The sequence below is a fragment of the Triticum urartu genome, chromosome 6A (assembly GCF_056163025.1).
Source record: "Triticum urartu cultivar PI428250 chromosome 6A, HENAU_Tu73, whole genome shotgun sequence".
Taxonomy (NCBI): domain Eukaryota; kingdom Viridiplantae; phylum Streptophyta; class Magnoliopsida; order Poales; family Poaceae; genus Triticum; species Triticum urartu.
In genome coordinates this window covers 395,392,333-395,464,421 of record NC_141878.1, presented here as the reverse complement: position 1 = coordinate 395,464,421, position 72,089 = coordinate 395,392,333, and the positions used below count along the sequence as shown (strand labels likewise).

The 72,089-nt window shown below is 43.1% G+C and overlaps 1 protein-coding gene and 1 pseudogene across 1 annotated transcript; both read right to left on the bottom strand.

Annotated features, from left to right (window-relative positions):
• Positions 1-27,902: 27,902 nt before the first annotated feature.
• On the bottom strand, positions 27,903-28,497 carry LOC125516747 (norbelladine synthase pseudogene; annotated as a pseudogene).
• Positions 28,498-32,366: 3,869 nt separating this feature from the next.
• Positions 32,367-36,066, bottom strand: LOC125513283 (outer envelope pore protein 37, chloroplastic). Its single transcript, XM_048678357.1, has 6 exons — positions 35,467-36,066; positions 35,133-35,222; positions 34,321-34,491; positions 34,143-34,237; positions 33,391-33,511; positions 32,367-32,762 (listed from the first exon to the last, which is right to left on the bottom strand). The coding sequence occupies exons 1-6, from the start codon at positions 35,953-35,955 to the stop codon at positions 32,631-32,633; spliced, it is 1,098 nt and encodes a 365-aa protein (XP_048534314.1). The 5' UTR covers positions 35,956-36,066; the 3' UTR covers positions 32,367-32,630.
• Between the last annotated feature and the right edge of the window lie 36,023 nt (positions 36,067-72,089).

Here is a 72,089-nt window from a genome sequence, read left to right as displayed (position 1 = left end):
TAAAGGATACAATTTACCAAAAGCATTATGTATCCGAGGAAAGGCTCACAAGGTTATTGAATAAGGAGGACACTGTCGAATAATAATCCAATAAAGGATCTGACGGTCCATAACGGAGCTGATGTGAGCATCGGCACACAACCAGTTGAAGAAAGGATGCAAGGGCATCAGATTTTAGAACATCTGAATGATTCGATGCTTAGATATCAAAGGAATTATGATTTCCAAAAAGAATGATCAGAAGCAGATGCTCTGATCAAGGGTGGATAAGTTCAATAGACCTAAGGGTACAATTGACGGCAAACAGATTGGTCGAGAACAAGCTCATGTTCACAAATGATGTCTGAGCCACAAAGATAATTGAAAAGGATCAACTGATGATTGTGTGCATTCGCACTCATGTTGAATCAATAGGATCAAAATGACGGTGTCTAAGGATACTAACGAATATTGCCAGACATATGGAAATCATTCATAATGCAAGCAGACAAGTATTACAGAGCAATAAGCTACCGAGGAATTTTGGAGGATCAAATAGTATTTCGAAGACCATTGTGAAACACACGAACAACTGGGGATGATTGGATAGTCGATAAGGGCGAGAAATTATCCGTAGGGGTATTTAGGTGGAAAGGAACTGTAAGGCAGTAGGCACAAAGTATTCTTGGTTCAATAGAGAGAATTTCAAGATATCTTGTAGTGACAAGATCAACTGGGAACAACAGTAAGAACAACATATGTATGTATTTATCCATAGGGATATTTCGGTGGTAGGGAATTGAAAAGGCAACGGACACCAAGTCTCGAGTGAACATCGGAGAGTATCTCGGATTCCTTCGGTGCAGCACGCGATCATCTGTGCTAAGGGCTCTCCGGGACGAAGTGGTTACGAGAACCTAGAGTTGGAGTTAGTAAGTTCATTTTAACCCGAATAGAAGAGAGGGCAGAGTCCCAGAGTATAGGTCGAGGAATAAAAGATCCTAATACCACCCAATGGTGACGTGAGCCCGTAAGGCGCACAGCCATGTTAGTAAAAGTTTTGTAATATCTAGACTCGACTTCGGCCAAGGAGGGTGGAAGGGGGATTCCTACAGGCAGTCGGCTCTGATACCAACTTGTGACGCCCCCGATTTAACCGTACACTAATCATGCACGCAAATGTGTACGACCAAGATCAGGAACTCACGGGAAGATATCACAACACAACTCTAGACACAAATTAAAATAATACAAGCTTTATATTACAAGCCAGGGGCCTCGAGGGCTCGAATACAAGAGCTCAATCATAGACGAGTCAGCGGAAACAACAATATCTGAGTACAGACATAAGTTAAACAAGTTTGCCTTAAGAAGGCTAGCACAAACTGGGATACAGATCGAAAGAGATGCAGGCCTCCTGCCTGGGATCCTTCTAAACTATTCCTGGTCATCGTCAGCGGGCAGCACGTAGTAGTAGGCACCTCCGGTGTAGTAGGAGTCGTCGTCGAAGGTGGCGTCTGGCTCCTGGGCTCCAACATCTGGTTGCGACAACCAGCTAGAAGGGATAGGGGGAAAAGAGGGAGAAAGCAACCGTGAGTACTCATCCAAAGTACTCGCAAGCAAGGAGCTACACCACATATGCATGCATTGGTATCAACTGGAATAAGGCTATCATATGTGGACTGAACTGCAGAATGCCAGAATAAGAGGGGGATAGCTAGTCCTTTCGAAGACTAGCTTCTGGCAGCCTCCGTCTTGCAGCATGTAGAAGAGAATAGACTGAAGTCCTCCAAGTATCATCACGTAGCATAGTCCTAACCGATGATCCTCCCCTCGTCGCCCTGTGAGAGAGCGATCACCGGTTGTATCTGGCACTTGGAAGGGTGTGTTTTATTAAGTATCCGGTTCTAGTTGTCATAAGGTCAAGGTACAACTCCAAGTCGTCCTGTTACCGAAGATCACGGCTATTCGAATAGATTAACTTCCCTGCAGGGGTGCACCACATAACCCAACACGCTCGACCCCATTTGGCCGGGCACACTTTTCTGGGTCATGCCCGGCCTCGGAAGATCAACACGTCGCAGCCCCACCTAGACCAACAGAGAGGTCAGCACGCCGGTCTAAACCTAAGCGCCCAGGGGTCTGGGCCCATCGCCCTTAGCACACCTGCACGTTGCGTGGGCGGCCGGAAGCAGACCTAGCCTAGTAGGCGTTCCAGTCCAATCCAGCGCGCGCCGCTCCGTTGCTGACGTCACGAAGGCTTCGGCTCATACCACGACGTCGAGTGCCCATAACTGTCCCCGCGTAGATGGTTAGTGCGTATAGGCCAGTAGCCAGACTCAGATCAAATACCAAGATCTCGTTAAACGTGTTAAGTATCTGCGAATGCCGACCAGGGCCAGGCCCACCTCTCTCCTAGGTGGTCTCAACCTGCCCTGTCGCTCCGCCTCAAAGTAACAGTCGGGGGCCATCGGGAACCCAGGCCCACCTCTACCGGGATGGAGCCACCTGCCCCTTCAGCCCCCAACGCCGAACAGTACCACGGGTAATGTAACTGTGTAAAGTATATAGTATATGCCCGTGATCACCTCCCGAAGTGATCATGGCCCAGTAGTATAGCATGGCAGACGGACAAGAGTGTAGGGCCACTGATGGAACACTAGCATCCTATACTAAGCAGTAGGATAGCAGGTAATGGTAACAACAGTAGTAGCAAGGACAGGCTATGCATCAGGATAGGAATAACGGAAAGCAGTAACATGCTACACTACTCTAATGCAAGCATTATAGAGAAGAGTAGGCGATATCTGGTGATCAAAGGGGGGGCTTGCCTGATTGCTCTGGCAAGAGAGAGGGGTCGTCAACTCCGTAGTCGTACTGGGTAGCAGCAGCGTCGGTCTCGATGTCTAGCGAGAGAGGAGGGGGGAAGAAACAATAAATATTAAGCAAACAGATGCATGACGATGCATGACAAGACAAAGTGTGATGCTAGGCGTGCCCTAACGCGGTATGAGGTGGTACCGGTGAAAGGGGAAAACATCCGGGAAAGTATTCCCGGCGTTTCGCGTTTTCGGACAGATGAACCGGAGGGGGAAAGTTGCGTGTTTGCTATGCTAGGGATGCGTGGCGGACGAACGAGCTGCGTATTCGAGTTCGTCTGGTCGTTCTGAGCAACTTTCAGGTACAAAGTTTTTCCATCAGAGTTACGGATTATTTTCTATGATTTTTCAAGATTTGAACAATATTCCAAAATTATTATTAATTCAAAATAAAAGGGGAAATTGCTATGTGCACCCAGCAGAGTGCACACAGCAGGGCCACCAGAGGCTGACAGTGGGGTCAACAATGTAGTCAATAGTCAACTGTTGACTGTTGACTGGTCAAAACTGTAGATGGGGCCCAGGTGTCATTCACACATATCTTGCATTTTCTTTTTAGGTGGATATTTAGTGGGGGGTCCACCTGTCATTTGCACTATACCTAACCACTGATTAGACTAACTAGTAGGAATACTAGTTAGCTAACGGAGAGAGCCGGCCGGCCACCACACACAGAACACACACGCACACACAATGCCAGGGTTAAGAAAAGATAGCATTTTGTGATTTTTGTAGGATTTAAACCATGCATCAAATGAATTTGGTCCAATGGAGTATTATGAAGTTTGTCAAGTGTACATTCTACTTATATTTATTTTTGGCCTGTTAGTAGTTGTTTAACCGGAGTTTAGGGGCTGCCGAGGGGGTTACTTGATGTAATTTTGTAAAGCTAACCATAGTAGCAGCTATAGTAGTTAGTAGTAATAGTAGGTTCAGTATAGCAGCAAACAACCGCAGTAGCAAGTAGCAGAGGCAAGGGCAGCAGCTAGCAGCATCAACAGCAGTCAGCGAGCAGTGGCAGCGAGCGGCGCGAGGCCAGGGCACGCGGGCGCACACGCGGAGGCGCGCGCAGCGCACGCAGGGAGGGCGAGCAGGGTGTGGCCCGGATGCAGGCAGCGCGCGGCAAGGGTCATGGGAGCACAGGCTCCGGCCATGGCAGCCACGAACGAGCATGGGGATGGCCGCCAACGAATGGATCGAAGTGAAAAACGGGGGAATCGGGGGAGGGCCTCACAGCGGGGTGCTTGGCGTGCTCGTTGTAGTCGGAGAGGACCGGAGGCGAGCGGATCGATGACGGCGTTACAACGGCCGAATGTAGAAGAAGATGAGGATGGCGAGCTTCCGGTGCGGGCGTTGTTGGAAGAGCCTCCCGGCTCCGCTCCGCGCCGAAGGAGAGCGAGGGCGAGGCGGCAGGAGCCTCTCGACACAGAGAGGCGGCGAGGGGTGGCCGACGGCCACGCCGGCCGTGATGACGGGGTGACGACGGTAGCGATCGGGTGCGGGGCGGCTCTGGGAGAGAGTGAGGGCGACGAGGGAGAGAGGGGGCTAGTGGGCGATTAGGGTTCGCCGGGGAAGGGGGCGCCGGCCTTATAGGCGGGGGGAGTCGGCGGATGGCCTCCACGGCGATGGCCGCGGCCGTGGCATGCATCGGCTCTGTCCACGATCCCCCGTGAACAGAGCGGAGGGGGCAGCGGAAGCAGGTGGGCCGGCCCGCTAGGTAGATGGGCCGGGTGTCCCAATGGAGGGGAGGCTTTGTTTTATCTTTTTATTCTTTGATTCTTTTCTTTTATTTAATTCTCCATTTTTTATTTAAATGCTATAGTAAAAGAACTTAGTTAAACTTGAAATCTGGCTCATAATTCAAGAACAACATTGTGGGGTTGCATAAAAAGTTTTTGAGCCAAAGGAATTGTTCGGGCATTTTTAGAAATTTAATAAGTCATTTAATATGCTATTGGACCACTATATAATTTGGTGAGGGCATTTTTAATAATTCAAATGAGGTTGGTTAACTCATCACATTTTAATACTGAATAAATGCAACACCGCGAACATTTTTGTTTTACAGTTTGAAGAAATAATATTTTGACATGGAATTTAAATTTGAATTCGAACGCTGTTTGAATTAACGCGAGTTTAGCAACAGTAATCGTGGTGACGTGGCAACATTAGTGGAGGGTTAAAGTAGCTTACATATCTGGGCGCCACAGCCCACCACCTATCCACGAGGGTGGGGGGCGCGCCCCCCTACCTTGTGGGCCCCCTGGAGCTCCTCCGACCTCAAGTCCAACTCTATATATTTGCTTTCGGGGAGAAAAATTCAGAGAGAAGGATTCATCACGTTTTACGATACGGAGCCGCCGCCAAGCCCTAAAACCTCTCGGGAGGGCTGATCTGCAGTCTGTTCGGGGCTTCGGAGAGGGGAATCCATCGCCATCGTCATCATCAACCATCGTCCATCACCAATTTCATGATCCTCACTGCCGTGCGTGAGTAATTTCATTGTAGGCTTGCTGGACGGTGATGGGTTGGATGGGATCTATCATGTAATCGAGTTAGTTTTGTTAGGGTTTGATCCCTAGTATCCACTATGTTCTGAGATTGATGTTGCTATGACTTTGCTATGCTTAATGCTTGTCACTAGGGCCCGAGTGCCATGATTTCAGATCTGAACCTATTATGTTTTCATCAATATATGAGAGTTCTTGATCCTATCTTGCAAGTCTATAGTCACCTATTATGTGTTATGATCCGTTAACCCCGAAGTGACAATAATCGGGATACTTACCAGTGATGACCATAGTTTGAGGGGTTCATGTATTCACTATGTGCTAATGCTTTGTTCCAGTACTCTATTAAAAGGAGGCCTTAATATCCCTTAGTTTCCATGAGGACCCCGCTGCCACGGGAGGGTAGGACAAAAGATGTCATGCAAGTTCTTTTCCATAAGCACGTATGACTATATTCGGAATACATGCCTACATTACATTGATGAACTGGAGCTAGTTCTGTGTCACCTTGGTTATGACTTTTACATGATGAATCGCATCCGGCATAATTCTCCATCACTGAACCATTGCCTACGATCTTTCCATATATTGTTCTCCGCTTATTTACTTTTCCGTTGCTATTGCTATCATCACTACAAAATACCAAAAACACTACTTTTGTTACCGTTACCTTTTGCTATCGCTACCACTACTATCATATTACTTTGCTACTAAATACTTTGCTACAGATATTAAGTTTCCAGGTGTGGTTGAATTGACAACTCAGCTGCTAATACTTGAGAATATTCTTTGGCTCCCCTTGTGTCGAATCAATAAATTTGGGTTGAATACTCTACCCTCGAAAACTGTTGCGATCCCCTATACTTGTGGGTTATCAAGACTATTTTCTGGCGCCGTTGCCTGGGAGCATAGCTCTATTCTTTGAGTCACTTGGGATTTATATCTGCTTATCATTATGAAGAACTTGAGAGATCCAAAAACCAAGATTTATCCCTCAACTACGAGGGGAGGTAAGGAACTGCCATCTAGGTCTGCACTTGATTCACCTTCTGTTTTGAGTAAGATTGCGACACCTAAACATGCTTCTGTTATTCGTTCTGATATGTCGCATGTTATTGATGAGGCCACTTCTGCTATGCATGATACTTATGATGAAACTACTTCTATGCTTGATACCACTATGCCACTTGGTGAATTTCTTGATGAACAACTTGCTAGGGTTAGAGAGAGTGAAAATATTGAATCTGATAATACTAATGAAAGTGATGATGAAGACTTGCCTGTTATTCCTAAGGGTTATGTTTTTGATAAAGAAGCTTCCTTAGCTATTTTAGCTTACAAAGATAGATACAAACTCAAGAGGTTATTAGCTAAATGGAAGCAGCAATCTCTTAATGCTAGAATGAAACCTAACCCTGCTTTTGCTACTTCACCTATCTATGTTACCGATAAGGATTATGAATTCTCTGTTGATCCTGATATAATTACGTTGGTTGAATCTGATCATTTTCATGGCTATGAATCTGAAACTGTTGTGGCACATCTTACTAAATTAAATGATATAGCTACCCTGTTCACTAATGATGAGAGAACTCGTTACTTTTATATCCTTAAAACATTTCCATTCTCATTAAAAGGTGATTCTAAGATATGGTTTAATTCTCTTGATCCTGGTTGTGTGCGTAGTCCCCAGGATATGATTTATTACTTCTCTGCTAAATATTTCCTGCTCGGAAGAAACAAACTGCTTTAAGGGATATATATAATTTTGTGCAAATTGAAGAAGAGAGTATCCCACAAGCTTGGGGGAGGCTTCTCAAATTACTTAATGCTTTGCCTGATCATCCTCTTAAGAAAAATGAAATACTTGATATCTTTTATAATGGACTAACCGATGCCTCCAGAGATTACCTGGATAGTTGTGCTGGCTCTGTTTTCACGGAAAGAACACCGGATGAAACTAAAATTCTATTGAATAATATGTTGACAAATGAAAATAATTGGACACTTCCTGAACCAGTTCCTGAACCAACTCCTAAGCCTATTCCTAAACCAACTCCGAAGAAAAGGGGTATTCTATTTCTCAGTCCTGAAGATATGCAAGAGGCAAAGAAATCTATGAAAGAAAAAGGTATTAAAGCCGAAGATGTTAAGAATTTACCTCCTATTGAGGAAATACATGGTCTTAATTTACCGCCTATTGAAGAAACATATGATCTTGATCCATCACCTATTGAAGAAACTCATGGTCTTGATAACCCGACACAGGTAGTAAAGGTAAATTCTCTCTATAGAGATGATAAAGCTGAAATCCCATTTACTAAGTTTTCTAGCCCATGCTTAGATGAGTTTGATAAATTTATGGCTAAGCAAGAAGACTTTAATGCTTATTTTGGTAGACAGTTGAAATACAATTCAAATATGCTTGAACACTTGGGTGATTATATGGCTAATGTTAAAGGTGAACTTAAACTTATTAGTAAACATGCTTCTATGGTTACCACTCAAGTAGAACAAGTACTTAAAGCTCAAAATGATCTCAATGAATTGAATAGTAAGAATAATGATAACGCTGTCAGAGTTATGACTAGAGGTGGTAAAATGACTCAGGAACCTTTGTATCTTGAAGGCCATCCTAAGAGAATTGAGCAAGATTCTCAGAGAAATAATGTAGATGCACCTAGTCCTTCTAATAGGAAGAAAAAGAAAAATGATAGGACTTTGCATGCTTCTAGTAAACCTATCACTGAAACACCTGAGAATCCAAATGATATTTCTATCTCTGATGCTGAAACACAATCTGGTAATGAACCTGAAACTAATGATAATGTTCATGATGATGCTCATCCTAGTAATGATAATGATATAGACATTGAACATGTTGTTGATCTTGATAACCCACAATCAAAGAATCAACGTTATGATAAGAAAGTCTTTGTTGCTAGGAAACATGGTAAAGAAAGAGAACCATGGGTTCAGAAACCCATGCCTTTTCCTCCCAAACCATCCAAGAAAAAGGATGATGAGGATTTTGAGCGCTTTGCTGAAATGATTAGACCTATCTTTTTGAGTATGTGATTAACTGATATGCTTAAAATGAATCCTTATGCTAAATATATGAAAGATATTTTTACTAATAAAATAAAGATACCGGAAGCTGAAATTTCCACCATGCTTGCTAATTATACTTTTAAGGGTGGAATACCAAAGAAACTTGGAGATCCAGGAGTACCCACTATACCATGCTCTATTAAAAGAAACTATGTTAAAACTGCTTTTTGTGATCTTGGAGCCGGTGTTAGTGTTATGCCTCTCTCTTTATATCGTAGACTTGATTTGAATAAGTTGACACCTACTGAAATATCTTTGCAAATGGCTAATAAATCAACTGCTATACCTGTCGATATTTGTGAGGATGTGCCTATTGTAGTTGCAAACGTTACTATTTTAACGGACTTTGTTATTCTTGATATTCCCGAGGACGATGGTATGTCTATTATTCATGGAAGACCCTTTTTGAATACTGCAAGGGTTGTTATTGATTGCACTAAGGGAAATGTCATGTTTCATGTTAATGGTAATGAGCATACGGTACACTTTCCGAGGAAATGACCTCAAGTTCATAGTATCAACTCTATTGGAAAAATTCCATCGATTATAATTGGAGGTTTTGAATTTCCTCTTCCTACTGTCAAGAAGAAATATGATATTCTAATTATTGGGGATGTGCATATCCCCATTGAGGTAACATAGTGTTATTCGAAATTTCTCCAATTCCATGTTATTCAGAATGAGTTCGTTAACAAGACTTGATCAACCTTGTTAGTGGATTCCTTTTAATGAGCATGAGATGGATGAAACTAGAAGGCACAACCTTCTATACCCCACTTTTACTTTCTGTTATTTATATTAAATAAAATAAAAATAAGTATTTTCCGTCTGTTATCTGAATTATCCTTGCAATATAAAAATACCCTGAAAATAAAAGTTCACCAAATGCCCTGAAATTTAAATATGATTTTTTCTGAAATATTTGAGAATATTTGGCACTGAGAACACAGCAGAAGGAGCTGGCACCTGGCCACGAGGGTCAGGGGCACGCCCCCTGCCTCATGGGCCCACGGTGGCCCTCCTCCACTTATCCTTTCACCCACACACTCCTTCTTCCTCCCACAAACACGAATATCCAGCTCAAACCCGAGTCCAAGCTCGTTTTGCTGCCATTTTCGATCTCCTTGCTCAAAGCACCTCTCACAAAACTGCTTGGGGAGATTGTTCCTTAGTATGTGAATCCTCCACTGGTCCAATTAGTTTTTGTTCTAGTGCTTTATTCATTGCAAATTTGTGCTGCCCAAGTGACCATGTTATTGAGCTTGCATGTCAAATTTATATGGTTCCAAGTAGTTTTGATGCATGATATAGGCTCTAGGCACTTGTATGAGTAGTTGCTATCAATATTATTAAGTTTGGCTTACTTTTATTTTTGAAGTTACTAAAAAATTCAGAATTTTTCAGAAAATGATAAAGAGATTTTTGAGGGGCTCATCGAGCCGAAGCTCAAGGGAAAAGCAAAATGAAGAGGCACAGAAGCCCAAATATAATTTGCCTCGCACCACGGAGGTTAGGCCGTGTGAATGGCCCTCCGATGAATTCTTGAGAGCAACCGGGATTTATGAGGATTTTTATGAATTGGCTAAGAATGCAGGCCTCACCGACTTCCTCCACGACCAACATGAACAGTATCTCTTACTCACCAACACTTTTGTGCAAAACTTCTACTCTTATCCTAGGGAATCACCTCCTTCAGTAGAGTTTCATTTATATGATGTGGTTAAGAAGATGTCACTTTATGATTTTTGTCGGGTTTGTTTGATCCCTTTCGAGGGCAAAATAGAGGAACCACATCGTGACGATGTGGATGAGTTTATTGATACCATCACCGTAGGGGAAATGAGGAAGATTTCCGATGCACGAATCACTAGCATACATTTTCCTGTTTTACACTACTTTGCAATATTTGCTAGTCGTTGCTTAATTGGTCGCGGAAACTATGGAAACCTTAGTGTTCCTGATATTATTATTTTGTTCCACGGGTTATTCTGTGATAACTCTATGAGTATGGGCGGTGTTATTGCTAAGCGGTTGAGTCTGAACCGTACAAAGGGCCCCATCTTTGATGGTATCTATGCTTCACGCCTAGCCGCGCATTTTTAACATACCTATTAGGCATTATGAGAAGGAAGAAAAATTGATGCCTCGTGTTTATTTAGATTATAAGAGTATGGTAGCACATGATTTCATTATAAAGAATAGAGAAGGGGAGCTTAAATACAAATTGTTCTTTGATAAACATCATCCGAAGACTATTACCTTGCATGTTCCTTCCTTGTTTGATTTATCTGCAGGCCAGTACCTCGTCTCGCCAAAGGACATTCACGCCTACCGGAACCCTGCACCAGCCACAGAGCCAGAGTCGGAACCACCAGTTGATCCTCCACGACAGTCTAATTACCAGTGGGATCTGGAGATGATTGCCAACCAGTGGCAATCAGAGTCTTCTTCATCGCAGTACGACCCCAACTACTATTATGGATATCCGCCAGGCCAGCCGTGGCCATAGACCAACTTAGGCCAAAAGCCTAAGCTTGGGGGAGTACGTATTTCTCACCGACATTACATTTATGTCCACACACTCATTGCTAGATGTCGATGCTCATACTTTTTTATTGTATCATCCATGCTAGTTTACTTCCTTTTTATGCTTTCTTCTTGTGTGTTTAATAAACCTTAAGAAAAACCAAAAAAATAGTTGTAGTTTCTAATTAGTTTACTTTCCATGCTTGTAGTAGTAATTAAAAAAGGAAAACCCAAAAAGATTTCATGTTCTTCTTTTGCTTGTTGGGAGCTTTCCCGTGTAAATAGTTTTATTTCTTTTCTTTGGGGATCGATAGGAGAAGACCATGATTAAATTGTCGAAGTGGCTCTTATATGCATTATTGTTGATCTGACAAAAGAGCCCACATTGCCTTGTCTTCTCGTGTTTATTGAATGCTTGCAGATTCCAGCTTAGTCCAATGGACGCGCAGTATTATTATTATTCACATCATTCGGTCGTGCAAGTGAAAGGCAATTATGACGATATATGATGGACTGACTGAGATGAGAAAAGCTGGTATGAACTCGACCTCTTTTGTTTTTGTAAATATGATTAGTTTATCGTTCCTGATTCAGCCTATTATAAATAAACATGTCTGCAATGACAACTAGAGATCATAGTTTCTTGTGCCATGCTTGATTAGCTGGGAGCTTATAATGGTTTACCTTGCGTGCCAACATGCTATTAAAATGGTTGTGATGTGGTATGATAGGGTGGTATCCTCCTCTGAATGATTTAAGTGACTTGACTTGGCACATGTTCATGCATGTAGTTGAAACAAAATCAACATAGCCTTCACGATATTTATGTTCATGGTGGATTATATCCTACTCAGGCTTGCATTCGGTGTTGATTAATTTTAATGCATGTTCATGACTATTGTCGCTCTCTGGCTAGTCACTTCCCAGTCTTTTGCTAACCTTCACTTGTACTAAGCGGGAATACTGCTTGTGCATCCAATCCCTTAAACCCCAAAGTTATTCCATATGAGTCCACCATACCTACCTATATACAGTATCTACCTGCCGTTCCAAGTAAATTTGTATGTGCCAAACTCTAAACCTTCAAATAAATATCCTGTTTTGTATGCTCGAATAGCTCATGTATCAACTAGGGCTGTCCATATCTTCCATGTTAGGCGGGTTATTCTCAAGAGGAGTGGACTCCGCTCCTCACTCACGAGAAAGTGGCTGGTCACCGGGATGCCCAGTCCCATGCTTTATGCAAATCAAATCAAAATAATTGCAAACAAAACTCCCCCTGGGACTCTTGTTAGTTGGAGGCACTCGTTGTTTCGAGCAAGCCATGGATTGATGCTTCTTGGTGGAGGGGGAGTATAAACTTTACCATTCGGTTTGGGAACCTCCTATAATGTGTGTAGCATGGAAGATATCGCCATCTCTTGGTTGTTATGTTGACAATGAAAGTATACCGCTCAAAATATTATTCACCTCTATTTCAAAACCGAGCTCTGGCACCTCTACAAATCCATGCTTCCCTCTGCGAAGGGCCTATCTATTTACTTTTATGCTGAGTCATCATCCTCTTATTAAAAAGCACCAGTTGAAGAGCACTGCTGTCATTTGCATTCATTACTGTTAGTTTACATTGAGTATGACTTGACTGGATCTCTTTTACCATGAATTACAATGTCTAGTCAGTCCTTGATCTTTAAAGGTGCTCTGCATTTATGTTTTGTGGTCTCAGAAAGGGCTAGCGAGATACCATCTTGTTATATCATATTATGATTGTTTTGAGAAAGTGTTGTCATCTGAGATTTATTATTATTGCTCGCTAGTTGATTATGCCATTGATATGAGTGAACTTGAGACCTAAGCGTTATTGTGAATGTGGTTAGTCATAATCTTTGCTGAAAACTTGAATGCTGGCTTTACATATTTACAACAACAAGAGCAAACAGAGTTTGTAAAAAAATTTCTTTATCACTTTCAGTTTATCAACTGAATTGCTTGAGGACAAGCAAATGTTTAAGCTTGGGGGAGTTCATACGTCTCTGTCGTATCTACTTTTCCAAACACTTTTGCCCTTGTTTTGGACTCTAACTTGCATGATTTGAATGGAACTAACCCGGACTGACGTTGTTTTCAGCAGAATTGCTATGGTGTTATTTATGTGCAGAAACAAAAGTTCTCGGAATGACCTGAAACTTCACGGAACATCTATTAGGAAAATATAAAAAATCCTTGCAAAAGATGAAGACCAGGGGGCCCACCACCTGTCCATGAGGGTGGGGGCGCCCCTGCCCCCTAGGGCGCGCCCCCCTACCTCATGGGCCCCCTGGAGCTCCTCCGACCTCAAGTCCAACTCTATATATTTGCTTTCGGGAAGAAAAAAACCAGGGAGAAGGATGCATCGCGTTTTACGATACGGAGCCGCCGCCAAGCCCTAAAACCTCTCGGGAGGGCTGATCTGGAGTCCGTTCGGGGCTCCAGAGAGGGGAATCCGTCGCCATCATCATCATCAATCATCCTCCATCACCAATTTCATGATGCTCACCGTCGTACGTGAGTAATTCCATCGTAGGCTTGCCGGACGGTGATGGTTTGGATGGGATCTATCATGTAATCGAGTTAGTTTTGTTAGGGTTTGATCCCTAGTATCCACTATGTTCTGAGATTGATGTTGCTATGACTTTTCTATGCTTAATGCTTCTCACTAGGGCCCGAGTGCCATGATTTCAGATATGAACCTATTATGTTTTCATCAATATATGAGAGTTCTTGATCCTATCTTGCAAGTCTATAGTCACCTATTATGTGTTATGATCCGTTAACCCTAAAGTGACAATAATCGGGATACTTACCAGTGATGACCATAGTTTGAGGGGTTCATGTATTCACTATGTGCTAATGCTTTGTTCCGGTACTCTATTAAAAGGAGGCCTTAATATACCTTAGTTCCCATTAGGACCCCGCTGCCACGGGAGGGTAGGACAAAAGATGTCATGCAAGTTCTTTTCCATAAGCATGTATGACTATATTCGGAATACATGCCTACATTACATTGATGAACTGGAGCTAGTTCTGTGTCACCCTAGGTTATGACTGTTACATGATGAATCGCATCCGGGATAATTCTCCATCACTGATTCATTGCCTATGAGCTTTCCATATATTGTTCTCCGCTTATTTACTTTTCCATTGCTATTGCTATCATCACTACAAAATACCAAAAACACTACTTTTGTTACCGTTACCTTTTTCTATCGCTACCACTACTATCATATTACTTTGCTACTAAATACTTTGCTACAGATATTAAGTTTCCAGGTGTGGTTGAATTGACAACTCAGCTGCTAATACTTGAGAATATTCTTTGGCTCCCCTTGTGTCGAATCAATAAATTTGGGTTGAATACTCTACCCTCGAAAACTGTTGCGATCCCCTATACTTGTGGGTTATCAAACAGCTGATGGAAACGAGGCCTGGCATACCCCAGAACGGAGGAAACGACCGTGTGTTCGACCGGCCATGATCGAAACGGGATCCTGTTCATCGGGAGGGGTCTGGTGTACCGCAAAACGGAGGAAACGGACCTCCTATGGTCGAAACGGGGGTCCTGTTCATCGGGAGGGGTGTGGCGTACCGCAAAATGGAGGAAACAGACTTGTGTTGGGGCGCTACGGTCGTAACGGGGGTCCTGTTCATCGGGAGGGGTGTGGCATACCGCAAAACGGGACTCCACGAGATACTGTTCATCTCCACCTTCAACCCCCTCCAGCCTCCACGGGCTACTGTTCATCCACCGTCGACCTCCTCTAGCCTCCACCTGCGACTGTTCATCCACGGGCTCTTGTTCATCCAGCCTCCACCACGCGCTACTCCACCGGCTACTGTTCAACCAGCCCTATCCACGGGCTCCTGTTCAACCACCCCTCCACGAGCTACTGTTCATCCAGCCCTCCACCGTCTATTGTTCATCCAGCCCTCCACGGGGTCGTCCTGTTCATCCAGCCCTCCATGGGGTCCTATTCATCCAGCCCCAACCGGCTCGATCGATCGAGGTCATGTTCATCCAGAGGCAACACCATGGGGTCCTGTTCATCCACCCCCACCGGGAACTGTTCATCCAAACCCCCCAGCAACGCTCACTGTTCATCCAGAGGCAGCATCGATCGGCTTCAGTTAGCAGCAGTAGCGAAGGAATCACTCGGGTTCAGTAACATAGCTAGTGCAATCGCTCGGGTTCAGTTAGAGCCTAACGCCTCACTCGGGTTCAGTTAGAGCCCAACGCCTCGCACACACGCGCATACGTGTACGAGAGAAACACGCATCGCTCGGCCCCCGACCACCCACCATAACCGGGAACTCCCCAAAATTTTCCTCGCCCTCGCTTCTGCCACGGTTTTTTCTGTCATGGACGGCCTAAAGAATGTCATGCAGCTGCGTCTCCGGCCCGCCCAGGATGAAAAGCCCATTTTTGTCATGATTTTTTGTCATAGAAATAGGAGCCCACCACATCTATGATGATACCGGGTTTTGTCACAATTATCGTCATAGAAGTGTCATAAGCATGACAGGAAAAAATTTCGATCGGCCCAAAATGTCACGGATGTGTCTTTTTTTGTAGTGATGGGTTCTGGACAGTGGCTACAACAATCACATGACTGGTGACAAGAATCTCCTCACCCATGCTCCCCTTGCTCTGTCTCATCTGAAGCATATCACCTATGCTGACAAACGAAAAAAAGCAAGCTATTGGGTCTAGGTAAGGTTGCTATCTCAGAGGATCAACACATGGAAAAGGTGATGCTTTTCGAGTCCCTAAGATAGAACCTCATGCCTGTATCAGTGCTTCGTGATCTTGATATGATTGTCATCTTTGGCAAATATAGATGCATTGTGCTAATGGAATCTGACAAGTCCAAAGTCTTCGAAGGCTTTAGGAGAGGTAATTTGTACATTGTAGATTTCTCTCTAGGTCCTCAACCGGCCACGTGTATACTGGCAAAAGCTTCAGAGTGTTGGCTATGGCATCGATGACTTGGACATGCTGGCATGAGAAATTTGAGCACACTCATCAAGAAGAAGCATATCATTGGTGTCGAGGGCATCAAATTCATCAAAGATCACCTTTGTGGTGCTTGTGAGGATGGAAATATGACTATATCCAAGCACTCCCCAAAGATAATCATGCCCGCTACTCATCCCTTTGAATTACTTCATATGGATCTCTTTGGTCCTACCCATTATGCCACCTAACCAATGCAGCATCACTCTATGGATTCGTCATAGTTGATGATTATTTTCGTTACCTCTGGGTGCATATCATTACCTTCAAGACAGAAGTGCAGGGTGTCTTCAGACGATTTGCAAATCGTGCCATGACGAATTATGACATCAAGATCAAGCATATCAGAAGCGACAATGGCACCGAGTTCAAGAACACATGCATTGATGACTATCTTGACAAACTTGCTATCACTCATGAGCTATCACAAACTTGGTATCACCGAGTTCAAGAACACACTCCTCGGCAGAATGGAATTGCTGAACGCAAGAACATGACTCTCATTGAGGTGGCTCACACTATGCTTGATGAACACAAGACTTCTTGTCGATGGTGGTCTGAAGCAATTGATACCGCTTGTCACATCATCAATTGGGTATATCTTCACAAATTCCTCAAGAAGACCTCTGATACGTCTCCAACGTATCTATAATTTTTTATTGTTCCATGCTATTATATTATCTGTTTTGGATGTTAATGGGCTTTATTTTACACTTCTATATTATTTTTGGGACTAACCTATTAACCGGAGGCCCAGCCCAAATTGTTGATCTTTTTGCCTATTTCAGTGTTTCATAGAAAAGGAATATCAAACGGAGTCCAAACAAAATGAAACCTTTGGGAACGTGACTTTTGGAACAAACGTGATCCAGAGGACTTGGAGTGGACGTCAAGCAATCAAAGAGGCGGCCACGAGGCAGGGGGCGCGCCTACCCCCCTCGGCACGCCCTCCCCCCTCGTGGGCCCCTCGTAGCTCCACCGACCTACTTCTTCCTGCTATATATGTTCACATACCCCGCAAACATCTAGGAGCACCACGAAACCCTATTTCCACAGCCGCAACCTTCTGTACCCAAGAGATCCCATCTTGGGGCCTTTTCCGGAGCTCCGCCGGAGGGGGCATTGATCACGGAGGGCCTCTACATCAACTCCATGGCCCCTCCGATGATGTGTGAGTAGTTTATTTCAGACCTTCGGGTCCATAGCTAGTAGCTAGATGGCTTCTTCTCTCTCTTTGGATCTCAATACAAAGTTCTCTTCGATTCTCTTGGAGATCTATTCGATGTAATCTTCTTTTGCGGTGTGTTTGTCGAGATCCGATGAATTGTGGGTTTATGATCCAGATTATCTATGAACAATATTTGAATCTTCTCTGAATTCTTTTATGTATGATTGGTTTATCTTTGCAAGTCTCTTCGAATTATCAGTTTGGTTTGGCCTACTAGATTGATCTTTCTTGCAATGGAAGAAGTGCTTAGCTTTGGGTTCAATCTTGCGGTGCTCGATCCTAGTGACAGAAAGGGAAACGACACATATTGTATTGTTGCCATCGAGGATAAAAAGATGGGGTTTATATCATATTGCATGAGTTTATCCCTCTACATCATGTCAGCTTGCTTAAGGCATTACTCTGTTCTTATGAACTTAATACTCTAGATGCATGCTGGATAGCGGTCGATGTGTGGAGTAATAGTAGTAGATGCAGAATCGTTTCGGTCTACTTGTCACGGACGTGATGCCTGTATACATGATCATGCCTAGATATTCTCATAATTATTCGCTTTTCTATCAATTGCTCGACAGTAATTTGTTCACCCACCGTAGTACTTATGCTATCTTGAGAGAAGCCACTAGTGAAACCTATGGCCCCCGGGTCTATTCTCCATCATACAAGTTTCCAATCTATTTTATTTTGCAATCTTTACTTTCAATATATATCATAAAAATACCAAAAATATTTATCTTATTATTATCATCTCTATCATATCTCACTCTTGCAAGTGGTCATGAAGGGATTGACAGCCCCTTTATCGCGTTGGTTGCGAGGTTCTTATTTGTGTGTGTAGGTACGAGGTGACTCGCGCGTGGTCTCCTACTGGATTGATACCTTGGTTCTCAAAAACTGAGGGAAATACTTACGCTGCTTTACTGCACCACCCTTTCCTCTTCAAGGGAAAACCAATGCAGTGCTCAAGAGGTTGCAAGAAGGATTTTTGGCGCCGTTGCCGAGGAGATCTACGCCAAGTCAAGACATACCAAGTACCCATCACAACTCTTATCCTTCGCATTGCATTATTTGCCATTTGCCTCTCGTTTTCCTCTCCCCCACTTCACCATTACCGTTTTATTCACCCCCTCTTTTCTGTTTGCCTCTTTTTCGCTTGCCTCTTGTTGCTTGTTGCCCTTATGACTTTACCAAAAGGTGTTGATCCTCACCTTAGAAGGTTGGAAGAAATCGAAAACAACGTCAGAAGTTTTATGTCCTTGCAGTTTGAGCATAATAATTTCTTTAGAAACGAGCTTAAAGAACAAAAAGGTTTTATCGGTTTCATGAATAAAGAGCTCGATGATATGTCTAAGGAATTTTATGGTTTGAAATCTCATTTTGCTCATCTTGAAAAATTAATTGCCCAAATTTCTGATAAGCAGGCCACTTTAGTTAATAAGATGGCCGCTAAACCAGAAGAGTTAGATAATAAAGATGAAGATCTAAAAGTTATTGATGTGTCCCCTATTAAATCCTTGTTTTGCAATATGAATCTTGATAATGATGGTACTGGAGATGAGTCAACTTTAGTTAGAAGGCGTCCAAAAAATTCGGAGTTTTTAGATCTTGATGCAAAAATTGGTAAAAGTGGGATTGAAGAGGTCAAAACTGTAGATAGCAATGAACCCACTATCTTGGATTTCAAGGAATTTAATTATGATAATTGCTCTTTGGTAGATTGTATTTCCTTGTTGCAATCTGTGCTAAATTCTCCTCATGCTTATAGTCAAAATAAAGCTTTTACTAAACATATCGTTGATGCTTTGATGCAATCTTACGAAGAAAAACTTGAGTTGGAAGTTTCTATCCCTAGAAAACTTTATGATGAATGGGAACCTACAATTAAAACTAAAGATCATGAATGCTATGCTTTGTGTGATTTGGGTGCTAGTGTTTCCACGATTCCAAAAACTTTGTGTAATTTCCTAGGTTTCCGTGAATTTGATGATTGTTCTCTAAACTTGCACCTTGCGGATTCCACCATTAAGAAACCTATGGGAAGAATTAATGATGTTCTTATTGTTGCAAATAGGGACTATGTGCCCATAGATTTCATTGTTCTTGATATAGATTGCAATCCTTCATGTCCTATTATTCTTGGTAGACCTTTCCTTAGAACGATTGGTGCTATTATTAATATGAAGGAAGGGAATATTAGATTCCAATTTCTGTTAAGGAAGGGCATGGAACACTTTCCTAGAAAGAAAATTAAATTACCTTATTAATCTATTATGAGAGCCACTTATGGATTGCATACCAAATATGACAATACCTAGATCTATCCTTGCTTTTATGCCTAGCTAAGGGCATTAAACGATAGCGCTTGTTGGGAGGCAACCCAATTTTATTTTTATTCCTTGATTTTTTTCTCCTTTTTAGTAATAAATAATTTATCTAGCCTTTGTTTTGGTTGTGTTTTTTGTGTTTAATTAGTATTTGTTCCAAGTAGAACCGTTGGGAAGACTTGGGGAAAATCTTTTTGATCTTGCTGTAAAAAACAAAAACTTTAGCGCTCACGAGAATTGCTGCCATTTTTTATTGGAGTGATATTTAGTTATTTATTTTTGAAGATGATTAATAGATAAATTCCTCACGTCCATAAATTTATTTTAGAATATTTTGGGTTCCAGAAGTGGTCGAAACCTACAGATTACTACAGACTATTCTGTTTTTGACAGATTCTGTTTTTCATGTGTTGTTTGCTTATTTTGATGAATCTATGGCTAGTAATAGAGTTTATGAACCATATAAAAGTTGGAATACAGTAGGTTTAACACCAGATATAAATCAAGAATGAGTTCATTACAGTACCTTGAAGTGGTGGTTTGTCTTCTTTTACTAACGGAGCTCACGAAGATTTTCTTTTAAGTTTTGTGTTGTGAAGTTTTCAAGTTTTGGGTAAGGATTTGATGGATTATGGAACAAGGAGTGGCAATAGCCTAAGCTTGGGGATGCCCAAGGCACCACAAGGTAAAATCCAAGGACACCAAAAAGCCTAAGCCCAGGGCATCCCCTCTTTCGTCTTCGTCTATTGGTAATTTTACTTGGAGCTATATTTGTATTCGCCACATGATATGTGTTTTGCTTGGAGCATCTTGTATGATTTGAGTCTTTTCTTTTTAGTTTACCACAATCATCCTTGCTGTACACACCTATTGGGAGAGACACACATGAATTGGAATTTATTAGAATACTCTATGTGCTTCACTTATACCTTTTGAGCTATATAGTTTTTTGCTCTAGTGTTTCACTTATATCTTTTAGAGCACGGCGGTGGTTCTATTTTATAGAAATAATTGATCTCTCATGCTTCACTTATATCATTTTGAGAGTCCTTGAGAACAGCATGGTAATTCACTTTGGTTATAAATTTTAAATGCTAAGAGAAGTTGGATGCTTGATAGATGGTTTTGAGATATAAAGGTGGTAATATTAGAAGTGTGCTAGTTGAGTAATTGTGAAATTGGTGAATACTTGTGTTGAAGTCGGAAAGTCCCATAGCATGCACGTATGGTGAATGTTATGTGACAAATTTGAAGCATGGGGTGTTCTTTGATTGCTTTCCTTATGAGTGGCGGTCGGGGATGAGCGATGGTCTTTTCCTACCAATCTATCCCCCTAGGAGCATGCGCGTAGTGCTTGCTTTTGATGACTTGTAGATTTTTGCAATAAGTATGTGAGTTCTTTATGACTAATGTTGAGTCCATGGATTATACCCACTCTCACCCTTCCACCATTGCTAGCCTCTTCGGTACCGTGCATTGCCCTTTCTCACCTTGAGAGTTGGTGCAAACTTCGCCGGTGCATCCAAACCCCGTGATATGATACGCTCTATCACACATAAGTCTCCTTATATCTTCCTCAAAACAACCACCATACCTACCTATTATGTCATTTCCATAGCCATTCTGAGATATATTGCCATGCAATTTTCCACCGTTCCATTTATTATGACACGCATCATCATTGTCATATTGCTTTGCATGATCATGTAGTTGACATCATATTTGTAGCAAAGCCACCATGCTTAATTTTTCATACATGTCACTCTTGATTCATCGCAATCCCGGTACACCGCCGGTGGCATTCACATAGAGTCATATTTTGTTCTAAGTATCGAGTAATTCTTGAGTTGTAAGAAAATAAAAGTGTGATGGTCGTCATTAGAGAATTGTCCCATCTGAGGAAAGGATGATGGAGACTATGATTCCCCCACAAGTCGGGATGAGACTCCGGACGAAAAAAAGAGGCCATAAAAAAGAGAAAAAAAAGTCCCAAATAAAAATATATAAAAAAGAGATAAAAGGAGAGAAGGGACAATGTTACTATCCTTTTTCCACACTTGTGCTTAAAAGTAGCACCATGATCTTCATGATAGAGAGTCTCTTATTTTGTCACTTCCATATACTAGTGGGAATTTTTTATTATAGAACTTGGCTTGTATATTCCAATGATGGGCTTCCTCAAATGCCCTAGGTCTTCGTGAGCAAGAAAGTTGGATGCACACCCACTTAGTTTCTTTGACGAGCTTTCATATATTTATAGCTCTAGTGCATCCGTTGCATGGCAATCCCTACTCCTTGCATTGACATCAATCAGTGGGCATCTCCATAGCCCATTGATTAGCCGCGTCAATGTGAGACTTTCTCCCTTTTTGTCTTCTCGCACAACCTCAATCATCATATTCTATTCCACCCATAGTGCTATGTCCATGGCTCGCGCTCATATATTGCTAAAAGTTGAAAGAGTTTGAAAAGGCTAAGTATGAAACAATTGCTTGGCTTGTCATCAGGGTTGTGCATGATGGGAGAATTTTGTGTGACGAAAATGAAGCATGGCCAAACTATATGACTTTGTAGGGATAAGTTTTCTTTGACTATTTTTATGTCAACAATAAACTTTTATCTTGAATCTTTCGGATCTGAACATTCATGCCACAATAGAGGAAAATACATTGAAGAATATTCTAGAAAGCATTCCACATCAAAAATTCTGTTTTTATCATTTACCTACTCGAGGACGAGTATGAATTAAGCTTGGGGATGCTGATACGTCTCCAACGTATCTATAATTTTTGATTGTTCCATGCTATTATATTATTTGTTTTGGATGTTAATGGGCTTTATTTTACACTTTTATATTATTTTTGGGACTAACCTATTAACCGGAGGCCCGACCCAAATTGTTGTTTTTTTACCTATTTCAGTGTTTCGTAGAAAAGGAATATCAAACGGAGTCCAAACGGAATGAAACCTTCGGGAACGTGATTTTTGGAACAAACGTGATCCAAACTTGGAGTGGACGTCAAGCAATCAACGAGGCGGCCACGAGGCAGGGGGCGCCCCCCCCCCCTCGTTGGCCCCTCGTAGCTCCACCGACCTACTTCTTCCTCCTATATATGTTCACATACCCCGCAAACATCCAGGAGCACCATGAAACCCTATTTCCACTGCCGCAACCTTTTGTACCCAAGAGATCCCATCTTGGGGCCTTTTCCGGAGCTCCGCCGGAGGGGCATTGATCACGGAGGGCCTCTACATCAACTCCATGGCCCCTCCGATGATGTGTGAGTAGTTTATTTCAGACCTTCGAGTCCATAGCTAGTAGCTAGATGGCTTCTTCTCTCTCTTTGGATCTCAATACAAAGTTCTCCTCGATTCTCTTGGAGATCTATTCGATGTAATCTTCTTTTGCGGTGTGTTTGTCAAGATCCGGTGAATTGTGGGTTTATGATCCAGATTATCTATGAACAATATTTGAATCTTCTCTGAATTATTTTATGTATGATTGGTTTATCTTTGCAAGTCTCTTTGAATTATCAGTGTGGTTTGACCTACTAGATTGATCTTTCTTGCAATGGAAGAAGTGCTTAGCTTTGGGTTCAATCTTGCGGTGCTCGATCCTAGTGACACAAAGGGAAACGACACATATTGTATTGTTTCCATCGGGGATAAAAATATGGGGTTTATATCATATTGCATGAGTTTATCCCTCTACATCATGTCATCTTGCTTAAGGTGTTACTCTGTTCTTATGAAGTTAATACTCTAGATGCATGCTGGATAGCGGTCGATGTGTGGAGTAATAGTAGTAGATGCAGAATCGTTTCGGTCTACTTGTCACGGACGTGATGCCTGTATACATGATCATGCCTAGATATTCTCATAATTATTCGCTTTTCTATCAATTGCTCGACAGTAATTTGTTCACCCACCGTAGTACTTATGCTATCTTGAGAGAAGCCACTAGTGAAACCTATGGCCCCCGGGTCTATTCTCCATCATACAAGTTTCCAATCTATTTTATTTTGCAATCTTTACTTTCAATCTATATCATAAAAATACCAAAAATATTTATCTTATTATTATCATCTCTATCAGATCTCACTCTTGCAAGTGGCCGTGAAGGGATTGACAACCCCTTTATCGCTTTGGTTGCGAGGTTCTTATTTGTATGTGTAGGTACGAGGTGACTCGCGCCTGGTCTCCTACTGGATTGATAGCTTGGTTCTCAAAAACTGAGAGAAATACTTACGCTTCTTTACTGCACCACCCTTTCCTCTTCAAGGGAAAACCAACGCAGTGCTCAAGATGTAGCAACCTCATATGAGCTCCTCACTGACATAAAGCCCGATATAAGTTATTTCAAAGTCTTTGATGATAAATTTTGGTTAGAGGTCCACATCACAATTCCGAATTTGAACTGAAAGCACATGAGGGTTTTATGCTTGGTTACGGAAAGGACTCGCAGACCTACAGAGTCTTCAACACCTACCACTGAAGGAAATATGCCTTAGAGGCAATAATAAAGTTGATATTTATATTTCCTTATATCATGATAATGTTTATTATTCATGCTAGAATTGTATTAACCGGAAACTTAGTACGTGTGTGAATACATAGACAAACAATATGTCCCTAGTGTGCCTCTACTAGACTAGCTCGTTAATCAAAGATGGTTAAGTTTCCTGACCATAGAGAATGATGTGATGGACAAGACCCATCCGTTAGCTTAGCATAATGATCATTTAGTTTTATTGCTATTGCTTTCTTCATGACTTATACATGTTCCTCTGATTATGAGATTATGCAACTCCCGAATACCGGAGGAACACCTCCTGTGTTATCAAACGTCACAACGTAACTGGGTGATTATAAAGATGCTCTACAGGTGTCTCCGATGTTGTTTGTTGAGTTGGCATAGATCGAGATTAGGATTTGTCACTCCGTGTATCGGAGAGGTATCTCTGGGCCCTCTCGGTAATGCACATCACCATGAGCCTTGCAAGCAATGTGACTAATGAGTTAGTTGCGGGATGTTGCATTAGGGAACGAGTAAAGAGACTTGTCGGTAACGAGATTGAACTAGGTATGATGATACCGACGATCGAATTTCGGGCAAGTAACATACCAATGACAAAGGGAATGACGCATGTTGTTATGCGGTTTGGCCGATAAAGATCTTCATAGAATATGTAGGAGGCAATATGATCATCCAGGTTCTGCTATTAGTTATTGACCAGAGATGTGTCTCGGTCATGTCTACATAGTTCTCAAACCCGTAGGGTCCGCACGCGTAACGTTCGATGATGATTTGTACTATGAGTTATGTGATTTGATGACCTAAGTTTGTTCGGAGTCCCGGATGAGATCACGGACATGACGAGGAGTCTCGAAATGGTCAAGAGGTAAAGATTCATATATTGTAAGGTTGCATTCGGACATTAGAATGGTTTCGAGTGGTTCAGGCATTTTTCCGGAGTACTGGGAGGTTACCGGAACCCCCCCCCCCCAGGAGAAGTATTGGGCCTATTGGGCCTTATTGGACGACAAGAACATGAGAGGGGCACCCCCCTTGCCCAAACCGAATTGGACTAGGGGAGGGGACGGCCCCCCTCTTTCCTTCTCCCTCTCTCTCCCTTCCCCTTTTCCCTCTCCGGTGGAAGGAAGGAGGGGAGGGGGCGAATTCTTGTTGGACTAGGAGTCCAAGTAGGACTCCCCCCTTATGGCTCGCCCCCTAGGCCGGCCACCTCCTCCCCCTCTTTATATACGGAGGCGGGGGGCACCCAAAAGGCACAACAGACATCTCTTAGTTGTGTGTGGTGCCCCCCTCCACATTTTACCACCTCGGTCATATCGTTGTAGTGCTTAGGCAAAGCCCTGCGCCGGTAACTTCATCATCACCGTCGCCACACCATTGTGCTAATGGAACTCTCCCTCGTCCTCAACTGGATCAAGAGCTCGAGGGACGTCATCGTTCTGAACGTGTGCTGAACACGGAGGTGTCATACGTTCGGTACTTGGATCGGTTGGATCATGAAGGCGTTCGACTACATCAACCGCATTACTAAACGCTTCCTCTTTCGGTCTACGAGGGTAGGTGGACACACTCTCCCCTCTCTTTGCTATGCATCTCCTAGATAGATCTTGCGTGATCGTAGGATTTTTTTTTTTGAAATAGTGTGTTCCCTAACAGTGGCATCCGAGCCAGGTCTATGCGTAGATGATATATGCACGAGTAGAACACAATGAGTTGTGGGCGATAATAGTCATACTGCTTACCACCAACGTCTTACTTTGATTCGGCGGTATTGTTGGATGAAGCGTCCCGGACCGACATTACATGACCGTGTTCGTGAGACTGGTTCTACTGATGTGCTTCGCACACAGGTGGCTAGCGGGTGTCTGTTTCTCCAACTTTAGTTGAATCGAGTTTGACTATGGTCGGTCCTTGTTGAAGGTTAAAATAGCACACTTGACGAAAAATCGTTGTGGTTTTGATGCGTAGGTAAGAACAGTTCTTGCTAGAAGCCCGTAGCAGCCACGTAAAACTTGCAACTACAAAGTAGAGGACGTCTAACTTGTTTTTGTAGGGCATGTTGTGATGTGATATGGTCAAGACATGATGAGATATAAATTGTTGTATGAGATGATCATGTTTTGTAAAAGTTATCGGCAACTGGCAGGAACCTTATGGTCGTCGCTTTATTGTATGAAATGCAATCGCCATGTAATTGCTTTACTTTATCACTAAGCGGTAGCGATAGTCGTAGAAGCAATAGTTGTCGAGACGACAACGATGCTACGATGGAGATCAAGGTGTCACACTGGTGACGATGGAGATCATGACGGTGCTTTGGAGATGGAGATCAAAGGCACAAGATAATGATGGCCATATCATGTCACATATTTTGATTGCATGTGATGTTTATCCTTTATGCATCTTATTTTTCTTAGTACGGCGGTAGCATTATAAGATGATCCCTCACTAAATTTCAAGGTACAAGTGTTTTCCCTGAGTATGCACCGTTGCTACAGTTCGTCGTGCCGAGACACCACATGATGATCGGGTGTGATAAGCTCTACATTCACATACAACTGGTGCAAGCCAGTTTTGCATGTGCAGAATACTCGGGTTAAACTTGACGAGCCTAGCATATGCAGATATGGCCTCGAAACACTGAGACCGAAAGGTTGAACGTGAATCATATAGTAGATATGATCAACATAGTGATGTTCACCATTGAAAACTACTCCATCTCACGTGATGATCGGACATGGTTTAGTTGATATGGATCATGTGATCATTTAGATGACTAGAGGGATGTCTATCTAAGTGGGAGTTCTTAAGTAATATGATTAATTGAACTTTAATTTATCATGAACTTAGTACCTGATAGTATTTGCATGTCTATGTTGTTGTAGATCAATGACCCGTGCTACCGTTCCCTTGAATTTTAATGCGTTCCTAGAGAAAGCTAAGTTGAAAGATGGTAGAAACTACACAGACTGGGTCCGTAACTAGAGGATTATCCTCATTGTTGCATAGAAGAATTACGTCCTGGAAGCACCGCTAGGTGCAAGACCCGCTGCAGGAGCAACTCCGGACGTTATGAACGTCTGGCAGAGCAAAGCTAATGACTACTCGATAGTTTAGTGTGCCATGCTTTACGACTTAGAATCAGGACTTCAAAGACGTTTTGAACGTCATGGAGCATATGAAATGTTTCAGGAGTTGAAGTTAATATTTCAAGGAAATGCCCAAATTGAGAGATATGAAGTCTCCAATAAGTTCTATAGCTGCAAGATGGAGGAGGATAGTTCTGTCAGTGAACATATACTCAGAATGTCTGGGTACCACAACCACTTGACTCAACTGGGAGTTAATGTTTCTGATGATAGTGTCATTGATAGAGTCCTTCAATCACTGCCACCAACCTACAAAAACTTTGTGATGTACTATAATATGCAAGGGATGGATAAGACAATTCCCGAGCTCTTCGCAATGCTAAAGGCTACGGAGGTAGAAATCAAGAAGGAGCATCAAGTGTTGATGGTTAACAAGACCACTAGTTTCAAGAAAAAGAGCAAAGGGAAGAAGGGGAACTTCAAGAAGAATAGCAAGCAAATTGCTGCTCAAGTGAAGAAGCCCAAATCTGGACCTAAGCTTGAGTCTGAGTGCTTCTACTGCAAAGGGACTGGTCACTGGAAGCGGAACTAAACATACGAGAAATGTAAGGAGTAAAACAGTGGGTACAGACTACAAAGGATGCAACGACCTGGTGCGATGCTTTGTTCTTATCAAGTTTGCTCGTGGCCTTGCCCACCTTCCATCTGTGCCTTGATATGCTTTGTGATGGCCTCAGCAAGGCAAGCTAAAGTACTGGTGCTGACAAAGGATGCGATGCCCGTGTGCTCGTCGCCAACTTCATAGTCGATGGTTGATCTTATTGTAGATGTCTAATTTGCATCGCTCACAACCTCAAATCGTACCAAATACTACTTTAGAAATCCTAGTTCGAGGAAACCTCCTTCTACTACCAGTGCCTCCTTGACAAAGTTTTCATTGTCAACCTTGATGAACTTTTCTTTCTGATTTCCAATCCAGGGATTCCTAGCATGGATTATTAATCACCTAAATGAAATTAATTACCGGCCTGAAGCTAAGGGTTGTTGAATGCATATTCTGAGAGGAAAAAGACCTTGTTGGTTGATGTATATGGGCTCAGATTCTAACCAGGTATGACACCACCATCTCCAACCACAAGTTCGACCTTCGAGAGTACGCCAAGAAGCAATTGAGGGATCAACTGGCCAAGAAGGAGGCTTCCATAGACCTCCCACACCTCAGCTGCCGGGAGGCCGGTCTTCCCTCATGGTAGAGGCTCCCTTTCATTGCTTCTAGAGTAATCTTGATTTCCGTGACCTCTGTGTAGCTTGTCAAGGAGTGCGCCAGTGCACATATATAGATTTCATTTAATGTGAAATTGTAGGGTACTGTGTTCTGAGAATCTGTTGCTTGGGATGTCAATCCCAGACCATCATATTACATTTTTATAAATATTGTGTTTATATGATATTGTCAACTACTACTATATGATGTGAACCAACCTATGGTTAGATGGTTAGAGGGACAGTGGTATTCCCAATCCATCGTGGTTCAACTCCTAGTGCTCGCATTATTTTTGAATTTATTTCAGAATTTCCGGCGATGCGTTTTCAGTGGGAGGAGACCCCGTCGACGACTTCATAAATCTTAAGATGATATGTCGACTTGGTCTACTATATGATTATGCCACAACCATAAATACTGCATGGGAATCTTTTTCCAAGGTACACAACCGTATCCCCAGAATTACACACATTACTTCGAGGTGAATCCACCAGAGACCCAGAAAAAATCCAAAAAAAGGAGAGAAAAATATATGTACAGGAGATTGAAGCTTTTCATCCATGTACACAGGAAATAAGTCTGTTATATATGTTTCTGTGCATACTTTCTCACCTTATTCAACCGTGTAGAGACATGGCAAACCGGACAAAGCACACACTATAGAATGAACCTGAGTTATTAGACATGGAATTGTATCATCCCGCTCACAACTCTACTCAGGTAATACATGGATATAGGGATGAAAACGGCGCGGAAATGGACAGAATTGGATGCTACCATATTTGTTTTCATATTTTTTTGCAGAAGCGGAAACGGATACAGAAACCCGGGAAACGAATACGGAACAAATACTACTGGAAACAGACACGGAGCGAATACAGAGCGGACACTGAAACAAAATTGTATATTGACCAGAACTTAAAACCCCCTTAAATTATAGAGAAATACAGACAAAAGCAAACAAATTTATGGAATTGTTAACATGGCTACAAAATAATATGATTGTGTTGGCAACATAGGGTAGTATTGTAATAGTACATGACAATTCCGTATAGGGTATAGTTGAGTACGTGTGTGGTAGTAAAAGTTGGTCCTTAAATGATCCATTCTGCTCATTCTACTCATTGTGTTATTGTGTATTGTTTGATAGTTGGGCCACAAAGGAGCCATAGACCTATAGCAGAAATGGAAATTCCATATTTACGAGAACGGAAAGTTCCGTTTTCCATGTCTGTTCCACCGGAAAACATCGTTTCGTTTTTGTTTCCATTTCCGCATACCATTTCCATTTTGCAAATTTCCGTTTCCGTTTTCATATTTCCTCTCCGTTTCCATTTTTCTCCGGAAAAGTGAAAACTTTCCGCTCCATTTCCATCCCTACATGGATGATCACGAAGCACCATGAAGCCGAATGCCACTGACCCGAAGACCATCACCCTTAGACCAAGGAGGAGACTTCCATAGATCTCCCGCACCTCGGCTGCTGGGAGGCCACTGCTGCGGAGCTACATGTACTTCGGGAAAAATTGTAGAGGCTTAAATTAAGTCGAGGGCATTCATTGTAGGGTAAGGAGTGCGACGATCCACATATATAGATTTCATTTCGTGTGAAATTGTATGATACTGTGTTCTGAGAATCTCTTGGTTGGGATGTCAACCCCAGTCCCAAGACCATCACATTACGTTTTCCTAAATATTGTGTTTATATGATATAGTCAACTATACGATTATACCACAACCATGAAATATTGTGCATGGGAATCTTTTTCCAGGGTACTACCCCTCGGTCCCTGCCAACATGGTGTTTATGTATTTTGAGATTAGCTTTGACCATCAGTTTAACCAGCAAAATATGAGTTATGTGTTGCAAAATTATAACTTGTGTCTATAGTTAAAATAATTTTAATCCATATAATTTTTATGACATATGATGACTCATATGTTACTGCTCAAATCGATTGTCCAAGTATCGTCACAAAATACTGATGCATATATTAGAAGCACAATAGAATGACGTAGGCGGGCTATATGAAATATCACATCAGATTTTTGCCTAGTTTAAGGAGAGAGAAGAGAAGTGAACTATAAACTTACAACCGGTTGTAGCACGTGTCCCAACACTCTTTGCGAGGGAAAAAGATGGCCTAACACATCATACAAATATGACTTACTATTGTATAAGTAGGCAAAGAAGACATGTCAACTTCACATATTTCATTGTGGGTTGTACTAAAAGAGGGAGCCGGATCATTTGACGTACGGTCTCTAACGTTGAGACATTGATGTGTGGGCCCGAGACCACATGTCAGTGGGCGCCATGGCACGCCAGGGGAGCCGCGTCCCTAAAAGAGATGGAGGGAGACGACCACTCCCTGTGGCCTATGCTTTGCTCTTTGTATCATTTCATAACTAAGATAGGAGAGCTTCCATTAATGGAGACAACCTCTTATGTGACGATAGTTTGACCAATGTAGCAAGAGTTATATATCACACACAAAAAATATCAATGGAAACTTCACGTGTTATATTTATTTTCTGGTGGTATATTTTCTGTGGCATACAAATTATATTACATTAGTTAAACCATCAATCTAAGGATACACTTGCGCCTTTTAAACCGGAAAGGAGGGAGAACATGACTAAAGAAACAACGAGAAGAACATTTCTGACAAAGTAACATCACATGAAGTATGAAGTGAGGTTTCAATACTGCTAGGCACGAGGAGAAGATTAACCTTCATGGGCAAGTGGTATCTAGAAGGACACCTTTCAGTATTTGTGATCGATGTTGTCGAAGATGATGATATCAATGAAAATGTGAATCGTTGAATCAAAGTTGGATTGATAAAATGATGCTAAGCTTTTGGTGACAAGAGCACCACAAAAGCTAAAAAGCAAATTCTATATGATGACGATTTAATTGCGATGTTGTATGGTGCACGAGGTTAGCAAACTAAAAGGCGATATGTCCAACAATTAAGTGTAGTAAATATGCGCACGTTGAGATGTGGCCACATAAGAAAGGACTGATGAGGAATGATGATGTGAACTTTGCTTCCGTTACACCCCCTAGAACAGTTTACGGATTTCGGTGCAGATTAAAGTTATAGATGTTAGAAGGTGCCCCTACAATCAAAAGGTACTTCATAGCCCGTGTATCCAGGTTTGATCTGCAAGCTAATATGGTGATAACCTTTTGAAGTATAACTTTAAATTCATGCAAACTTTTAAGGGTTGACCGAAACAAAACCCTAATGATATACATGATAGAGTTGGAAGCTTGTCCAACATTATTGTCTGGGACTGTTCATAAACATATACAATGTAGAACTCCTGAAACGCCTGCGCATAGATAATGTAGAGGCTGTTTGATTTTAGGACTAGCATTGTCATACTTTACCATATATTTTTGCCAAACTTAACTAAGATTAGTTCATCAAAATAAGAGCCACAAGTTGACAAGCCTAAAGGAATCTTGCCACACTTTTTGTGTGTATGCCATGTGGGGTCCAAGTGTGGCTTGCCTAAAATGTGGCTTGAACCAAACACTCACCTAAGTTAGTCAAACTTGCCTAACCTTAGGTGTAGCAATCTTTGATAAAGTTAGTCACAAACCAAACAGCCCCTGAGGTCAGGGTAGACCAAACTTGACACTACCAGTCCGTAGAAAGTTAGTTATCCAAGTGCCAAAACCATGACTAAATTCCGATATCGTATGGGTTTCAACTCTAACCTACCCCAACTTATTTGAAATTGAAAGGCTTTGTTGTCGTTCACATTGCACTAAGCCAAAGGTCAAGTTCCAGTTCACGGTACCATGGGCATGCACCCTTAGCCTCGGCTCAATCTCTATCAATTACGAAGTTAAAAAATGACACAATTGAATCTGTGAATTACCAACTACAGTGACAACATCCATACTAGGGAAGCTTGGTCCAGAAATAAATAAATTATGAGACACTAACTTCCTACATGAAGCCAGAGTGGACTGGTGGCCATTATGTACAATAAACCAAAATACATGATAAAATAGCACGACTTGCAGAATGTGTATCCATTGATGACATATGCACCTTACAAGAATAGGTCAGGCCAAGCCTCGGTACCCGGCAATGTATCAGAGGAATGCCTCCACTCTACAGATCCCACCTTTTCTTCACTCGAAATAGTAAAGAAGGATTGCGAATATTATCCTGGGGAACCTGAAGCATAAGCTGAACCTTCATCTTCATAGGTGCAGTCTTTGCTTTACCCTCTTCTTGCCCAGCCTAACATCCAAAACTATGTGTTCAGGTTCATGGATAGATCAAAAAGGTCGTGCATTTTTTAAACCGAAGACGAATGATTTGACAGTTCAAATGGATATATGATGTGAAGTCAGGCTTTGACTGTTGCAGAGATAAGTGTTAAAACAAAGCTCTGTTACAGTCTTAAAATACTCTCAAACAGCTCTGTTACCACATGCCTCAATGGAATACCAATCATAATTGTCGAATTTTAAACATGCAGTACATGAAATATTGCTGTATCTAATGATCGTTCTCTCAATAACATGTGCTTATGCTATACAAGGATGGTTCAGGTAACAAAAACAACAATCAAACTTAGCAAGCTCGCGTATTCCAGGGTTCAGAATTAGGTAAAAGCTACATATCCAGACAGGCAGACGCGATCCTTATGTCAATGTTAAGAAAAGAAGTATTAGAGCTCTGCTCAATATGACATAGTAAATTGACAAACCCAGCTGAAATATTCAGACGAATCAGGATTTTTAACATGCAACCATTAAGGGATAGCAAAAAGTGAGTTGCTAATTCTGCCTATTTCTAATTCACATACTCCAATAGTAAGTAAGACAGGATGATGAGCAAAACTGAGTTGCCAAAATGTACATACCCAGATGGAAGCCCATCCAACTCGCACCTCTGAATCATAACCAGCTTTCAGTTTATAATTTTTACCAATTGTATGCTTATAAACAGCATTCCATTCATCAGTGTCGAAGTTAAAATGATAGCTGAAAGGAAGAGAGAAATCAGCACAGAAAGATTCACTGGAAAATAAACTAACTTTAAAAAGACACATAAGATGTATGTCCAATACAGATTCTTGCCTACTTGCAGACTATATTTCATACTTTGGTTAAAGTTTTACTTTGGCAACATGTTGTTCAAGTCCTCCTTATAAACTGGAACTATATGTCAAATAATTGTAGGAAATAGACTAACCGAAGTGAATCTCAATATCTGACATTTCTAGAGAGAAGAAAACTACTATACACAATTAATTAAGTATGCCAAAGTTAAGAGCAGTTAACACAATAGCCTTCACTGCTCTATCCCAAAAAAGGCACACGGAACATGTTGCATTTTGCAGTATTAAGATTCATGAGTACCCTGCTGTCCAGGTCATCTTGTTAACATAGGAGCCCCTGAAGTAGGATTATGAACATGCTCGACAATTGCAGAATCTTGATGGATGTTGTGCACAGAATTACATAAAAACGTGGAGAACTCAATTCGCACATGTATTCATAGAAACTTGGAGGATTCAAGACCAGACACATTAATACTGTAGAGATTTCGGGAGAAGAAATGGTCAGTGGATACATATGCTAATGAGCAAAGCAACAAAGACAGTATGCTGACCTTAACTTATCAGAAGAACCAAAACGCCTTTTGAAGTCTAGGGATACTGCATTGGAAGGCAAGGAGACGCTGGGAACTAAAGTTAATTCATTGTCCTGCCATAGAGAATGGACAAATCGAATCAGATAAAACAGAAGGTCCGAAAACTGAACAAAGTACAACATTAGACATAATTCACCTTATAACAATATCTTAGATTCAAATCATTTTCATTGTATTGAGCAGTAAGAACGCCGTCTAAAAAATCAGTTTTCGCAATCCCATACACTGACAACATTTTTTGGTCTTCTTCATTTGTCCTCTCTTCCACTGAAACTTGACCAATTGGAAAGTGGAGTGTTGCTCTTGGCTGCACAGGTATCAGGGTTAACTAAACAGTTGACAGAGTTTTATTCCAAATTCTAGGAAATATGCACAGATTCTTGTTGCTAAGAACATATGTCTACAGCATTCAAAAACATCTTTCAGCTTAGGACACATAGTCTACTGAGTATAAACAAATATAGCAATGAAACAAATAGCACATGATTTCATATAAAACCTTTAAAAACATTATACGACCGCTCAATGTTTTCAATACAATAGCTAATGTTTAAAATCTGAAATAGCACCTAAAGGAGCGACAATCTGGATATAGGCGGCCTCAAAGATCATGCACGCTATACTGCATACATGAGTAGAACAATAGAGTACAGTTGTAAGCTGTAACTTACTAAATAACATGGACTTTCAGACCAACTTTCGCAAACATTTTACGACTATTCAATCTTTTCAATATGCTAGCAAATTATACTACTTTATCTCAAGTGGCATAAATAATTTCTGAGGAATAAAGGAGTGACGACTATAATACATTTTGTGCTAACAATGATCAAATTTGTATTTTAAGGTAGAAAATGAACCTTGTTGGAATTGCTCAACAGCACAATACATTTATTCCAATCACAGAACATAGAAAAAGAAAACATGTAGGAGTATGTGTGTACTCACCAAACCACTGTAAGGCACCAAAGATGATATCTCAAGTCTATAAGACGGATCACCCAACCTAGTTATTACTGAAACTTCTCCTTCTTGCTCCTGGGAATATAACAAGTGCTATTATAACGAAAAAAGAACTATGTAGGTACCAGTAGCAGTTTAAACTCAGAAGACTAAAGGTGTGAAACTTTACCAGTGAGTGAACAGAATAATACAGATACACTTTCCATCGTCAAAAGTAACATAAACGCAGACACAGACATCATAGGTCCGTCAACGAGAATTGTGTAACTAACCAACGTTGAAATGGAGGTGCAATTTCAATATAGAAGCGCTATAATACCTTGACATCGTGCGAGGCGCGAAGCTGGACGGCGCCACCGGGGAGCGAAGCGTTACCACGGAGCAGCGCGTTGCGGCCCTCAACGTCATACATCGCGGAGAAGTGCTTGGTGACGAACGACAGCACCGGCGCCCCGAAGAGCTGCCGCGGGTCCTCTCCGTGGCCCTGCTGGTCGCTCTGGAACGACAGCCGCAGCTTGGCGAGACCCCCCGCGAGCTTGCACGACACCTTGTGCGCAAACAAGGCCTCCTCGCTGTCGTACTCCGTGGTCACCCGCAGCCCCGGCCTCCTGTACCGCTGCGCTGGAGCCACCACCGTCGGCTCCGGGGGCGGGGGTGGTGGGGGCGACGGGGGAGGGGGCGGCGGGGGAGGGGGAGGGGGCGGGCAGAGGAAGGTGAGGGGGCAGCGGAGCCATGGAGGCAGATTGAAAGGGTTAGGGTTCTTGGGGGTGGACGAGGATGAGGAAGTGGTGGCGGTGGCGGCGGCCATGGGCGGAGGAAGCGAGGGAAGCGGCGGGGTGAGCGGTGTGAAGAATCGAATGGAGGAAGAGGGAAGTGGAAATCTTGTGGGACCTCGGGTGCGGACTGCGGAGGGCTTGGAAGTTGGGAATTCTTGGCCATTTATAATTAGAACCTTATTTCTTCTGGCCTATTCTGAAACAAATATGCTTCCTCACTTCCTCATGACGACATTGCAATGGGTGTACATGACAGCAGCACGAATACACTGCACGTTTGATTGCCCGCATAAGGCCCAACCAGATCTGGGTGAGAAGAGTTTGGACTGTTTGGTTGGCCTGAATACACCGTTCAACCTATATCACACGAACTTTAAAGCACTCTCGAGTCAGGCTCGCGAGCTACGCTCGAATCGGTAGTTTCTCGCGAGTCAGACCCGAGCGAGGCATGTGGGCGACGGGGGCTGCATGCGAGGAGCCACCCCAGAAGCTGCGTTGCTTCCCGAAGCGCCGACAGTATTACCCTCACCTTCCCTCATCGCTCGCTCTTCCCTCTCCCCACTCTTACCGACGGCGGCGGTGAAGCAGATCGAAGAACGGCAAGTCGACCTCCGACCACCTTCACTGACAACCGCAGCAGCAGCACTTCGGCAATGGCGGTAAGCTATTTCCCCCCTCCTCGCGCTACTACATCGCATTGATTCGATCCGCGATAGGGGAACCGGGAATCGGGGTAAACACCATAGAAGCGACCATAACATCGTCATGACTTCCGATACATATGTGAGGTTTCAGATCCGGATTGAGTACAATAGTAATGGGGAGTAGGGTTCATCTTACATAGTACGCACGGATCTTAGCCTTGGGCACCCTTGAGGCGATTGGAGCAGCGGGTGGCCTTGGTCTTGGTCTTCTCCTGCACCACCGTCTCTTCTTCCTCGTCGGAGTCCACCTCGATTGGCATGCTTCCGTTTCCTGGCTCCGGCGCCCTCACAATCATCGCCACCGCATCCTCTTCTTCCCCTTCCATAGGCACAATTTTTGTGGTGAAGTACACGCCAACACGATGGTCATGAGGATGCCGGTATTGTCTGTACTTGGCCACTTTGCTCTTTGTCCAGCGTCGTCAGATTCAGCCTGATTCATGGCCTAGCGAAGTATGTCGACTGACATAGCGCCCTTCGCTGGGTCAGGAATCAGTGTCTTCAACTCCTCCGAGGTCACCTTCTTCACCACAACGTCTGACTCTTTGTGCAACTCGTCCATGCTGCTGAAGTTTGAGTACACTTATCCGCAAAAAAAAAGTTTGAGCACACTTCCATGGTGTTCTCAAACTTGGTGTGGTCACCCAGTGAGCACCCTAGGAAGAAAGCCTCCATCCAATGCCCCAAGGGAAGGGGTTGGCATTGGGGTTGGGTTTGGGGTTCATGGCGTTAGGTTGGAGGAAGAGTGGGAGACTGGGTAAGTGGTGACCAACAAGTTGGGTTAATAAAGGGGCACACGAGCATAGGTTTTAATAGCAATGTTGCAACATTCATAATGCAGATGCTAACCCAACATTTGAACCTCTTCATAATGCAGATCGACACAGAGAACAAGGGAAAGGAGGTGGTGCCATCCAAGGAGCAGGACAAGGGCAAGGATGAGGTGCCGCCCTCAAAGGTGACGCACGTCCAAAGCCCGGGCACGGATGACGACATACCGGAGGTGCCCCACCGGCAAGCGTCGGAACTACGGCCACTACCATGAGGTGGGAGGGCCAACCACCTTCTACAAGGTGATCCTGGCCCCCCAGCTTGAGGCCATACCTATGCCGTTGGACTTCACGAGGCACTTCCCGTTCGTGCCGCATGAGTTCAAGCTGAAGACAAATAGCGGCTGCTTCTAGAAGGTCACTGTCCGGCTGTTGAATGGCAGGGTCACCCAAGATCAGGGTTGGGCCACCTTCGCCGCCATCCATCAGATCAAGATAGGCTTCATGGTGACCTTCAAGCTGCTGACACCCGACATGTTGAAGGTCATCGTCTTCAATGACGATGACATTGAAGTGGTGACAAGGTGGGGGAGGCACGACGCCGCCTTCGCCGTGAACGCCTAGGACAGCCCCTCGTATGCTCCAGTTGCGTTAGTTAAATATCGAACTGATTTGCGTTTGAACTTGTCCATTTATGTGTGCCACAATATTTATAACTACTAGTACTACTATGTTTTGTTGTGTCTGTTCTTCCTGATGCCGATGTGTGCAGGTAACCTCACCACCACACTGAAGAGGTTATCAGACAACAGGCGTTGCATGCAACCAAACTTCGGGCTTATGTGTGAGTTCAGATAATGCGGGCTACCAAAAACCGTGTGCTAAGCTAGCCCCTAATGCGTGAGAACTAAATGCCGGCAACCAAACAGGTTGCAGATGTTGGTTTAGAGGCCGCATTTGCTCAGCCAGCCTCATGTGAGCCAGACTTGAGCTAGCCAGGCCCGGTCACTACGGCTGCCAAACACGCCCATACCAAATCTAGCTCCGCGTCGCATGGAGAGTGACCAGTCACATCTAAAATTTCCTCTTCCACAACCGGATACCTCAATTATCCTCTTTCATGATCAGATACTTTAAATTATGAATTCTCAAATCTATACAATTACATGCAGCGTCAAACCTAATAAAAATCTTTGCCGGTGTCATGCATGTGTACAATTACATGTAGCTCAAGTCTGGCGGGCGGCTGAGCCCCTCAGAGTGAAGCTGCGAGGTAGAGTGAGATATGGGACACGGACCGGCTCACAGGACTCGAGGCGCTGCCTGATACGTCTCCGTCGTATCTACTTTCTCAAACTCTTTTGCCCTTATTTTTGACTCTAACTTGCATGATTTGAATGGAACTAACCCAGACTGATGCTATTTTCAGCAAAATTGCCATGGTGTTATTTTTGTGCAGAATAAAAAGTTCTCGGAATGACTTGAAACTTCACGGAGATAAGTTTTGGTATTAATAAAAAATATTGGCGAAAGAATCAAGTGAAGGGGGCCCACACCCTGGCCACAAGGGTGGGGGCGCGCCACCCATCCTTGTGGGCCCCCTGGACCTCCACCGACCTTAACTTCAACTCCATATATTCACGTTCGGGGAGAAAAAAATCAGAGAGAAGGATTTACCGCGTTTTACGATGCGGAGACGCCGCCAAGCCCTGTTCTTCCTTGGGAGGGCAATCTGGAGTCCGTTCGGGGCTCCGAAGAGGGGAAATCGTCATCATCAACCATCCCCCATCACCAATTTCATGATGCTCACCGCCATACGTGAGTAATTCCATCGTAGGCTTGCTGGACCGTGATGGGTTGGATGAGATTTACCATGTAATCGAGTCAGTTTTGTTAGGGTTTGATCCCTAGTATCCACTATGTTCTAAGATTGATGTTGCTATGAGTTTGCTATGCCTAATGCTTGTCACTAGGGCCCGAGTGCTATGGTTTCAGATCTGAACCTATTATGTTTTCATGAATATATTTGTGTTCTTGGTCCAATATTGCAAGTTATAGTCACTTACTATGTGTTATGATCTGGCAACCCCGGAGTGACAATAGTCGGGACCACTCCCGGTGATGACCGTAGTTTGAGGAGCTAATATATTCACTAAGTGCTAATGCTTAATATCCCTTAGTTTCCAATAGGACCCTGCTGTCACGGGAGGGTATGACAAAAGATGTCATGCAAGTTCTTTTCCATAAGCACGTATGACTATATTCGGAATACATCCCTACATTATATTGATGAACTGGAGCTAGTTCTGTGTCACCCTATGTTATAACTGTTGCATGATGAATGCCATTCGAAAAAATTATCCATCATTGATCCATTGCATACGAGCTTTTCACATATTGATCTTTACTTTATTACTTTGCCGTTGCCACTGTTACAATTGCTACAACACTGCTACCGTTACTTCTGCCACTGTTGTCGTTACTTCCATACTACTTTGCTACTAAATATTTTGCTGCAGATATTAAGTCTTTCAGGTGTGGTTGAATTGACAACTCAACTGCTAATACTCAATAATATTCTTTGGCCCCCCTTGTGTCGAATCAATAAATTTGGGTTGAATACTCTACCCTCGAAAACTGTTGCGATCCCCTATACTTGTGGGTTATGAAGACCTTTTTCTGGCGCCGTTGCCGGGGAGCATAGCTCTATTCTCTGCGTCACTTGGGATTTATATCTGTTGAACACTATGAGGAACTTGAAAGATCGAAGAACTAAGATTTTTCCCTCAACTACGAGGGGAGGTAAGGAACTGCCATCTAGCTCTGCACTTGATTCTCCTTCTGTTTTGAGTAAACTTGCGACACCTACATCTGCTATTGATTCTGATATGTCGCATGTTATTGATGATGCCACTTTTGCTATGCATGATGCTTACGATGAAACTACTTCTCTGCTAGATAATACTGTGCCACTAGATGAATTTCTTGATGAACAACTTGATAGGGTTGGAGAGAATGAAATTACTGAAACTGATGATTATGATTCTCCCCTAGATATGAATTGCCTGTTGTACCTTAGGGTTATGTTATGGATGAAGAAACTGCTAGAGACTTCTTTGCTTGCAATGATAGAGAAGATCTCAAGAAACTGTTAGCTAAGCTGAAAGAAAAATCTTTGAATGCTAGAATGAAATATGATCCAATTTTGCTACTTCACCTATCTTTGTTACTGACAAGGATTATGAATTCTCTGTCGATCCTGAGTTAATTACTTTGGTTGAATCTGATCCTTTCTATGGTTATGAATCGGAAATTATTGTGGCACATCTTACGAAATTGAATGATATAGCCACCCTATTTGCCCATGAGAAAAAAAATCGCTATTACTATATTCTTAAATTGTTCCCTTTCTCATTAAAGGGTGATGCTGAGCTATGGTTTAATTCTCTTGCTCTTGGTTGTGTGCGTAGTCCCCATGATATGTGATACGTCCATTTTGCATCATGCTTTTATATCGATATTTATTGCATTACGGGCTGTTATTTCACATTATGTCACAATACTTATGGCTATTCTCTCTTATTTTACAAGGTTTACATAAGGAGGGAGAATGTCGGCTGCTGGAATTTTGGGCTGGAAAAGGAGCAAATATTAGAGACCTATTCTGCACAACTCCAAAAGTCCTGAAACTCCACGGAATACCTTATAATAAATAATGAAAAATCCTCGCCAAAGATGAAGACCAGGGGGCCCACACCCTGTCCATGAGGGTGCCCCCCCTAGGGCGCGCCCCCTACCTCGTGGGCCCCCTGGTGGCTCTCCGATGACCATCTTCTGCTATATGAAGTCTTTCATCGAGAAAAAAATCAGAAGCAACATTTCGGGACGAAACTCCGCCGCCACGAGGCGGAACCAATCTAGGGCTCCGGGAGAGTTGTTCTGCCGGGGAAACTTCCCTCCCGGAGGGGGAAATCATCGCCATCGTCATCACCAACGCTCCTCTCATTGGGAGAGGGAAATCTCCATCAACATCTTCATCAGCACCATCTCATCTCAAAACCCTAGTTCATCTCTTGTATCCAATTCTTGTCTCCAAGTCCGGGATTGGTGCTAGTAGGTTGCTAGTAGTGTTAATTACTCCTTGTAGTTGATACTAGTTGGTTTAATTGGTCGAAGATCATATGTTCAGATCCTTTATGCATATTATTACCCCTCTGATTTTGAACATGAATATGCTTTGTGAGTAGTTACGTTTGTTCTTGAGGACAAGGGAGAAGTCTTGCTATTAGTAGTCATGTGAATGTGGTATTCGTTCAATATTTTGATGAGATGTATGTTGTCTAGCCTCTAGTGGTGTTATGTGAACGTCGACTACATAACACTTCACCATTATTTGGGCCTAGAGGAAGGCATTGGGAAGTAATAAGTAGATGGTGGGTTGCTAGAGTGACAGAAGATTAAACCCTAGTTTATGCGTTGCTTCGTAAGGGGCTGATTTGGATCCATATGTTTCATGCTATGATTAGGTTTACCTTAATACTTTTGTTGTAGTTGCGGATGCTTGCAATAGAGGTTAATCATAAGTGGGATGCTTGTTCAAGTAAGAACAGCACCCAAGCACTGGTCCACCCACATGTCAAATTATCAAAGTACCGAACACGAATCATATGAACGTGATGAAAACTAGCTTGACGATATTCCCATGTGTCCTCGGGAGCGCTTTTCCTTATATAAGAGTTTGTCCAGGCTTGTCCTTTGCTACAAAAAGGATTGGGCCTCCTTGCTGCACTTTATTTACTTTTGTTACTTGTTGCTCATTACAAATTATCTTATCACAAAATTATCTGTTACTGCTTATTTCAGTACTTGCAGAGAATACCTTGCTGAAAACCGCTTATCATTTCCTTCTGCTCCTCATTGGGTTCGACACTTTTACTTATCTAAAGGACTACGATAGATCCCCTATACTTGTGGGTCATCAAGACTCTTTTCTGGCGCCGTTGCCGGGGAGTGAAGCGCCTTTGGTAGGTGGAATTTGGTAAGGAAAAATTTATATAGTGTGCTGAAATTTACTGTCACTTGTTACTATGGAAAGTAATCCTCTGAGGGGCTTGTTCGGGGTATCTTCACCCCGACCAGTAGAGCAAAGAGTTGCTCCTCAACCTACTGAACCTATTGAAAATGAAATTCCTTATGAGTATCCTTCGAGTATGATAGAAAAACTGCTAGCTAATCCTTTTACAGGAGATGGAACAAAGCATCCTGATGAACACCTAATATATGTGGATGAAGTTTGTGGATTATTTAAGCTTGCAGGTATACCCGATGATGTTGCTAAGAAGAAGGTCTTCCCTTTATCTTTGAAGGGAGACACATTGACATGGTATAGGCTATGTGATGATACGAGATCATGGAACTATAGAAGATTGAAATTGGAATTTCATCAAAAGTATTACCCTATGCATCTTATTCATCGTGACCGCAATTATATATATAATTTTTGGCCTCGCGAAGGAGAAAGCATCGCTCAAGCTTGGGGGAGGCTTAAATCAATGTTATATTCATGCCCCAATCATGATCTCCCAAGAGAAACAATCCTTCAAAAAATTTATGCTCAGCTTTCTAAAAATAATCGCACCATGCTCGATACTTCTTGTGCTGGCTCTTTTATGATGAAGACTACTGGATTTAGATGGGATTTATTGGATAGAATTAAACGCAACTCTAAAGATTGGGATCTCGACAAAGGTAAGGAGTCAGGTATGACACCTAAGTTTGATTGTGTTAAATCTTTTATGGATACCGATATTTTCCGTAAGTTTAGCACTAAATATGGACTTGATTCTGAGATAGTAGCTTCTTTCTGTGAATCTTTTGCTACTTATGTTGATCTCCCTAAGGAGAAGTGGTTTAAATATCATCCTCACATAGAAGTAAAAGTAGATGCACCAATTAAATTTGAAGAAAAGACTGTCACTTATAATGATCCTATTGTTCCTACTTGTTATGTTGAGAAACCACCTTTCCCTATTAGGATAAAGGACCATGCTAAAGCTTCAACTGTGGTTCGTAAAATCAATATTAAAACATATACACCTCCTGAGCAAGTTAAAGTAGAACCTAATGTTTCTATTGTTAAAGATCTCTTGTCTGATAATATTGATGGGCATGTTATTCAGTTCTGTGGTGAAACTGCTAGAATTGCTAAACCTTGTGCTAAAGATAAAAATAGACCTGTGGTAGGCGTGCCTGTCATTTCTGTTAAAATAGGAGAACATTGTTATCATGGCTTATGTGATATGGGTGCTAGTGCTAGTGCAATACCTATTGACTTATACAAAGAAATTATGCATGACATTGCACCTGTTGAGTTAGAAGAAATTGATGTTACTATTAAACTTTCTAATAGAGATACTATTTCACCAATGGGAATTGTTAGAGATGTTGAAGTCTTGTGTGGGAAAACTAAATAACCTGCTGATTTTCTTGTTCTTGGTTCCCCACAAGATAGTTTTTGTCCCATTATATTTGGTAGACCCTTCTTAAATACTGTTAATGCTACCATAGATTGCACAAGGGATGTTGTTACTGTCGGCTTAGATGATATGACTCGTGAGTTTAATTTCTCTAAATTTAGTAAACAACACCGTGAAGAAGAATTACCTAGTAAGGATGAAATTATTGGTCTTGCTTCTATTGCCGTACCTCCTAGTGATCCTTTAGAACAATATTTGCTAGACCATGAGAATGATATGTTTATGAATGAAAGAAGGGAAATAGATGAAGTATTCTTTAAACAGGAACCTATTCTGAAACACAATTTGCATGTTGAAGTCCTAGGGGATCCCCCTCCACCTAAGGGCGATCCCGAGTTTGAGCTTAAACCGTTGCCTGATAATCTTAAATATGCTTATCTTGATAAAAGAAGATATGTCCTGTTATTATTAGTGCTAACCTTTCAGAGCATGAAGAAGAAAGATTATTGAAAACTCTGAAGAAGCACCGTGCTGCTATTGGATATACTCTTGATGATCTTAAGGGCATTAGTCCCACTCTATGTCAACATAAAATAAATTTGGAAGCAGATGCCAAACCAGTTCGTGATCCTCAACGACGTCTGAATCCTAAAATGAAAGAAGTGGTAAGAAAAAAATACTAAAGCTTCTGGAGGCAGGTATAATTTACCCCGTTGCTGATAGTCAGTGGGTAAGTCTTGTTCATTGTGTCCCTAAGAAGGAAGGTATTACTGTTGTTCCTAATGATAAAGATGAATTGATTCCACAAAGAATTATTACAGGTTATAGGATGGTAATTGATTTCTGCAAATTAAATAAGGCTACTAAGAAAGATCATTACCCCTTACCTTTTATCGATAAAATGCTAGAAAGATTATGCAAACATACACATTACTGCTTTCTAGATGGTTATTCTGGTTTCTCTCAAATACCTGTGTCGGCTAAAGATCAATCAAAGACTACTTTTACATGCCCTTTTGGTACTTTTGCTTATAGACGTATGCCTTTTGGTTTATGTAATGCACCTGCTACCTTTCAAAGATGCATGATGGCTATATTCTCTGACTTTTGTGAAAAGATTTGTGAGGTTTTCATGGACGACTTTTCCGTCTATGGATCTTCTTTTGATGATTGCTTGAGCAATCTTGATCGAGTTTTGCAGAGATTTGAAGAAACTAATCTTGTCTTGAATTGGGAAAAGTGCCACTTTATGGTTAATGAGGGTATTGTCTTGGGGCTTAAAGTTTCTAAAAGAGGTATTGAAGTTGATAAAGCCAAGGTTGATGGTATTGAAAAGATGCCATGTCCCAAGGACATCAAAGGTATAAGAAGTTTCCTTGGTCACGCCGGATTTTATAGGAGGTTCATTAAGGACTTCTCAAAAATTTCTTGGCCTCTGACTAATTTATTACAAAAAGATATACCATTTGTCTTTGATGATGATTGTGTAGAAGCATTTAAAATACTTAAGAAAGCATTAGTCTCTGCACCTATTGTTCAGCCACCTGATTGGAATTTACCCTTTGAAATTATGTGTGATGCTAGCAATTATGTTGTAGGTGCTGTTTTAGGGCAAAGAGTTGATAAGAAATTAAATGTTATCCATTATGCTAGTAAGACCCTAGACAATGCTCAAAGAAATTATGCTACTACTGAAAAAGAACTTTTAGCGGTTGTATTTGCTTGTGATAAGTTCAGACCTTATATTGTTGATTCTAAAGTAACTATCCACACCGATCATGCTTCTATTAAATATCTTATGGAGAAGAAAGATGCTAAACCTAGACTTATTAGATGGGTTCTCTTGCTACAAGAATTTGATTTACATATTGTTGATAGAAGAGGAGCTGAGAACCCCGTTGCAGACAACTTATCTAGGTTAGAGAATGTTCTTGATGACCCACTACCTATTGATGATAGCTTTCTTGATGAACAATTAAATGTCATAAGTACTTCTTGTAGTACCCCTTGGTATGCTGATTATGCTAATTTCATAGTTGCTAAATTTATACCACCTAGCTTCACATACCAATAAAAGAAAAAGTTCTTTTATGATTTGAGACATTACTTTTGGGATGACCCACATCTTTATAAAGAAGGAGTAGATGGTGTTATTAGACGTTGTGTACCTGAGCATGAATAGGAACAGATCCTACGCAAGTGCCACTCCGAAATTTATGGAGGACACCACGCGGGAGATAGAACTGCACATAAGGTATTGCAATCCGGTTTTTATTGGCCTACTCTCTTCAAGGATGCTCGTAAGTTTGTCCTATCTTGTGATGAATGTCAAAAAATTGGTAATATTAGTAGACATCAAGAAATGCCTATGAATTATTCACTTGTTATTGAACCGTTTGATGTTTGGGGCTTTGATTATATGGGACCTTTTTCTGCCTCTAATGGATATACACATATTTTAGTTGCTGTTGATTACGTTACTAAGTGGGTAGAAGCTATTCCAACTAGTAGTGCTGATCATAACACTTCTATTAAAATGCTTAAAGAAGTTATTTTTCCAAGGTTTGGAGTCCCTAGATATTTAATGATTGATGGTGGTTCACATTTTATTCATGGTGCTTTCCGTAAAATGCTTACTAAATATGACGTCAATCATAGAATTGCATCTCTATATCACCCACAGTCTAGTGGTCAAGTAGAATTGAGTAATAGAGAACTCAAATTAATTTTGCAAAAGACTGTCAATAGGTCTAGAAAGAATTGGTCCAAGAAACTTGATGATGCATTATGGGCCTATAGAACTGCATATAAAAATCCTATGGGTATGTCTCCGTATAAAATGGTATATGGAAAATCATGTCACTTACCTCTCGAACTAGAACATAAGGCATATTGGGCTATTAAAGAGCTCAACTATGATTTCAAACTTGCCGGTGAGAAGAGGTTATTTGATATTAGCTCACTTGATGAATGGAGAACCCAGGCTTATGAAAATGCCAAGTTGTTTAAAGAAAAGGTTAAAAGATGGCATGCCAAAAGGATGCAAAAGCGTGAGTTTAATGTAGGTGATTATGTATTGCTATACAACTCTCGTTTAAGATTTTTTGCAGGAAAACTTCTCTCTAAATGGGAAGGCCCCTATGTTATTGAGGAGGTCTATCGTTCCGGTGCCATAAAAATCAACAACTTCGAAGGCACAAATCCGAAGGTGGTAAACGGTCAGAGAATTAAACATTATATCTCAGGTAATCCCATAAATGTTGAAACCAATATTATTGAAACCGTAACCCCGGAGGAATACATAAGGGACACTTTCCAGAACGTTTAGGACTCCGAAAAGGAATAGGTATGTGGTACGGTAAGTAAACCGATTCCAAAACAGTTTTTAAGGCAATATTTCTCCGTTTTGGAATATTTAGAAAAATAGAAAATTAAGTAGCAGTCCGGGAAGGACACGAGGGCCCCACGAGGGTGGAGGGCGCGCCCCCCTACCTCGTGAGCACCTCGTGTGCCTTCCGGACTCCGTTTTCTTGCACGATACGTATTTTGGTCGGTAAAAAATCACTATATATTCTCCCGAAGGTTTTGACTCCCGTATCACGGAAATATCCTCTGTTCTTGTTTTGGGATGTTCTCTGTCAGGGTTGTCAAGGCCAGGCATCATGGCGTCCCCGTCCTCCAACAACAGTGACAAAGATGCTTGGCTAATGAAGATAGAGCTGAAGAGGGAAGAACCCATGGAGATCAACAAGGATGAAGGGATCAAGAAGGCCACGGAGAACCAAGCTCCGGCAATAGAATACATTCTTCAACTTGATCACAACCTTCTTACCCCAACTGAGATCGAAGCTTTCCAGATGATTGAGTTAACTCATATTCAAAACAAGTATCTCACAAGTGAAAATATTTTGTTGAAGGAGCATATCTTTGTACTCAAGGGCATTATTCGCAAGCTAGAGGACCTCTTACGCTCGATGTGCGACTATCCAACACCTCCACCTTCTTCACCAACCAAGGAGATATAATAACATGGGTATGGGCACTCCCCTTGGCAACCGCCAAGCTTCGGGGAGGTGCCCCGGTATCGTATCACAATCACAACTCCTATCTTTACCGTTTTCCTTAGTTCGATCATGTTAGTAGTATTTTGATCTAGTAGAATAAAGTTTATGGCATGATCTAGTTTTGAGTTTTGCCTTATGATCTCTCTATGTAATCGAGTCCGTGAGCTATATAATAAAGATTAGTGTTGAGTCAAGGGCTTGATTTTATTGCTATGATCTTGGGTGAATAAAAGAAAAGAGAAAAAGAATAAGAAGAAACAAAAGTTCATATTGATCTTATTGATAGTAACGACTTCACATAGAAAGAGTGTGACGATTAAAAGTTGTTGGGAGTTGGTAGACATAGCTTTGGTCATCGTTGCAATTAATAGGAAGTAATAAGGAAAGAGAGGTTTCACATATAAATATACTATTATTGACATCTTTTATGATTGGGAGCACTCATCAAAATATGACATGTTAAAGAGTTGATGTTGGACAAGGAAGACAACGTAATGGGTTATGTTTCCTTATATCTAAGATAAAGTATGTTGTCATGGATCATCCAACATGTTGAGCTTGCCTTTCCCCCTCATGCTAGCCAAATTCTCAGCACCAAGTAGAGATACTACTTGTGCTTCCAAATACCCTTAAACCAGTTTTGCCATGAGAGTCCACCATATCTACCTATGGATTGAATAAGATCCTTCAAGTAAGTTGTCATCGGTGCAAAGCAATAAAAAATGCTCTAAATATGTATGATTAGTGTGGGAGAAATAAGCTTTATACAATCTTGTGATGTGGAAGTAATAAAAGCGACGGACTGCATAATGAAGGTTCATATCACAAGGGGCAATATAAAGTGACGCTCTTTCGCATTAAGATTTTGTGCATCCAACCATAAAAGCGCATGGCAACCTTTGCTTCCCTCTGTGAAGCGCCTATCTTTTATTATTATCTTCTACCTTATGCAAGAGTCATGGTGATCTTCACATTTCCTTTTTACATTTTATCCTTTGGCAAGCACAGTGTGTTGGAAAGATCCTGATAGATATATCTAATTGGATGTAGGGGGGCATGAGTTACTATTGTTGACATTACCCTTGAGGTAAAAGGTTGTGGGGCGAAACTATAAGTCCCTATCTTTCTCTGTGTCCGATTAAAACTCCGTAACCACAAGTATTGCGTGAGTGTTAGCAATTATGAAGGACTAGATGATAGTTGAGTATGTGGACTTGCTTTTTAGCTCTGACATAGACTCTTTCTGATGTTATGATAAATTGCAATTGCTTCAATGACTGAGGTCATAGTTTGTTGGTTCTTAATAAGGTTTCTGATTCATACTTTTGCATTGTGAATAGATCATCACTTGAACATAAGTAATCATATGACAATATCTATATGTGTTGCTATTATGAGAATAATCATGATACCTTCATGTCCGTATTTTATTTTTATCGACGCCTCTACCTCTAAACATGGGGACATATTTATTGCTATCGGCTTTCGCTTGAGGACAAGCGAGGTCTAAGCTTGGGGGAGTTGATACGCCATTTTGCATCATGCTTTTATATCGATATTTATTGCATTATGGGCTGTTATTTCACATTATGTAACAATACTTATGGCTATTCTCTCTTATTTTACAAGGTTTACATAAGGAGGGAGAATGCCGGCAGTTGGAATTCTGGGCTGGAAAAGGAGCAAATATTAGAGACCTATTCTGCACAACTCCAAAAGTCCTGAAACTCCACGGAATACCTTATAATAAATAATGAAAAATCCTCGCCAAAGATGAAGACCAGGGGGCCACACCCTATCCACGAGGGTGGGGGGCGCCCCCCCTAGGGCGCGCCCCTACCTTGTGGGCCCCCTGGTGGCTCTCCGGTGACCATCTTCTTCTATATGAAGTCTTTCGTCGAGAAAAAAATCAGAAGCAACCTTTCGGGACGAAACTCCGCCGCCACGAGGCGGAACCTTGGCGAAACCAATCTAGGGCTCCGGCAGAGTTGTTCTGCCAGGGAAACTTCCCTCTCGGAGGGGGAAATCATCGCCATCGTCATCACCAACGCTCCTCTCATCGGGAGAGGGCAATCTCCATCAACATCTTCATCAGCACCATCTCATCTCAAAACCCTAGTTTATCTCTTGTATCCAATTCTTGTCTCCAAGTCCGGGATTGGTGCTAGTAGGTTGCTAGTAGTGTTAATTACTCCTTGTAGTTGATGCTAGTTGGTTTAATTGGTGGAAGATCATATGTTCAGATCCTTTATGCATATTATTACCCCTCTGATTTTGAACATGAATATGCTTTGTGAGTAGTTACGTTTGTTCCTGAGGACAAGGGAGAAGTCTTGCTATTAGTAGTCATGTGAATTTGGTATTCGTTCGATATTTTGATGAGATGTATGTTGTCTAGCCTCTAGTGGTGTTATGTGAACGTCGACTACATAACACTTCACCATTATTTGGGCCTAGAGGAAGGCATTGGGAAGTAATAAGTAGATGATGGGTTGCTAGAGTGACAGAAGCTTAAACCCTAGTTTATGCGTTGCTTCGTAAGGGGCTGATTTGGATCCATATGTTTCATGCTATGGTTAGGTTTACCTTAATACTTTTGTTGTAGTTGCGGATGCTTGCAATAGAGGTTAATCATAAGTGGGATGCTTGTTCAAGTAAGAACAACACCCAAGCACCGGTCCACCCACATGTCAAATTATCAAAGTACCGAACGCGAATCATATGAACGTGATGAAAACTAGCTTGACGATATTCCCATGTGTCCTCGGGAGCGCTTTTCCTTATATAAGAGTTTGTCCAGGCTTGTCCTTTGCTAAAAAAAGGATTGGGCCACCTTGCTGCACTTTATTTACTTTTGTTACTTGTTGCTCGTTACAACTTATCTTATCACAAAACTATCTGTTACTGCTTATTTTAGTACTTGCAGAGAATACTTTGCCGAAAACCGCTTATCATTTCCTTCTGCTCCTCGTTGGGTTCGACACTTTTACTTATTGAAAGGACTACGATAGATCCCCTATACTTGTGGGTCATCAATATGATTTACTACTTCTCTGAAAATATTTCCCTGCTCATAAGAAACAAGCTGCTTTAAGGGAAATATTTAATTTTGTGCAAATTGAAGAAGAGAGTCTCCCACAAGCTTGGGGAGGCTTCTCCGATTACTCGTGCTTTGCCTGATCATCCTCTCAAGAAAAATGAAATACTTGATATCTTTTATAATGGACTAACCGATGCTTCTAGAAACCACCTGGATATTTGTGCTGGTTGTGTTTTCAGGGAGAGAACTGTTGAGCAAGCTGAATTGCTATTGAATAATATATTGAGTAATGATAATGGTTGGACGCTTCCTGAACCAAATCCGAAGCCAACTCTGAAGAAGAGGGGTATTCTATTTCTCAGTCCTGAAGATATGCAAGAGGCAAAGAAATCTATGAAAGAAAAAGGTATTAAAGTTGAAGATGTTAAGAATCTACCGCCCATTGAAGAAATACACGGTCTTGATAACCCGACACAGGTAGTAGAGGTAAACTCTCTCCGTAGATTTGATGAAGGTGATATTCCTCATAATAAGTCTGTTAGTCAATGCTTGGATGAGTTTGATAATTTTATTGTTAAACAAGAAAATTTCAATGCTTATGTTAGTAGACAATTGAAACGTAATGCTTACATGCTTGACCACTTGGGTGATTATATGAGTAGAACTATTAATGATCTTAAGCTTATTAATTAGTAAACATGCTTCCATGGTTACAACTCAAGTAGAACAAGTACTTAAGGCACGAGATGATTTGCTTAATGAGTTGAATAGTAAGAATAATGATAATGCCATTAGGGTTATGACTAGAGGTGGTAAGATGACCCGGGAACCTTTGTATCTTGAAGGCCATCCTAAGAGAATTGAGCAAGATTCTCAGAGAATTAATACTGATGCATCTAGTCCTAGTAAGAAAAAGAAAAAGAAAACTAATAGGACCTTGCATGCTAGTGAACCTACTATAGACACACCTGAGAATCCCAATAGTATTTCTAATTTTGATGCTAAGTGTCGGTGTCAAAGCCGGCGGATCTCGGGTAGGGGGTCCCGGACTGTGCGTCTAGGCGGATGGTAACAGGAGGCAGGGGACACGAAGTTTTACCCAGGTTTGGGCCCTCTTGATGGAGGTAAAACCCTACGTCCTGCTTGATTAATATTGATGATATGGGTAATACAAGAGTAGATCTACCATGAGATCAGAGAGGCTAAACCCTAGAAGCTAGCCTATGGTATGATTGTCTGTTGTCCTACGGACTAAAACCCTCCGGTTTATATAGACACCGGAGAGGGCTAGGGTTACACAAGGTTGGTTACAAAGAAGGATATATGCATATCCGTATTGCCTGGCTTGCCTTCCACGCCAAGTAGAGTCCCATCTTGACACGAGACAAAGTCTTCAATCTTGTATCTTCATAGTCTAACAGTCCGGCCAAAGAATATAGTCCGGCTGTCCGGAGACCCCCTAATCCAAGACTCCCTCAGTAGCCCCTGAACCAGGCTTCAATGACGATGAGTCCGGCGCGCAGTATTGTCTTCGGCATTGCAAGGCGGGTTCCTCCTCCATATACATCACGGAAGAATTTGAATACAAGGATAGTGTCCAACCCTGCAAAATTACTTCCACATACCACCGTAGAGAGAATAATATTTACACAAATCTAATTTGCTGACTTGTTTTAGCAACACGACCTTATGCCATGGCCCGGTGATTATTCGAACCGTTTCCTTTAACTAGCCCCACACATAAAGCGAGGCAGTTTTTTGACACGTGTTGTCAAAGCAGAGATCGTGTCCCCTTATCACGGGATTCTCATCAATACGGGCGTGGGTAACCCAACCGCGCCATCGATTCCGGCGCTTGGTGGATAAGCGAGTTTTACCAGGCTAGTGGGGGTGCATAGTTTTGGCCGCCCATATAAAGGGATAAAGATTCCCCTTTTCATCCACGCCTTCTTCCTCCTTTGCTCATCCATTTTCGCACACTCGAGCTCCAGCGCCCAAGTCCGCATTTCCCACCTCGACCTTCTCCAACCATGTCCAGAGCGGGAGGCAGGTGGATGGTCTCCTCCGTCACGGAGGGACACATCAAGAAGTTGAGGAGAGCTGGATACCTGCCCAACGACATCGCGCACCGGCTCCCAGATGAGGGGCAGCTCATCCCCACCCCCAGGCCCCATGAGAGGTTAGTGTTCCTTACCCACTTCCTCCGTGGACTGGGATTCCCTCTCCACCCATTCGTCTGGGGGCTCATGTTCTACTACGGCCTGGATTTCCACGATCTGGCCCCGAACTTCATCCTCAACATCTCGGCGTTTATCGTCGTTTGCGAGGCCTTCCTCCGCATCAAGCCCCACTTCGGCTTATGGCTGAAGACATTCAACGTCAAGCCGAAGGTAGTGAGCGGCCGCCAGGCGGAGTGTGGAGGTGCCATGGTGGGCAAGATGCCCAAAGTCACATGGCTCGAGGGCTCCTTCGTGGAGACCATAAAGGGGTGGCAATCGGGGTGGTTCTACATCACCGAGCCGCGTGACCCTAAATGGGCAGTGGCCCCCGAGTTCCGATCTGGCTTCCCCACGCGGCTCACCTCCTCGCAAGAGAAGGGCCTGTCCTGGGGTAGTTCGAGAGAGCTGACTGGACTCCAAACATGTATTCAAAACATGGTGAACAAGAAGCTCAAACTCGTCAACATAGTCCAGGTCATGCTCATCCGCCGGATCCTCCCGTGCCAACAACGGGCTTTCAACTTGTGGGAGTTCGACCCAGCCCAGCACCGAACTCTGAATAGGCTCTTCGACACAACTCACGAAGAAGCCTGGAAGGTGCTATTCAAGAGTGCCGAGGTTCCCCCTCCCACTATCGAGGACCGCGGATTCTTCGCGAAGCACCAAGCCAGTGTGGTAAGCTGTTTTACCTCTCACAGGATACTTGTTTTTCATAGTTTGACTCTATGCGGGATCTAAGCTCCCATACCTTTGACATGACTAGTAGGAGACGGCTGGACAGATCGACTGTCCGGCTCCTTTGCCCGAAGGCCCAGAAGACGCTCTCCTGGCGAAGATGCTGACTCCGGCTCCTTACACGGTGCCGGAGAAGACCAAGAAGGCCAAGGGAACCTGGAAGAGTTCCCGACGCCAGGCGTCATCGGACTCACCATCCGATGACTCTACGGCACACTCCTCCCCCGAAGACGAGGAGGAAGAAGAAGATGCTCCCCCTCCAGGCGGGGGAGACAAGAAAAGGAAGGCCGCCCCAACTGGGGGGGGGGGGCGAAGGGTCCAAGAAGGGAAGGACTCTCCTTCCGGACAGTTCCACCGCCGCCGCCGAAGGCGAAGACGAGTGGTTGCCCAGGGCCAAGCCCCTGGGGAGGTCGTAAGTATTCGGATACCAGAGTAACTCATAGCATTCCTTTGTCGCACTGCTTTCCCTAATGCCGAATATGATTATGCAGGCCGCCAAGAGCCCGTATCAATGTATTGTCGGACGGCTCCCTGGGCTTGTCGGATATGGATAGCGATCCACTTCCGACCGCCACCTCCCCTTGCCCTGCAGAGGACACCGAGGTACTATCTCAAGAGGCACCGGGTCGAGGGGAGACAGTCCCGGAGGCGCCTCAAGGCGACCTTCCGGACTCCGGGAGCAGAGAGGACAAGGCCCCTGAGGGCTCCGAGTTCGGCCCTCAGCCGAACACCGCGCCGGAACCTCCAGTGGTTCCGGACTCGGGCAGACGGCCTCCTTCCAAGAGGGGCGAGATGCCTGTGCCGGTGACCTCTGTCCATCCAGAGGCGCCGGACAATCTGCTGGGAGCGCTTCGTAGCGCTTCCATCGACGAGGAGCACCGTACTATTATGAGTGCGGTGGTCCAGAAGGTTCAGTCCGCCAAGAGCGGATTGACTGAAGCCTGTGCCAGCCTTCTAACAAGCTTTGAGGTAAGTGTTTAAAATATAGGAAAAATATTACCGCATAGACAGTAGCCCCTGATGTTCTGTTCGGTGTTCACAAAGAAAAGCCGAACAGAGGATCAAACAACATCGCAGGAGTCTAATATAAGTATGTTAATACGCATGTGCAGGCTTTGCTGCTGGCATCTGCCGCACTGACTGCGGAGGTCGCCGCACTGAAGTAGGACCTTAAAGTGTCCAAGGATGAGCTCGGCCTTGCCAAGAGGCAGCTTGAGGAGAACAAAGGTAAGTAATACCTAGTTTATGGATATGTATAAAAAGAATGCGATTGCAAAATGACAGGATCATCATGAATTTGCCAGGGGCCACGACTGAAGTGGCGACCCTAAAGCAAGCGCTGTCCGAGGCCAAAGATAAAGCAGCCAAGGAGCGCACCGAGCGGGAAAGGCAAGAGGCTCGGGTGGGCGAGGTGCAGCAAGAGCTCCAGGCACTCGTGACGAAGCACGAGGCGTTGGAGCTTGACTCGAAGACGCGAGAGTCTGAGCTTGCCGCGGCCCTCGAGAGCGCGAAAAGTGCCAAGGCCGAAGCCCAAAAGGCCCTCCAGGAGATTGACACGATAGAAAATAGCGGCGGGTAAGGCATTCTATATGCAAAGCAAGCATGTGAAAGTAAATTACCTATTACTTACCCGAATCCGGAGCTCTCCAGGAGCATTCGCAGATTTGCCCCGCAGCGTGTCGAATGCCGCATAGTTTTACCAGGCCGAGGAGGGAAGCTCAACGAAGAAGCTGTTCTGGTCTCAGTATACTGGGACCGAACACCCGGTGCCTATGAGCGACCAGCTGAAGCAGCTGGTCGAGCTACACAAAGCGGCCGAACAGGCCATGAAGGGCTTTATAGTCCGGCTGTGGCCTGGCGACACCCTTCCGAACAGCTACTTCGGCCTGGTGAGGCGGCTTGTGGACGCCTGCCCACGGATGGAGGTCGTCAAGCGGTCTGTCTGCATCGAAGGTGCACGCCGGGCTTTCGCCCGCGTGAAGGTGCAATGGGCCAAGCTAGACGCCGTGAAACTGATCAAGGAGGGACCGCCGCAGGGCAAGGAGCATTGCACCCTCGAAATTTATTATGAGGGTGTCCTGAAGGGTGCCCGTCTTGTAGCGGACGAATGTTCAAAGGATGTAATATTTGAGTAAACTTGCTCGTGTGATCCTGTATGATGAAAATTTGTTTCATATGCGCTATGCAACGCTTGTTTGAATTTAAAATATTACCTTCTGTTTGGCTGTTTATCCAATCTGAGATATGGCTAGTCCTCGGCTTCTGCCCCCATGCCACGAGTGCTGGGGTGTTCGGGATAAACCTGAGCACTCTTGTTCCCATTTTTGGGTCCTTCGAGGGAGGTGCTCAGCACAACGAACAAGGCAACCGGACTAATAATGCTTTATCACTCTCACTTAGCCATAGAATTCTATAATTTTAAATTTTGGCGAAGCCCCTGGTATTCGGAAGGCCTAATTCGGGGCGCGATACATGCCTTTAAGCCGGACAGGACCGGCTCCTCGCTCTAAGCAACATAAGTGTTTAGGGACTCGAAACCTCGCCGAACAGCGACCAGTCTCTTGCCATATCATGACAGTCAGTTTTAGCTTTCTCTACTGAGGTGCTTAGCCCAGCAGAACCGGGGAACAATCGCAGTAGTTCTCCTAGCGCTACCTTAGCCGATAGAGCGGAACGTAAGGTACCAAAACATAGGAGCCGGGCAAACCCAACATTTGACCAAAGACATGATTCGGAGCTGATGCATATAATGCTATAAGTAGGACTATGTCCCTTCCAAAGAGGTGCGTTAAAGCAGAGTGATACACATAGTGCGATAAGAAAAAAGTAGGACTATGTCCCTTCCAAGGGCAAGCTGAGGAATAGTATTAAAGCAAATATTTCACTCGTTATCGTAATCCACCTGGGAGTTCCGTGGTGTGACGTAGCTTTCTGCCTCTCTTGGTTGCTGCATCATGTGTTCGGCAATCATGCTGCCGGACAAGGTTTCCAGAGATTAAAGTCCTGAAAGATAAAAATAACAAAGCGGGAAGCCCCTAGTGCGGTTTAGGCCGCGTCTTGGAGCATGCCGTAGTCGTGCCCCCCTCCCCACCTGTGCCATGGTATTTTTAATGCGTAATTATGTACGCGTGGCATGAATTTCGCCGTTTGGCTTGGGCCGGGGTGGGGGCCGAATTGCTACGTGATCTCAGACCGTGCTAGGCGGTCTAGTTGCCGATTACTCCGAGCGCGTTTGAAGGTGTCCGGGTCTTGAAACGCCGAACTGGTGGATTGCCTTGAGAGGCTGCTTTGCGCTTTTGCTGCGAGGGCCGCAGTGTGCTCCTCCGTGCGGAGAGAGCGCTCTGTGTTTCCGTTAACTGTGATGACCCGCCGGGGTCCTGGCATCTTGAGCTTGAGGTATGCATAATGCGGTACCGCATTGAATCTCGCAAATGCGGTTCGCCCGAGCAGTGCATGATAGCCACTGCGGAACGGGACTATATCGAAGATTAATTCTTCGCTTCGGAAGTTATCCGGGGATCTGAAGACCACTTCCAGTGTAATTGATCCTGCGCAATGGGCCTCTACACCTGGAATGACGCCTTTAAAGGTCGTTTTTGTGGGTTTGATCCTTGAGGGGTCTATACCCATTTTGCGCACTGTGTCCTGGTAAAGCAGGTTCAGGCTGCTGTCGCCGTCCATAAGGACTCGAGTGAGGTGAAATCCGTCAATGATTGGGTCTAAGACCAGTGCGGCGAATCCGCCGTGACGGATACTAGTGGGGTGGTCCCTGCGATCGAAGGTGATCGGGCAGGAGGACCATGGGTTGAACTTTGGGGCAGCTGGCTCCAACGCATATACGTCCCTGAGCGCACGCTTCCGCTCCCTCTTGGGGATGTGGGTTGCGTATATCATGTTCACCGTCCGCACTTGTGGGGGGAACCTCTTCTGTCCTCCGGTGTTCGGCTGCCGGGGCTCCTCTTCGTCATCGCTGTGTGACCCCTTATCTTTGTCTTCGGCAATTAACTTGCCGGCCTGCTTGAACACCCAGCATTCCCTGTTGGTGTGGTTGGCTGGCTTGTCAGGGGTACCGTGTATTTGACACGAGCGATTGAGTATACGGTCCAAACTGGACGGGCCCGGAGTACTTCTTTTAAATGGTTTTTTCCGCTGACCGGGTTTAGAGCCTTTGAATCCGGCATTGACTGCCGTATCCTCAGTATTATCGCTGTTAATGCGGCGTTTATGTTTTTTGCGATGTGACCTGCTATTGCCGTCCTTGGTATCTGAAGTACCATGGTTTTTTGATATGTTATTACTGTGAGCCAGCCAGTTGTCTTCTCCTGCACAAAAGCGGGTCATGAGTGTCTTGAGGGCTGCCATAGATTTCGGCTTTTCCTGTCCAAGGTGCCGGGCAAGCCACTCGTCGCGGATGTTATGCTTGAAAGCTGCTAGGGCCTCTGCATCCGGACAGTCGACGATTTGATTTTTCTTTGTTAGGAACCGTGTCCAGAATTGCCTGGCCGATTCTTCTGGCTGCTGAATTATGTGGCTCAAGTCATCGGCGTCTGGTGGTCGCACATAAGTGCCCTGAAAGTTGTCGAGGAATGCGGCTTCCAGATCTTCCCAATAGCTAATGGACTCTGCTGGCAAGCTATTAAGCCAATGCCGCGTTGGACCTTTGAGCTTTAGTGGGAGGTATTTGATAGCGTGTAAGTCATCGCCGCGGGCCATGTGGATGTGGAGGAGGAAATCCTCGATCCATACCGCAGGATCTGTTGTGCCGTCGTATGATTCAATATTTACGGGTTTGAAACCCTCTAGGATTTGATGATCCATTACTTCATTTGTGAAGCATAGGGGGTGTGCGGCGCCTATGTATTGGGCTATATCACGACGCATCTCGAACGGGTCTTTGCCCGCTGTGTTCGGCCCGGCCGGATTGACTTTTACTGTATCCAGCGTGACGTTTATCGTCTCGCATAGTGGCGCGCCCTCGTGATCCGTAGATCGATCTTGCATGTTTTGTTTTGTCCTCCAATACGTCTCGTAGGTCAGGCGTATTTCCCCATGCCTTTTTGTTTGAATGGCGTCGGGGTGCAGGCTGAGTTTTTGGCTGGAATGCCTCTCTATCGCGGCCGCGAGGTGGCCGATCAGCCGCATCATACGCTTCTTCCTCGAGTTGGGGTAGCAACCTGCATTTTGGGTAACTCTTGGAGGGGCGCTCGGGTTTATATTCCTCGGCCGCGAGGACTTCAGTCCATCTGTCAGCTAGCAGATCTTGATCAGCTTGAAGCTGTTGCTGCTTTTTCTTAAGGCTATTTGTCGTGGCTATAAGCCGGCGCTTGAAGCGCTCTTGTTCGACGGGATCCTCTGGCACGGTGAATTCATCATCGCCGAGGCTTTGCCTCGTCTTCGGAGGGGGGCATGTAATTATCATCCTCCGCTTCTCCATCTGCCCATCTCTCAGGAGGGCTGGCTCCTCCATCCTCCTGCTCTAAATCTTGCTGGAGGGGATTGTTGTTGTCTTCGGCACTATCTGGAGTGTTATTATCTCCTGTGCCGGTATCACCACTTTTGCTTTGGCTGGACTTAGAGCGGCGCTGCTGACGTTGGCGCTTGGGTTGCTTCTTGGAGGGGTCATCCTCCGTTGTCTCGTCGCCATTGCCTTCTTTGGGTGTGTCCACCATGTATATATCGTATGATGAGGTGGCTGTCCAGTGCCCTGTGGGCAGTGGTTCATCTTTGTCTCCCGCGTCGTCGTCCATACCGTCGATGTCTTCGGAGTCAAAGTCGAGCATGTCAGTTAAGTCATCGACAGTGGCTACTAAGTGGGTGTTGGGCGGGCCGCGAATTTCTTCGTCGTCCGCATCCCAATCCTGCCGGACATAGTTCGGCCAGGATCCTCCTGACAAGGAGAGAGACCTTAACGAGTTCAGTATGTCACCAAAGGGCGAGTGCTGAAAAATATCCACAGAGGTAAACTCCATGATCGAAGCCCAATCGGATTTGCTAGGAACGGGCGTAGGCGGTTCGGAGTCTGTGGCCGGAGAGAGATCCGGAAGTTTGTCAACACGGCTCTCATGCATAGCAAGGTCGATGTTCGGCCCGATCGCCGATGAGGGTAAGGCCTCCGTGGCAGGGTCCATCCACCCGTCCATGGGCGGCGCAACTGGCTCCAAATTGAGGGTCGGAGCGGCTTCCGGTGCAATCTCCTGAACATCGTCTGATGGTAGAGCTAAATCATACTCATCATGACCACGTGATGCACAAGGCAGAGGCTCGAATCCATCGAAGATCAAGTCTCCGCGGATATCGGCCGTGTAGTTTAAGCTTCCAAACCTGACCTGATGGCCAGGGGCGTAGCTTTCAATCTGCTCCAGGTGGCCAAGCGAATTGGCCCGCAGTGCAAAGCCACCGAATACAAAAATCTGTCCGGGGAAAAAATTCTCACCCTGGACTACATCGCTATCGATGATCATAGGAGCCATCAAGCCTAACGGCGACGACACAGAGGAACTCTCAATGAAAGCACCAATGTCGGTGTCAAAACCGGCGGATCTCGGGTAGGGGGTCCCGAACTGTGCGTCTAGGCGGATGGTAACAGGAGGCAGGGGACACGAAGTTTTACCCATGTTCGGGCCCTCTTGATGGAGGTAAAACCCTACGTCCTGCTTGATTAATATTGATGATATGGGTAATACAAGAGTAGATCTACCACGAGATCAGAGAGGCTAAACCCTAGAAGCTAGCCTATGGTATGATTGTCTGTTGTCCTACGGACTAAAACCCTCCGGTTTATATAGACACCGGAGAGGGCTAGGGTTACACAAGGTCGGTTACAAAGGAGGAGATATGCATATTCGTATTGCCTAGCTTGCCTTCCACGCCAAGTAGAGTCCCATCCGGACACGAGACGAAGTCTTCAATCTTGTATCTTCATAGTCTAATAGTCCGGCCAAAGAATATAGTCCGGCTGTCCAGAGACCCCCTAATCCAGGACTCCCTCACTAAGACACAATCTGGTAATGAACATGAACCTAGTGCTAATGTTAATGATGATGTTCATGTTCATGCTCATGTTGGGAAGTAGCATGCAATTTCAAAAAAAATCCTATGATCACGCAAGATCTATCTAGGAGATGCATAGCAACGAGAGGGGGAGAGTGTATCCACGTACCCTCGTAGACCAAAAGCGGAAGCGTTAGTTTAACGCGGTTGATGTAGTCGAACGTCTTCTTGATTCAACCGATCAAGTACCGAACGTACGACACCTCTGAGTTCAGCACACGTTCAGATCGATACTGCCCCTCGAACTCTTGATCCAGCAAAGTGTTGAGGGAGAGTTTCGTCAGCATGACGGTGTGGTGACGGTGATGGTGATGTGATCTGCGCAGGGCTTCGCCTAAGCACTACGACAATATGACCGGAGGAGTAAACGGTGGAGGGGGCACCGTACACGGCTAAAAAATAATTGATGTGCTTTGGGGTGCCCCTTCCCCCATATATAAAGGAGGAGAGGGGAGGAGGCCGGCCCTAGGGGGCGCGCCAAGTGGGGGAAACCCACTAGGACTCCTAGTCCTAGTTGCCCCCTTCCTTCTTTCGGAGGAGGAAAGGGGAAATGAGAGGGAGAGGGAGAAGGAAAGGGGGTCGCACCCCCTCCCTTGTACAATTTGGACTCCCCATGGGGGGCACCCCTTGTGGGCTGCCCTTTCTCTCCCCTATGGCCCATGTGGCCAATTACTTTCCCCTGGGGGTTTCAGTAACCCCTCGGTACTCCGATAAATATCCAAAACACTCTGAAACCATTCTAGTGTCCGAATACTATCGTCCAATATATCAATCTTTACCTCTCGACCATTTCGAGACTCCTCGTCATGTCCGTGATCTCATCTGGGACTCCGAACAATCTTCGGTCACCAAAACACATAACTCATAATACAAATCGTCATCGAACATTAAGCGTGCGGACCCTACAGGTTCGAGAACTATGTAGACATGACCAAGACACATCTCTGATCAATAACCAATAGCGGAACCTAGATGCTCATATTGGTTCCTACATATTCTATGAAGATATTTATCGGTCAAACCGCAATGACAACATACGTCATTCCCTTTGTCACCGGTATGTTACTTGCCCGAGATTCGATCGTCGGTATCTTTATACCTAGTTCAATCTCATTACCAACAAGTCTCTTTACTCATTCTGTAATGCATCATCCTGCAAAAAACTCATTAGTCACATTGCTTGCAAGGCTTATCGTGATGTGCATTACCGAGAGGGCCCAAAGATACCACTCCGATACTCGGAGTGACAAATCCTAATCTCGATCTATGCCAACCCAACAAACAGCTTCGGAGACACCTGTAGAGCATCTTTATAATCACCCAGTTACGTTGTGACGTTTGATAGCACACAAGGTGTTCCTCTAGTATTCGGGAGTTGCATAATCTCATAGTCAAAGGAATATGTATAAGTCATGAAGAAAGCAATAGCAATAAAACTTAAGGATCATTATGCTAAGCTAACGGGTGGGTCTTGTCGACCATATCATTCTCCTAATGATGTCATCCCATTCATTAAATGACAACACATGTCTATGGTCAGGAAACTTAACCATCTATGATTAACGAGCTAGTCAAGTAGAGGCATACTAGGGACACTTTGTTTAGTCTATGTATTCACACATGTATCAAGTTTCCAATTAATACAATTCTAGCATGAATAATAAACATTTATCATGATATAAGGAAATATAAATAACAACTTTATTATTGCCTCTAGGGCATATTTCCTTCAGCTCAACCTAGTAATGATAATGATCTAGATATTGAACCTGCTGTTGATCTTGATAACCCACAATCAAAGAATCAACGTTATGATAAGAGAGACTTTGTTGCTAGGAAACATGGTAAAGAAAGAGAACCATGGGTTCAGAAACCCATGCCCTTTCCTCCCAAGCCATCCAAGAGAAAATGATGATGAGGATTTTGAGCGCTTTGCTGAAATGATTAGACATATCTTTTTGCGTATGCGTTTGACTGATATGCTTAAAATGCCTCCTATTGCTAAGTATATGAAAGATATTGTTACACTAAAAGAAAGATACCTGAAGCTGAGATTTCCACCATGCTTGCTAATTATACTTTTAAGGGTGGAATACCAAAGAAACTTGGAGATCCAGGAATACCAACTATACCATGCTCCATTAAAAGAAACTATGTTAAAACTGCTTTATGTGATCATGGAGCTGGTGTTAATTAGTGTTATGTCTTTCTCTTTATATCGAAGACTTGAATTGAATAAGTTGACACATACTGAAATTTCTTTGCAAATGGCTGATAAATCAAATACTATACCCATCGGTATTTGTGAGGATGTGCCTGTTGTGGTTGCAAATGTTACTATCTTAACGGTCTTTGTTATTCTTGATATTCCAGAGGACGGCAGTATGTCGATCATCCTTGGTAGACCCTTTTTGAATACCGCAAGGGATGTTATTGATTGCAACAAAGGCAATGTCACTTTTCGTGTTAATGGTAATGTGCATACGGTACACTTTCCGAAGAAACAACCTCAAGTTCATAGTATCAATTCTATCGGCAAAGTTTCAACTATTACTATCGGAAGTTTTGAATTTCCTCTTCCTACTATCAAAAAGAAATATGATATTCTTATTGTTGGGGAAATGAATATCCCTATTGAGGTAACCTAGTGTTATTCGAAAATTCTCCGGTTTCATGTCGTTCGGAAGAAGTTTGTTAATAAGACTTCATCAACCTTGTTAATGGATTCCTTTTGATGAGCATGAGATGGATGAATTTAGAAGGCACAACTCTCTGTACCCACTTTTTACTTTCTATTATTTAGTTTAAATAAAGAAAAATTAGTATTTTATATCAGTTTTCTAAATTATCTATGCAATAAAAAATTGTCTCGAAAATAGAAGTTCCCCAAATGCCCTGAAAAATTAGTATGATTTTTTATATAATGTTTTAGAATTTCCGGCACTAAGAACACACCAGGGGGCCTCACCAACTGGCCACAAGGGTGGAGGGCGCACCCCCTGTCCTTGTGGGCCCCACGTGCCCCCGTCCACTTATTCCAGCACCCATCATCTTTCTCTTCCTCCAGAAAAAATCACTCCATAGCTCAAACTCGTGTTCTTGCTCATCTTGCTGTAATTTTCGATCTCCTTGCTCAAAGCTCCATTGACAAAACTGCTTTGGGGGATTGTTCTTTGGTATGTGACTCCTCCAATGGTCTAATTAGTTTTTGTTCTAGTGCTTTGTTTATTGCAAATTTTGGCTGCCTTGGTGACCCTATTCTTGAGCTTGCATGTCAATTTTATATGGTCCAAAGTAGTTTTGATGCATGATATAACTTCTAGGCACTTGTAGGAGTAGTTGCTATCAATCTTGTGGAGTTTGGTTCACTTTTATTTTGAGTCACTAAAAATTTCAGAAATTTTTCAGAGGAAGAAAAATGTCTAGAAAAATGTACCAAGGTGGTTCTTCTAGGAAGCAAGCACCGAGGCATGCGATACGTGAACTGGACCCTGAACCACCAAGGGAAGCTCAAGTGAAGCCGTGTGAATGGCCATCAGATGAATTTATGGTTCGTGCAGGTTTCAGGGGTGAATTCTATGCGTACATACAAAATGTCGGACAAGTTCTTACAATATTATTACCTCACCGATTCCTTTGTGCGGAGGTTTGAGTTTTCATCTAAGCATAATACTCATACTGTTCTATTTGATCTTTATGATGAATCTTATACCATGGACCTAGAAGATTTTTGTGATGCATGCAAAATTCCATAATGGGGCCTTCTTAGTGAGCCTCACAAATCTAAACATAATGATTTCCTTGCTAGCATCACCGTTGAAGACACTAGAAATATCACACAAGCCTCTATGGGGAGCATTCATTTCCCTGCCATATATTTGTTCGCACACGAACACGTCACCGTGTACCCTCGACGCCGGGGGTGATGCACCGCAGCTCACGTCGAAGGAGACCCACCGGAAGCGCGGTACGCAAGACAATCCGGCGGGCGCTTTTGAGGACCCGAAACCCCACACGCCCGGGAGGGACCCTGTCAGGGCGCGCGGTGGCTATGGGCTGCCCTAGGTCGACCTGATCGCCCCTAGGGCCTCGAGGTTCGCCGCCCTGCAAACGAAGAACGAACTAAGAACGAGGAAGAAGAAGAACAAGGGAGAGAGATAAAGATAAAGGTAAAAAGATGATATATTGATAGATCGATTGTGTGTTGTTCAATCGGCCGTCACCCCTTACATATATATGAGGCGGCTGGACTTCCCGTACAAGAAAAGGACTCAAATCACGTCCAAATCATTAAAAGTTACCCTAACTCGAACTACGAGGGCCGGAACTTCCGGTATGGCCCGGAACTTCCGGGCTAAAATTATATCAAGTAGCCCTCTTGCACTGAATCTGCAGGCCGCATACTACTTCGGATGACGATGGTCCCAAAAGCAAAGTTGTAGATCTTGCAATGGAGAAAAACTCTTCAGTTGATCACTTTTTCATCCGAGGTCATCTTGATGTCGAAATCGGCCCCGCAAATCTGCAGACAATGTTAAAATTCCAGTCTTCGGGGCGCACCGCGTGCAAACTTTCGGTTTAGCCTCGAACCTCCCCGGAAGTTTTGCCCGGAACTTTCGGGGCAAACTTATGTAGCACACCGTTTTGGCTCTAACTTTTGCATATGAACTCCGATTTAGACATTTTTTATATCAAAATCGATTGTATCAACGAGACGAAGACAATCCGTGTAGAAACATTTCTTAGATGAGTCCATCTTGGGGGCGTGATCAGCTGAATAGTGTTCTGAATATAAAATCTGAGTACTTCAAACACAACTTCGGCCTTAGAGATGAGACCGGATGGCTATGGCCCCAAATATGAAAGTTTCTCCTTTTGACGATACGGAACTTTCTCACTTTGAGCACTTCTCCATTTGAGGCCATCTTAATTAAGTTCTTGGCCGTGTCAAAATCTGGTGTCAACACATGCCCCCCTGTTTTTCGGCAAACTTGTGTGCCGAAAAATAACTTGCACGATGATTTTTCTAAGGACGATGTCAACACTCCATCGGCCATTTTGCATGTTCTTAGGACGGTAAGTATATATCGGCCATTGCTTGTTTGAACCTCTTGAGGCAAACTTGGGTGAAAACTTCTCAGCTTCTATAACAATCCGGTGATAAGGTTCCATAGACCAAAACCATCCTTCGAACCATATTGTTCTCACTTGCGCTAGGATTTTGCAGATAATCAAGAATGAACTTTCTCCAATCCTTACTTCGCCTGCATAAAAGTTTCATTAGTGGCCGAAGCGGCGGGCTTCGGTTTGGCCTTACCTATATTGACAAGACCTAGCATCGGCTATTGATAGAAATGTAATACACCATGGTTAACATAGTAGCCGGATGCTTGCTGTGCCAACTCTTTCGAATTCTCATGTCTAGATATATGAACAATTTTAAATCAACCCAAGGTAAATCTTGCATCTAGACATACCAAAAGATAAACTATAAGTGATTCGTCAAAACATTGATAACCCTTGGATATTTGTTGCACTACTAATAACGAATCACCGAAAGCCTCAATATGTATAGCACCTATAGCAAGGAAAAGCTCCAATCCAAATAACAATGCATATTCGGCTTTGATCATTTGTGCATAAATATTTCAAGCGGCATGAGGCTTCACAAAATAGCACCATAAGGAGATATATAAACAACACCAACACCTTGGCCATTGCTACAAATTTAACCATCAATATATAATCTCCATGTTACTAGAGAGATCAAGCTAAAATCAATATTATGCATGATGTCAATATGATGCTCAATAATAAAATCAACCATGATTTGGCCTTACGTAAATTCTGAAAACTAATAAGCCAAAGCACACCCGATCAAAATATAAGTTCACTTTACAGTTTTGGTGAATTGGTCTATGCATAATATCTTCAATGGCATCAATTTGACAACTTCCTTTGCAAGCACTTATCTCAATCTCTACTCAAACTAAGGACGATGTTAGAATACCACACCGGCCATTCTTAGATATATTCTCAGGGCGATAGATAGGTATCGGCCATTACCATGAGGTCCATGTAGAATTCACCCACCAAAGTATGTATAGCTGAAATAAACAAACGAAATAGCAATAAAATATTTCAGCCCTTTTGTATTAGCAACAAAAAAATGTAACTAACCAAATGTATAGTGATTTGGTAATACCCTGTCATGATATAGAAAATTATGTTGCATCCATGGAACAAAATAAATCCATGGAGGGTAATTGATCATACCTATGGATGAATTCCATGGCAAATGCATCAATGGCATGGTTGAAGAAAATGAATGATGTGCTAACCGAAGATTTTGATGTTGTGATGCACACCTTCGGATTAATTGTTTGTTGCTTCCATTCTTCTCTTTCCTCACTTTTATTGTACTTTTTGCAATAGAAGCATGCACATCCTTTTTGTTATGATTGATCCTCTTGGGAACCCATGCCATGTTCTTCTGTCTCAGCTCTTGTGCACTAAGATTTTGTAATTACCTCTTTTGCCAATACGATAAACCGAGTGGGCATCTCGGCTATGATTCTGCTTTGACCTTGTGCACCCTCAACTTCTTTTCTTCAGATTTGGCACTTTGACTCTCAATATTGGTTTCTTCGTCTCATTGCCATTAGTAGCCAATGTCAACGCTTTAATTGGCTCTTTTTGATTTGAGATCAAATCTGAAGTTGCACTTTTACGACCATCTCTTTTAACACGATAAACTTGCTTGACCACCTCTTTCTTCTTCCTTGAGCTCTGGACCGATTCCTTACAAGTGAAACAGTCTTTAACATGTGATAGTTCAAGTGTTGATCTTCTCGGAGCTGCATAATATTGATGAGATGGTCTCAAATAAGATGGAGAATGTGACCTTGTATCATACCTGTCCCATGATGGATATGGATCTACATGAGCATAGGGAGGCATCCACGGCATTGGCATTGGGGCCCAAAATAAGGATATGAATATGTTGCATTAAAATTCCTACTTTGCCAATACCGATCCTCACATTTGCGCCTTGGGGGTGATCTTGGTTTCTTTACAAGATTTGGCCGATAAGCATTCTTCTCTTCACTCTTATTTTGATATTTATCCAATAGTTTAGTGAAGGTGATTTTTGATCTCTTACATTTGCGGTTATTTCGGCCTTTGTTTTCTTTTGGTTTGCTTTCATCGATCATTGGATTTCCTTGTTGCCCCTAGTCCTTATTGTCTTCATTGTAGCTTCGATGGAATTGTCACCCTCAAGTTCATGTTCATTGTGATCTTCAACAACTTCTTTACTTGAAAGCTTGATTCCATCACCTGCAGTTTTTACCTTCTCTTTAGATGGATTGGCTTGAAGTAGCCGATGCAAAAACTTTTTGCCATCAAGACCAATCGGAATAGACTGGTCATCCTTTGGTGTTTCAACAAATTTCAATCGTCCTTTTTCAATGGCCAATTTAACTATTTGTCGAAACATGTGGCAGTCCTCAAAATTATGCTTGGACGAATCATGCAACTTACAATACAATCATCCTTGGATAGATGGCTTGACATGGTGATCAAGAATTCTAATGTAATTATTTTTCAATAACAAATCAAAGATTTGATCACACATGTTTGAATCAAAGGTATACCTTTTGTTTTCTAGCTGATCTTGTTGTGAGAATGGCTTTGGAGTTAAGCAAACGAATGGTTCAGATTTGGCATCTTCCCATTCGGCTATGAATTCTCTTTCGCATTCTTCTTCCGATGTCCTTAAATAAGAAACTATACTAGCATCGGTTTTCCCAAAAGATTTTAACCTTGGCTTTAAATTTCTGAAATCAAAGTAGTTAGAACATACACGTCTCAATTGAGACCATGTGTAAGCCAAGTATGAAGCAAGCAAAGCTACCCAATTAGATATGAACTTTAAATAAAGCAATGGGAAAAGCTTTGGCTGCAGTAATAAGTCACTATCGGTCTCTTTGAATGGTACAATATATTGACCGATATGCTTAGTAACAATTTTATTGCTAACACGTAAATTGCCCTTCTTCATTGGTCTTTGAAAATTACTTATTAGAAATTTTTCTAATAGATGCATTAACAATAAAGTTGTGACCAAATCTGAAAATAGGTAAATTACTTGCTAGACATACCTCTTTAAATATGTTGGGAGAGCATGATGATTGCATATGATGAATAATATTGTGCTTTGCTTCTGGATGATTTCCCAATACCATGTCACAATTTTCTACTTGATTTCGTGCATCATAAATTTGAAGATCTTCGTCAACCGAACTTTGTTCGGCTACTTGCTCTTGTCCTTGAAGCTTGTCAACTTCTATGGCACGAAACTCATAGGGCAGGAAGTAGGTTCCATTAATTTCAGAAAAATCTAACATGGTTGTTTTGCTATGCTTGCCATGCCCTTTCTCAATAATGCTTGCCTCTTTGGATTTGATGGATTCAGAATATATACTACTTGATTCGGCTTTTTCAACTGAAGCAATTTTAGTTTCCGAATCATCATTCTTTTTGCCAGTTATATCAATATGCAAGGCTTCTTTTCTTTGAGCCAATTCCCTATCAATTCTCTCTTGGCGAAGTACCTGCACCCTATCGCGCAAAGCTTTAACTCCCCTCTCAATTCCAGCCTGCTCTAGATTAGTTTGCGTCCCAATGCTTTTAGAATCTTTCGGCAATGAAGTGTTAGTGTTGCCGAAATTTTGCAACTGTGTAGGGGGTGTATAATATGTTGCGGTACTAGGTGGAGGTGTATGCACTGCTATATAACCATATGCTCTTTCGCCAATTCTATCAATGCATGTAGTTTCATCTTCTTGCAAAACTCTAGCCTTTATTGCAGCATAATCAGGAAACAACCCCTTTTCATATTGTTCAAGGCAAAGAGCACTAATTTTCTTGTTTTGTGCCAAGCTCTTTTTTAATGCAGCCACAAGCACTTCTGGAAGGGATTGCTCCACAATACTTCCAGATTCTTTCGGCAATGATTCGTGAGTGTTGTCGAAATTCTTGAATTGCGTAGAGTATGCATTATATGCTACATTATTTTATGACGGCACATGTGTTCCTGTAATTTTTTTTACTTATTCGGCTATGACCATGAAGATGCGGGGCCGAATTATGAACATCTACATTTGCATACGGTGCTGAAAATTTACTAAAATAAGGTGTAGCATATGATGGTTGAGAGTAACTGGCCGAATAGCTAGTAGTAGCATGGCCAATTCGCCCATCCATCGGCAAGGTTGGATTCACATACTGCAAATTAGTTGCCGATGAATAAAAAGGTGAAACACTTTCTTCTATGCTATTGGAAATTTTAACATGAGGTGTTTCAAATTGATTAACCGAACCCATCATGTTGTTCATCGGCATATGGATTTGTGGGGTTGCCGATGCATGAGAGTTAGGATACATATGTTGTATGTTACTAGTATCATAAGAAGTTGAAACATGTAAATTACTTTGAATCGGCCTATGCACGTAATTAGATGCCTTATTGAAAAAACTAGGGCTGGCCGATAGAGTATAATCATTGAACGATCTAGTAATATTATATGAATTATTTGCATCTATAGTAGGGAATTGGGTATTCATATTACCTTTGTAGATTGCAAACCCTAGATGACGATCTCTTCGTAGCAAGAACGGGCCGGAGACCGTTCAAAGCTTTGTCCCTAGCGGAGTCATCAAAAAGTGTGTTCGCACACGAACACATCACCGTGTATCCTCGACGCCGGTGGTGATGCACCGCAACTCACCTCGAAGGAGACCCGCCGGAAGCGCGGTACGCAAGACAATCCGGCGGGCGCTTTTGTACACCCGAAACCCCACACGCCCGGGAGGGACCCCGTCAGGGCGCGCGACGGCTATGGGCTGCCCTAGGTCGACCTGACCGCCCCTAGGGCCTCGAGGTTCATTGCCCTGCAACAAGAAGAACGAGCGAAGAACAAGAAGAAGAAGAACAAAGGGAGAAGGTAAAGGTAAAGATAAAAGATGATTGATTGATATGTCGATTGTGTGTTGTTCAATTGGCCGTCACCCCTTACATATATATGAGGCGGCTGGACTTTCCGTACAAGAAAAGGACTCAAATCACGTCCAAATCATCAAAAGTTACCCTAACTCGGACTACGAGGGCTGAAACTTCCGGTCTGGCCCGGAACTTCCGGGCTGAAATTATATCAAGTAGCCCTCTTGCACTGAATCTGCAGGCCGCATACTACTTAGGATGACGATGGTCCCAAAAGCAAAGTTGTAGATCTTGCAATGGAGAAAAACTGTTCAGTTGATCACTTTTTCATCCGAGGTCATCTTGATGTCAAAATTGGCCCCGCAAATCTGCAAACAATGTTAAAATTCCAGTCTTCGGGGCGCACCGCGTGCAAACTTTCGGTTTAGCCCGGAACCTCCCCGGAAGTTTTGCCCGGAACTTCCGGGGCAAACTTATGCTGCACACCGTTTTGGCTCTAACTTTTGCATACGAACTCCTATTTAGACGTTTTTTTATATCAAAATCGATCGTCTCGACGAGACGAAGACAATCCGCGTAGAAACATTTCTCATATGAGTCCATATTGGGGGCGTAATAAGCTGAATAGTGTTCTGAATATAAAATCTGAGTACTTCAAACACAACTTCGGCCTTAGAGATGAGACCGGATGGCTATGGCCCAAATATGAAAGTTTCTCCTTTTGATGATACAGAACTTTCTCACTTTGAGCACTTCTCCATTTGAGGCCATATTAATTAAGTTCTTGGCTATGTCAAAATCTGGTGTCAACAACATTATTTTACTCTATTCATAGGCAGATGCATTAATGGTAAACATGATCATAGCCACCTTTGTGTATCGGATCTGAGTGTCCTCAAGTATGCAGTGTTGGGTGATAAGCATTATAATTTAGGGGCTATTATTGCTAGGAGGTTACACCATAATGCTAAAGACAGAGATTTATTTGGTGGATTTATGCAACTCGTTTAGCTAATTATTTGGGTGTACCCCGTAAGGGGGTATGATATTGAGTTGCCACCTACTTTTCTAGATTATGAGGCTATGGTGCACTACCAGTTTTTTA

Excerpts from the sequence above, each read along its gene's own strand:
- LOC125513283 (XM_048678357.1), bottom strand. The coding sequence starts at position 35,955 with ATGGCCGCCGCCACCGCCACCACTTCCTCATCCTCGTCCACCCCCAAG. Across the intron at positions 35,223-35,466 it reads GCGCCTCGCACGATGTCAAG|GAGCAAGAAGGAGAAGTTTC; the intron begins GTATTATAGCGC and ends TTATATTCCCAG. Across the intron at positions 33,512-34,142 it reads GGTTCTTCTGATAAGTTAAG|CTATCATTTTAACTTCGACA; the intron begins GTCAGCATACTG and ends TCTTCCTTTCAG.